The following is a 62,741-nucleotide window of genomic DNA, read 5'->3' as shown; positions in this document are numbered from 1 at the left end:
CTTCACATCTTGCTGTGCTCAGATTTTAAATAACACAAATCCTTTTTGTCTCCCATTGCATGTGTTTGTTTATTCTGAAGCTATATTTTATTAAATACAAAAGCTTTCCTTAGATAACATGAAGAAATTTAAATTGAATGAAGGGCAGTTTTTCTTTTCTGTAGATACTAATTTGAAAATTAAGGTCAGCTGGACTATGGTCATGATCTGTGTATGTTTTTGGCACGAGTATCACGTTGCTTATCCCGGCACCTCTGGTGAAAGTAATTTTAAGTGTTGATATTATCAAAAGCAAATATGAATAATATCCTTGCAAATAAGGTTAGCTAGGATTAATTAATTATTTGTTGAGTTCAGTGAAAAGCACAATCTTTTTTTTCATAAACCAAATTTATAACCATGATCCAGACTAGTATATTGTGTGTTACAGAGTTTTGCAAGCCACATACCTGGCCTGCGTCAGCTGAAGCTGATACTTTTTCCCTACCAGATACTTTCCATCTGCATTTGAAAAGCAAGGACTATGCCTGAGGCCTACATGGCTAACTTTTATATAAATTCCAATTTTTATGTTGCAAATCACTGTTCTATTACAATACGGATGCATTTAGATGCCTTTCAAGCTGCCAGCAACTAAATATACTGGCAAAGACTGGTACCAACATATCTGCATGGATACAGTTTCTTTACTGTGATACACATTCCTGATGTCAGGGAAGGGACGAAGATAAACTTGCACAGAATTTACTGTTTATGTTGATAAATAATCACTCTGCAAGGAGTCTCAGCCCCATATCTTCTCAGAGCCTGACTCAAAGAGGCTGCAAATGTGTGTTGGGAAGTCCAGTGGCTCATATCTCTTTCCAGCCAACACGGAGGTGTCAGTTCCAGGATGCCAAAAGGAAAGAGTAATGATTACTTTTCCGATGGGAAATTCAGAAACATGTATCTTAATAATGATTTATACCACATATTAAGGAGTTCACATCTTTTAAAGTTTTTTTTTTCTTTTTCTTAATAGTGTTTGTGGCGCTATGTTCCTCCCCTGCTTATGCCATAACCACCAGTGGGGGCTGTGATGGCTGCATCCAGCTTACTCTGGACTTTGGGGGATGGCAGACAAGGGCTGTCTGGAATGGTAACCCAGACATCTTGCTGATATGCAAATATGACTGTAAGTCAATCATCTTACACTGTAAATAGGGGACAGCCCAGGGCTTGTTGAGCTTTCCTGCATGGCTGTGTGCCAGAATCTCCCTGTAAGCAGGGATAACTCTCACTTCTCGAGGTTGAGAGACTCCGTGTTGCAATAGATTCTTGGTAAGTGATGCTAAACTTCTTTGAAATATTAGCTAAGTGACATAAAGGATTGGTTGTGCACATGTAACCCAATAGACATAAATTGTTGACCAATTCTGGATCCAACTATACCTAAACTCCCCTCTGAGAAAGAGTCTGGAACACAAGAGGGTCCTTCCTGAATCTCATGACTCAACAGGAGTGTCTCCCCTTAACAGTTTTGCCTTACCCTGTCCTCTGTGCAGTAAATAATCAAGTGTACCTTGTCATTGAATTTTGTTAGACCATGGTCACATTCACTATTAAACTTTGTCAAATCACTTTTTATATCAATAAACATATTACTACTACATATTCTACTTACATATTCCCCTTATTTCCCTCAAGAGGAAAGAGTGTCACTCCATCTCTGACAGTATGTGATAAGAGTGGAAACGTGTTTGTAATGGTCTGTCCAAGTCCACTGCCAGCAACAAACCTCTTCCTGATTCAATGCACTAACCTTTTTTTTTCTGGGGTTCTCCGACAATGATAAAATCAGAGATATCACCTTGTTTTTAAAAGTCAGAGAATTGGATAATTCTGAATAGCCTGAATTCTTCAAGACTTGATTTGGTGATATATTATGCTTCATCCTCCCAGACTCAGACTTGGGATGCTAGTGTCCTTTTTATGGCCCTTTAATCTCAATAATTTTCACACTTTTCTAAGTGTTTGCTTTAATGGGTTATATTGTGCTTACTTCCACTGAGGCAGGAGCGAATAAAGGCAGTCCATCATTTTGGACACAGGCATCTTCCTCTCCCCACTCACTTCGCACCACGCTGTTTATCTTTGCTGAGCAACAAAAGCAGAATGCTCTAAAGTAGATCAGCTTCCAGATCCAGTAACAAATGTTGTGTGTATATATGTATATGACTACGTCTCTAAATTCATATGGATATATGATCTAGCACATGATTCAAATTAAATAATTTAATTTTAAAAAATAAACCTTTCACTGTGCTCTGGAAGACAGTAAGACACAGAAGGGCTCAGGGGTACATTTTTTTCCATCTGCTTTAGGACTAGAAAACTGCTTATAACATCAACTAATTAAGATGTGCAGATCTCAGAGGAGAAAGTAACTGACTATTATGAACATACAGTCATTAAGAAGCACCCAGGACTACCTTTAGCAACACAACAGAAGCTGAATAAATGACTTACAATAATCAAGTAAATTTTCTTCTTGCTTCTCCTTTCAGGAATGGGTTTTCTGCAAAGGTTGCGCTCATTCATAGATAATCACCGAGAAACTGGATGCTTGAAAGAAATTTACAAGAGTAAATGCAGACAGAAAATCATAGACAGGTATTCCATAGATTCCCAGGGTTTCATTATCAGAGCAGATATGACAAAACAGGTAGAAGTCACAGCCTGTTCACTATGTTTCTCTAAAACCCATTAGACTATCAGTGCTGTCAGAAACTACAATTCATCTGAGTCAGAGTGATATCATGAAGAGATAGTGGGGTTCACAGTCAGCTGAAATCAATCTGTCCCCATGGCAGTCTGGCTCTGCCTCTGCCCTTACACAGGTAAGCCTTGAAGCAGACCAGGTCTCTGATTCAGTACCTGTTTTGTGCTACTGTTGGTTGTTTGCTACAAGTGTTTGCTGCTGTAGCTGGTTCTGTTGATGGGTTTTTTTCCACTGCTTAGGGAGTAGGACTGTGGAAGAAAGGGTGGGAAGAAAGAAGGGAGAGGCAATCTGTCCCTTATGTTGGTAGGCAAGATTTAGTCATCTTACACTGATTATGAGACCAGAGACTAAAGCATTGCTGTAAAGGGATATAGGCGCAACTGTAAATATCAGAGAGTTCTTAATGACTTCCAGAAATACCCTAACCTGTTCTACCTGCAAAAGGAAAGTGAACAGTAAAATGAAGTATTAAGATAAGGCATGAAAACCTTGCAAAACTGTCAGTCTATATAACAGTGAGATAGGTCAACATTCTTATAACAATAACAATGTCATAAGAATAAAAGTATTCATTCCAAAATTCAGTGGACAAGAAACAGGTGTATTTTCTTCCTTAGCAGAATGACCAGAACTGTTTTCTAGGACAGTAAGTAAGAGCCCTTCACTACAGTGTTAATTATAAGGCATATAGATTTAGAAAGTATAATAAGAATCTAATGTCCATTTCATTAATTCCTAACCCCCCTAATATATTGTATTCACCTGACTCCTCTACCCAAGAATCAAAGAGTACTGACATTTAATTAAGTTATAAATCTAATCCTCTTCCTAGTCTCAATAAAGAAATAATAAAGAGCACTTGTTTGCTGGAGATAATACAATATGCTCACATCATATATCAGAGTGCTTCCCATCTGTTAAAATGATAATGAATTCTCTACAGGTGCCAGATGAGTTTAACTATATTGTACCCTCTGTGTGATAGTAGGTGATCTTCCTATTTTTCATTCATATATTTTTATTTGAATCAATCAAGACCGTTGAAAAACTAGTGACTACAGTAAAGACAGTAATCACAACAAATTGGAGCAACATTCCTTCAGGGTGGAATAGAACATGCTTAAATTTAGAACTATTTCTCAAAAATGCTAAGAAATGCACTCTGTAAAGAGTTAGGTGAAGTACTTCTATACGCTGATCATTTCAAAACTGCACTTACACAGCAAAGCAATCCACTTCTCCATGAAGGCAGGTCAGTGAAAATACTATGCTATGGAAACTGTAGAGGTTATTACTGAAAGTAGTATATTCCATTAAGTTCACACAACAGTGTTATACTCTCATCTTGGACGCACAGTTTTAGCTCACTGTTTTCAGAATTATATTGGGCAAACATTTAAGACCTCCAGACAATCAAGACAAGTAGGTAGAAGACATAGGAATATTTTTCCCTGTGATAACTGAGTTAAAAAGCAGAAGTATACTGATCATTGTTAGCCAAGTTAAATATTGTCTTTACCTTGAATTTTTACCTTTGCTTTCTATAAAAATTAATTTCCCAGAAAAAAAAGACTGAGCAAACGGTGGTTGTGACAACTGAGTAGAGATATCCCTAGTTACAAGAGCCAACAGATCTATACCACAAACAATTGCTGTAGCAAATACCAGCTGGCTTTTATTAAACACGGCATGTGCCATAGACACAATGCTCCTAGAAACTCAAGTGCTCATAAGCTGATCCAGTTAACTTTATACAAAAAGAGTAAATTACAATGGGACTCCAAGTAAAGTGTTGATTGGTTTTGAACAAATTTTGACAAATTCAGAAGGAAAGTAGTTACTGAAATCAGCCAGACTGGTGTTTTGGCTCTCAGGTAAGGCAGACTTTTTTTTAAACCAACAGCACACAAACGTATACCTTGAATGTGGGAAACCTTTGGAGATAATTCCAGACACAGCTGGATTAATGGCAGTGTCACCAAAATGATATTATAAAAAAACCCATAACCAAGGAAACACAGTGGGGAAACGTATGTAATGGAACAGTGAGCGTAGGAACAAAAGATAAGAATGAAAATGGGAAATAGGGTAAGATTCTGAGTAGATGTGCCAAAGATAGATAATACCACACTAAACTGATATCTATTTTTGAAATAATGATTTTCAGGACAAAATATGCAGTAGATTTCATCTGCTCTGACTTCAGCAGAGTATTTCATATAGTAGCACATTTGAAATCATTCCCTAAGCTGGAGAAGAGAATTCAGAGGAAAAATATGCAAATTGGGCTGGTAGGGAATGTATAAACCTTCAGGTGGGTCATCAGTGGAGTTTTTAAAGGATCTGATGCGAAATAATCTCACCAAATGGCATTTATTGTCAGATTTAAGAAAAATGTACACTTGTGCTGATGCAATTCTCAGAAGTGACTAAGGGTGTGGCTAAACAACATGTCTTTTCCAGATCAGTAGTGTTCCTTTGAAACAAATCTCCAAGTTGGCCTCACGTACCACACTTCAGTTCATACCAAAGAGCAATCTCACAGTACACACTGGACTCCTTTAACAGAAAAATAAATGAGGAGATGTCCTCCAGGAGCCCATAACATATTCCAGTGGCCAACCAGCCCACGTGTGAGCTAATCAGGCAAACTCTCTAAAATGCAATCAGGATGGACAATGAGACCTTGACAGCAAGTACAGATCTATTCCTGTTGGGTTGCACTGACTGCCCATTTAGTCAGAGTAGGTAAATGTCATCGGTATAAAAGAGATCAAAAGGAAAACTGAATTGTCTAGTGAGCCAGAATGAAATGGAATATAATGTTGAAAGTAAAAAAACCCATATAATTAAGAGGCTTAGAACAGATACAGTATTGTCTACAAAGTAGGAACTAATTGTGAGAACAAAAAGATCTAAGTGCTAAATTGGTTGTACAATGAATCATAGCATGGCTCTGAGCAAATCAAGTGATGAATTTTTTTAAAAAATATGAAAAACACACCTCCTCCCCAAAACATCAATATATTTACAATAGATATTAGGTTATTCCTGGAACATTTTTTTTAACAGGGGAGCAGTTGAGATCACAGTGCTGATAAGAATTGCCAACTGATAAGGGAAATACATTTACTGGCAACTCATAATTTTTGTAGTTTGCAAAAACAGTATTAGTGAACTGAAAGACTTAGTGGGATTCCTAAACAGATTAGATGTTTCTGTGAATGTTATCCTGAATAATTAAGCTAGCTGGAATAAAAACTGATAAGAGGCACCAATGGTTTATGTTTCTTCCTATGGACAACTCACAGTGATGGTAAATCACTCTTCTCTAAAGCATTATCTACTTGAATTAAAACCAAGACAACAGATTAGACATCCGTATATTTTGTTAAATACAGCAGGGTCTTATATTTCAATTTCAATGAAATTTTTTTTGTTTGGTTGGGGGTTTTTTGTTGTTTTTGTTGGTTGCTTGGTTTAGGTTTGGGTTTTTCTGGGTTTTGGGTTTTATTTGGTTTGAGTTGGAAAGGGACCTTGAAGATCATGTAGTTCCATAACTCCTGCTGTGGGCAGGGACATTTTCCACTAGAGAAGGTTGCTCAGAGCCACATCCAACCTGGTCTTGAACACTTCCAGGGATGAGGCATCCACAACTTCTTAGGGCAACATGTTCCAGTGCCTCACTACCCTCAAGTAAAGAATTTTTCCCTAATATCTCATCTAAGCATAGTCTCTTTCAATTTGAACCCATTCCCCCTTGTACATGCTCTTGTAAATAGTCTTGCCCCATCTTTCCTGTAAGTTCTCTTCAGGTGCTATGTCACCCTGCAGCCTTCCCTTTTCCAGAGTAAACAATCTCAATTCTCTCAGCCTTTCCTCATACCTGAGATTCTCCATGCCCCTGATCAACTTGGTGGCTCTTGTCTGGACTCAGTTATCCTAAAATAAAAGTATTCTAACCATCCCATTTCCATTCCTTATGAAACTTGGGGTTGTAATTCTGCCAGCTGTCATTCAGATAAATAATCCTATTAAAAACTGGGGTTTACTGAATGTGTAAAATACTCCAGTGAAGTTAATTTGAAATACCGAGTCCTAAAGTACAAATTGCCATATAACAAATGTCACCTGTAAGTTAAACATGATAGCTATGATAACTGCAATTAATTCACTCCTGAGTTTAATCTGAAAAGGTTTAAACAAAGGGCATGAATTTACCCTTGAGTAGCTAAATTGTACTAATTGAAGTACTCCTATATTACAATGGCTATTTATTCCATTTGCATTGTCATATACACATGCACAGTCTTGCTAAAAGATTTCTACTTGCTCACCACAATGCTGTATGTAGCAGGAAAATTAACCAAAAAAAAGGGAGCGCTGGGAAAATGAAGGCAAAAGTTCCTGGAAAGAGTCAGAAAAAGACTCATATAAAGAAATAACTTAAGAGCATAATACTAAAGCAATTCAGGAACTCTACAAGCTGCATGAAAAGCTTTTCAGGGAAAAAACTACTTTTGTAGGTTAGTCCTATTTCCCAAATTTCACTCAGCATAAACTGAAGAACTAGCAATGCTGCATTTAAAGGATAATCAGAATCAACTTTAGGTCTAAGAATGGCACTCTGACATGCTTGCAAAAAAATTTATTTAGGTAATATAAGAGGTAGGACAGTTGTTGATGTCTACCTCCAAAACTAGCAGCCTCAAAAATTTTGCTCAGTTAATAGCATTAAATTCCATTTTCTTTCAAAACCAGACTGGGGGGTCCAGCTCACTTTCCCATCCTTTACACAGCTCCAGCCTTATGACAGCCATGTGGGTGGATAACACTGTACTGAGGTCCTTTTGTTGCTGAGAAAGCTAATGCCTTCCCATCCATTAAGCCATGTGCAGTTGAGCAGCTGGAGCATTTGCCAGTCCCTCCTGCTGAATTTGGCGCTGCTCTGCAAGAAAGGGTTTGGTTCATTGCCTCACAGGGAGAATAAATTGGGCTCACCGGGGAGTAGTTAAAGTATCAACCTGGCAAGAATCCAGTCCCTGTTTCAAGGATTTTATTCAGCAGCCTTTTACAATTTCATGTAAAATACAGAGTCAGTTCTGTAAGAGACAGTGTAACGCAGCATTTATGCTCTATCACTCTATCTAGCAGAGTCCTGCTCTTTATTTCCTGATGAAACTTGCCTAATAAATGAGCTTTGCCCAGGAGGGTGGGACGGACCTAAACATCAGTCTGATCCATAGCCAGTGACTAAGATGATTACCTAAAAAGTAGAAAATATATTTTTTAATAGTCTTAGGCAAGCTCATTGTGCAAGCAGTTCTTTCTTTCTGGAGTTATTATAAACAAAGGACTCATTTCCTCTGGACAGACGTAAGGTTTAGCTTATTCCATGAAAAGGCTTGAAGTGTAGCTACACAATTATTTCCTCTCATGAAAAAAACTAGTCTTAAACTTCCTGACTTTGGCTTCTTTTTCACCCTAGAGTGTACATGAAAAACTCATTGTGGGGCTGCACAAAGCATCAATAATGGAAATGAAATAATAAGAAAAAAAGTCTGTGAAGTGAATCTGCAACTGATTGTATAAGATATTTATACCCTAAAGATACAATTTAAGTTTAAGACATGCTCTTATCTTCATCAGTTCCTTACCTGCCAACTGCACACGGCTCACATTTTGGCCACTGTAAGATTCCTGACTCTCCCCATGTATGAAGGGACCGAAGCACCTCTCCTATGAGGAATGGCTGAGTGAGCTAAACTGTTTAGCCTTGAGAGTTCTCAGAAGGATCTTATCAATATGTTTAAATATCTAAAGGAGCTGCAAAAAAGAAGGAGCCAGACTCTGGAAAGAGACTGTTGCCCAGTGACAGGACAAGGGGCAATGGGCACAAACTGAAACACGGAAGGGTCCCTCTGAACATCAGATAATCTCTCTCATTGTGAGGGTGACCCAGAACTGGCACAGGTTGCCCAGGGAGGTTATGGGGTCTCCCTCTTTGGGGTTATGCAGAAACCATCTCGACATGGTCCTGGGGCCCTGCTTAAGCAGAGGGGTTGGACAAGATGACCTGCAGAGGTCCTTTTCAACCTCAACAGTCCTGTGATTATCTGAATGAAAGCCTACCTTTTAGGGTAATTGGGGAATATTTTTGTAGTTGGTCTGTCAACCACAGAGTTTCTTTGCATGGTGCTATTTTGACTCCTTAAGTTGGTAGCTTTACGTTGGTAATTTTTTTAATTTTAAATTTTTAAATTGGTACATTTTTCACTACCTGTTATCTATGTTAAAAGCTCATGCCCTGCTATACTTACAAAGGGACCATCATTCTCACATATGATAGTATGTGAAAAACAGTATTTTAAGCTATTTTTTAATGTAGCTATTAAGGAAATAAAATGCTTGCATCATTAATGTCTTTTATAGTGTTTTCTATTTTTATGAGAATACTTACTGCCAAACTAAAAAGAATGGGATGTTCTTTCCATACCAAAATTCCCTGTATCAAAACCACTTTGAATATATTTCACATTACATGGGTAAAAAAACCATTCAGCCTTTACATGTGTAGGCATGTTCCTGAAATTAGTCATGACAAAATAAGAAGTGGCAGGCTAAAAAATTAAGTACAATGGTATATACAACGCTATGATACGTAATCATACTTTGATATGTAAGATTTGAGATCACAGAGGAAAAAATAGGTCTTAAAACAGATATGTGTAGATAGACATTTTATTGCAAAAAATAGCAAATGTCTTAAGAACACAAACCAGAAAGTTATTAAAAGCTTCATAGCAAAATATTTAGCCAACTCTGTTACAATATATAGGCTTGAGGTTCTAACAGTTAACACTATGCCTCAACTCACTGAGCAAGTAATGCTCCTGATATATAAACATTGCACAGTTGAAATATGGAGCAGAATATTTAAAAAAGGGAGAGGGCATTTTTATCTTTGATCTTTCATAGCCAAAGTAATTGAGGAACAACGACACTTTAAAAAGCTTGATTCTTTTTGGGAAAAGCCATTAAAAATAATTCCTGAGTATTTAGGTTAAGTGAATATACCAAATTCAACCAAGTAAGACCAACATCCTCTTAGGAAAGCCTAGCAGCTTGAAGTGACATTCTCTAGCATGGTGTCAAGGCAGGGCCACGGCCTAAATACCTTAATGAAATACATGAAAACCTTCTGATATTGCACATTCAAATTCTCCTTCTCTTTAACAACAGCCTACAACTGTCAACTGTGAAGCCTGCTTTGCTGAGAAAAACATTGTTGTAAATGTCGCTTCCTTTTGGAAAATCTTGTAACGCAAATTGCCACAGCTAAACCTTCAGTGAACCATTACACCAATATTTATGTGAAATATATAAATCAAAATTTTAGGCAAGAGGCTTTTTTACAATATTAGTACACATATTGAATTGTATGCTTTGTGTCAGTATTTTGAACATAGAGATCTAGTTATTTAGCTTCTCACTATAGTAATAAGAGGCAATATATTAATTTTCCATTATTGTCTTCAGATGCATGCCCCAATATCATCTTATTATACATCGTTTCTAAAATCCGGTCAGCATTCATCATGTTCCTATGATTTTAATCGAATCTTTCTATCCTGATTTTAAAACCGCTGCCAATCAAAGTGGTGTAGAGAACTGAATTTTCAGATTTCTTACTTTATATATGCTTTTCCAGAATTACGGGATTAAGTTACAATGGATGTAGAAAGATTATTGTACGAAGCATAGTTAACAATTCACAACACCGGTATTCAGCTCGATCAACTACAATGAATTCACAAAAAATTGTTTTAATTATACCCACTCTTTTCTATCCACCTACCCCAATATGTAAACAAGTTTCTCATAATGACAGTGGCAAGACTGCAGTTCAAGACATACTGCATATGAAAGACAACACCCAGGAATAAAGGCTTGGATTTGACAATTCCAGTATGTGCTCCTGGTCACTTCCCATTCTAGACCACAAGCTCTGTTTTCAGACTCTTGCAGTCTTTAAAGAAAGACAACTTGCAAGTAAGTAAATTGAACTTTTTTTCCTAATGCAGTCTCCTGGAGTCAAAGTGATAAAAAGTAACATGCTTATATAGAACAAAAGAAATAATGATTTGGGAATAATTGGAATCAGTCATAACAAAACTGTCTGAGCAATGATAATGTACAGTATTGCAGCTGTGTGTTACTACAACAAGAAACCCAGCATTACAAAGGTGAAGATTTCTGTTTGCACAAGCCAATTTTAATGGGCTATTAAGCATTTGGTTAAAAACAGGCTGGTACAGTCTCACTGAAAAGGAAACACTTGTCAAAATGCTTTTTTAAAAAATACTGTATGACATCTTCTAAATTGTAATTTAAATATTAAAATCTTGTTTCAGAAGTTCCTCGCTTCAGGTTGTTACTCAAAAACTCATCATGTTCAAAACTCAAATTATTATGAGATCTTGATATCATAAGAAGCTTTTCCTTATTAGTAAAGTCTTTCTTGACTGCTGCTTGTGGCACAAGTAACCTATCCATTGGATCCTCTTTGTTTTCTAGCTTCATATATCCTTTACTGTTGCTTCGATCCAGTCTGGGCCAGCTGGGGTGTTTCCTTTGTTCAGCTTGGACAGTGAGCATAGATGGACCCCTGTCCAAGTCCAAGGACTTAGAATGAGAAGACAAAAGATGCAAAGATGTGTTGGAACCGAACTGTTTCCTGGCAGCGCCAGGAGATAAAAGCTTTCCTGTGCTTGGCCCAAGAGTCATAGAAGATTTGAACTGATCAGATGGAGTGTCCACAAATGAATTGTGTCGTGGCAGCATGGGAACGGCCGGTCTGTAGGATTCATTGGTATCAGTTAGTGGAATGGCCAGAGAATCCATTGACAGATTTCTAGACTGACCCCTAGCGATCTCTGAGTCCTCAGTTATGTTGTCTATACTGGGCTCATCAATAACACAGTTATTCAGTTTAATTACTGGCAGTGTGAAAGCACTAATAGAAGATGATACAATGGATTTTGTTTCACACTTTATAGAATTAGTGCTTTTGTCATCTGAAGCCTTGCTGGAGTGAGGGTAAAGTCCAAAGACTGAACCAGATTGTTCAGTCAGCAGAGGTGGCAGGAGGCTACCAGTGGTTCTTTCTTCATTTAGGGTAATCTCATCTTCTTCAGCAGAACTATCCATTTTAAGATTACTCCTGAAGCCAGAGAAAGGCGCAACCGTGTTCGCAGCCAGATGTGATGCACATGAGCTCCCACTGTGCCTGAGTTCGCCTTCCCCCAACAAGCCAGTGAAGGCACCACTCAGCTGCTTTTGTTCCCTGATCCTCAGGGTGTGGATGTCTATTACAGTGGAGTATATGTCTCTCATGTGTATTATTTTTGTTTCTTTGTCACGGTTTTCATGCAGAATGGCATTTGCACAAATAAAAATGAAGATTCCAATGCCCATAGTAAAAGGGCCCAGCATTTTCATCTTATCTGAGTGCACATGCTGTTCAAAGAAGCGAAGTAAAATGCCTCCTTGGCTTCTCAGGATTTGGGTTTCATTTACAGATAGATTATCTTCAGATCCTAAAAGCTGTTCCTTTTGGGGCCAGTATCCAAGGATGGCCATTGCAATTCCAAAGAATGCAATAAGCACTCCCAAAACAAGAAAGAAACCTGACGGAGAATAAAGACGGATTTTGCCTCTGACAATTACTACATCTGTCCTCGGCCGGCGTCTAACTGGTTTTTTCTCCTCAGAAGCTGGTGCTGTGGCAAGATTTACATGTTGCTGAGATCTGGCAGAGTCTTGCCTTTTTAAGGCAGCCAGTCCTGTTATGACTCCTCCGGTTGCTATCATACTTCTATATTGTGCCCTGGAAAAAAAAGAAAAAAAAGCAGAAATAGTGAGGCAAAGGTTGCCTTGGCAAATATAAATAGCATTTTGTTAATATGCAAATTTCTTGATAATTAAAATATTCCTGACTTTTAAAAAGCTACTACTATAGCTTAATCTAGTTGTGACATAGTAGCAGTTTTGAGATTCACACGGCATCTTAAAAAAAAATTCCAGAAGACTTTTTTCACTGTAAATACAGGTAACAAAGCTTCCATCAGTGATACAGACAGTAACATAAATCTAGTGCTCTTGGTGGTGATATATCAGGACTAAAGATGAAAATATTCATAAGTCTTAACAGATGATTTATCTCTGCACTGGTCTGCAGCAAAGTCAATAATATATTATGACCTTGTTGATAATTTTAGCATTTTAGCTAGTTCCTTTTAAAACTACTGATGCACAGTGACTGTGAATACAGTTCATTCTACATATCCCTTTTAAGAGAGCTTTCCTGATAGATTTTGGCATATATTCATACATATTTATTCCAGCATTTAAATAAGCTTTTAATAAGTCTATTCAGATTGCCTGAATCTCAACTACAGAATCATTTTTGCCTTTACTAATAAAGCTGATCCTCTCATATCTAAATCTTTTTATTCCCCTTGTTGTTCCTCTTAGACTACAAATCAAGAACCTCAGTTTAGTTTATCAGACAAGAAATCATCATAAATTTCAAATGAATTCAAATTTTTTTATTTTTATGAGGAAATTTTATTTCATTCAAGACTTACTTTCACACTTGCTTGTCTATCACATAAGAAAGATTAACAAGCAAGGATTTAAAAGAGAAAGTCATGGTCGGTAATTTTTTATGAGCAAGAGTAACAAAACAACACAGTTCAAGACAATTGTATTTTATTTTACAAGGCATCTTAGACTTAAAAATAGTTTCTGAGCTTAATTATTTAATATTAGAAGTAATGAGAGATAATGTTGTAGAGTAAAATTAAGATACTATAATCCAGGTATTAAAGAATTATGTCCTCTTTGGTAGTGTTATTTTGCTCAGAGATAAAGGAAGGCTGACAGACTTTTGCAGAGGAAAAGGCTATGTCAAAGCCAGGGATGGTTTAAGAAGCAAAACTAAAGTGAGACTGGGTGAATAACATGAGACACTGAAAGGTGGAGGTAAAGCAAACTGGTGACTGCTTGCAATTTACAGGCACTGATTTTCATCGCATCTCAAACTTTTTCTTTTGTTTTAAATGTTAGCAGTGCACCCATTAAAAAACACCAATTGGGTCTCTCATGGTATGAGAAACAGACAGATTCCCTACCTGGACGCTCTCACAAGCAGGTGTCACATAAGCACATCCACAAACAGCAATCAGTCCAACCCACCAAATATGAAATTGCTTATGAAATTAATAGGGGATTTGAGATAGGAGGCCAACTGGAAGGACTAACCCAGAAAAAACCCCCCTAGTGTTATTATCTGCTAAACTGCAACTCAGATGACAGACAGACAACCTGAACTCACTCCTAGCACCATCATAATTAAAGGACAGAGCACTTCCTCTTTCTCTGGAAGAAAGGTCTTTAAAAAGGAAGGATTTGAAAAAGGCCTAGGATGCTACATATACAGCATTTTCTGAATTTCTGAAAGAGAAATTCATAGCCTTATTCCAAAAATCTCAGAAATTTTACTTGTAGTGTCAGGTTGCATGTTCACAAACTCCCTGGGAATTCTTAGCCTTTGCAATTAATTTCCCTTTTTAATGCTGCCTGGGAAAATTCCATAGTTCAGTGCAAATTAATGTATTGAATGCTTCATTAAAAGCCTTTTTTTTTTTACGATGACAATTTTAAAATCCCCCAAAGAAAGTTATTCGACACTGATAGTCTTTAAAACTTTCTTATTTCCTTACATGTTTATGGGTTTCTGCCAAAACAAAAGATCATTATTCTGTAAAACAATGTTTTGAATGTCTGGACAGAAATAAACAGGACTTAGCCATTATAAAAGCTTTTGTATTTTGTCACAACTCAATTAAATGTAATTAGCTTTCTCTGTGAAATTAATTAATTATGGCATATCTTTACTGAAATCAATAATCATACAGCCATAATTTAGTTTGTTCCATTAATCTTTTCCAGTTCCCAGACCTTTGTGTGGGACAAGGAGTTTCCATATTCATGTGGTATTTTACAGGCATGCATGAACCCATCTGCTCATTTTCGGGGCTACCAAGGAACTGCACTGCTAGAGCAGTTTAGTGCTAAGTTCTCACTGTGCCTGTTGGCAGGATTTGTTATTTTGTGTACTATACTATGCTTATCACAGCTACCTGAATTGCACCAAAGAGTGAACAGAATAAACTCCCATCTTCTTGCTAAATATTTTAAACCTACCTCTAGCAAGAACTCCCCCCTAACTCTGAAAAGTAGAGCCAATAAAAACATACTTAAAAATTACTTCTTGGGGTGTCTTTCTGTGGAAAGTTCTCATTTGCAAATTTTGCAAAAACTGGAAAACCACAACTCAATTACATTATTACTTGAAGGACAGAAATTGAGATGCCTGAAAGTAAGAGAGAAAGCAAGATCTCTCACGGCACATGTCTGTCTTCCAAACCATTCTATGATTCTGTGATTTCAGGGGAACATTAATGTTAATTTTACCTACACCAGAAATTGGGCACAAGGGAGGAAAAAGTCCAGTTGCTACAATATAGAAACATATATTATACATAGAAAGAGTATCTTTCCTATTTCTTGAGTTCATATCAATATTACTAAATTTTCTTTCACTGTAAAAATCACAACCAGGTTTGTAAATTATAATTTGAAATAAGCCACGGGGTTGGTTAGGCTTATAAGCTACTTAATAATATACTAGCAGCTGAATTTTGATCTCTTCTGCATCTAATAAAATCAAAGATGTTAACAGAAGTATTGGTGTGAGATGATTTCACTTCATGCTGACAGCTTTACAGAAGCCAATTACAATGAAGTGCCTATTAAGATGGAAACCATTTTTAGAAAGTATCATATTTATTATAAAAAGGCATTGTAGATACATTTATTCTGCAAACCTGTTAGTTTTGTCACATAACAGCCATAATAAGTGCTGCTCATTAAATGCTGCTTCTCTTATTTAACTTAGCACAGTGATTACTTTTAGTCTTACCCTGAAGTCTGAATTCAAACTTCTAAACAAGCAAAGACTTAGAAGACTTTTACTCAGAGATAAATAAAGATTATGCTAAGAGCTCAGACAGTATCTCTTTAGTGACACTGTGAATGATACATGCTGGCTCTGCAAGGAAGCAAATAATGGTAAAATGGAATGCATTTCCCCCAAAAAAAAAGGGACAGGCCTGTAATTCATTTTATAAAATATAACTGTCTCACTGATACAAAAGCACCACAGCTGCCAAGGTCCTTTTGAAGAATAAACTTTGAACAATTCTCTAACCTTGTGACTGCTCCATTTGTTTCATCTTCAGCAAGAACATCAGGTCCAAAGGCCTGGACAGCTTAGGGCTTTAGTCTTGAAAGAAGCAGCGGCCCATATTTACCTCTACATTTAGCTTCACTTTGCTTTGTGCTGTTGTTATAGAACAGCTCTGAATTATCTTTGAGTGGCTGGCAGGGCTGGTGTCAAAGAAAGCCCATCTTGGCAGAGATCCTGCGAAGCAACTCCTGCTCGCTCTCCCTCTCTTGGCATTGTTTGCACAAAGAATGGCTCTTGACACTTCAGCTGTAACCACTTTAGACCGCTAGCAAGATGTACCTCAACTCTCATCTAGGAGATAGGCTAAGCTCAGTCCTCTGGATCTGGAGATGCCTTAAAAAAAATCCAGCAGCAGATGGTTGTTATGTGGCCCCTAAGCACGAAGAAAGGACAGACCCCTCAGCAGATACTACTGGTAGTGAGCCACGCAGCAAAGACAGAGAAATGGAGACAAAGGGAAAGACCTGGATAACTGTGCTGGGGAATGCCAGGTGCCCATCAAAACTGCTCTGTCACTGCCCTCCTGAGCTGGATGGTGGGGGAGAAAACAACAAAAGACCTGTGGGTAGAGATCAGGACAGGGAGAGATCACTCATCCATGGCCATCACAAGGAAAACTGACTCAACTTGAGAAAATTAGTTTAAATTATTACCAAATAAATCTTTGTAGGATAATCAAAATTAAAACAAGATCTTAAAAGCACCTCCCCCCCACTCCTCCCTTCTTTGTGGGCTCAGCTTCATTCCTGAATTCTTTAGCTCCTCCCCACAGAAGTGCAGGAGGATGGGGAATGGAGGTTGCGGTCACTTCAACCCACATCTTCTCTGCCGCTGCTTCCTCCTCGTGGGGGGGACTCCTCACACTCTTTCCCTGCTCCAGCATGGGGATCCTCCCAGAGGGTACTGTCTTTAAGGTACAGACTGCTCCAGCAGTGACCACCATGAGGTCACAAGTCTTATCAGCAAAGCTGCTCCAGTGTGGGCTCCTCTTTCCGTGGGTTCACAGGTCCTGCCAGGAGCCTGCTCCATCACAGTCTTCCCAGAGAGTCATAGCCTCCTTCAGTATGGGGTCCTCCAGGGGCTGCAGGTGGATATTTGTTCTCCCATGGACCTCCATGGGCTGCAGGGAGGACAGCCTGCCTCACCATAGTCTTCTTCACAGGATGCAGGGGAATCTCTCCTCCAGTGCCTGGAGCACCTCCTACCCCTCCTTCCTCAGTGATCTTGGGGTCACTGAGGACTGGTTTTTTCCCTTCTCAAATCCGTTATCTCAGAGGCACTACAATAGCTGCTGATGGGCTTGGCCTTGGCCAGCGGTGGGTCCATCTTGGAGACATAGGAGAAGCATCCAGAAGCTTCTCATAGAAACCACCCCTGTAACCCTCCCACTACCAAAACCTTGCCACACAAACTCAATACAGTAACATTTGTAAAAGTATGTGTAGGTAAGGAGCCATGAGAGGGGCTGCAGCCCATCTAAGAAAGAATACCAGAGCCAGAGGAATAAATTCACACAGGAAATTTGCAGACATGATTAAAAAATGGGTAACGGAAGGACATCTGCTTTTTCCTTACATTACACTGGCTATCCAGGCCAAGGCTGCCAGAGAGGTTGGAAGGGTTTCTCTTTTATCACCTTTCCATATGTGAAAAGGTTGCTCAGATGCTCAAAGATAGGATATTATAAAGGAAATTTAAGAAAGAGGGTAAAAATACCTTTCACAAACAATTTTTTTGTGAGTAACCACTAGACATTGCTAAGCAAAGTATGAGGTATTTTCCTAACCAAGTCAGAAGGTCAAACAAACCAACAAAGAAATGGTAGATTCACTCTGTGAGACAAAGTAAGGCCTTGGCAAATTATCATAGACAAACTGTAGTCCTTCTCTTTTACCAGTACATCAAGGTACTACTGATGACCAGACAAAAATATGGTGTATTTATGCCATCACCATCACTCATATCTGACTTGACAGATACATGATTGACATACAGACATATCTGCCAGCCTAGAGAAAGGAAGGGAGGCAGGAAGCAGCTGACCTGAGGACTTGCTAAAGTAGCTGCAGAGCACAGAGCAACTTGAACAGTCTCAACACATCCCCTGGGGGGGGTATGGCAGATAAAAGGAGCGACTCAGAGTCCTTCTGAAGCTAGAAATTGTCTACAGAAGTAATACCCAGTTATCCTTTGGAAGCTAAGCAAATGACAAAATTGATGAGATAAGATTTCAAGGGATTTGAGCCCAGTTGATTCACTGATTGATAAACCCAGATAGAAGAGATGTGTCGACTGCAAGAACCTATTACAGACTGCATATTTCTGTTTTAACAGCAACTGAGGCAAAAGCTGCTATTTGGACAATAGCTCTAATCTAGGCAGCTTAGGAAAATCTGAAAAATGTGTGTACAAGAACACAGACTCAACAGAAGAAATGGATTCCATAGCATGTTTTAGTGGCTCCAATTAACTTCTGGTTCTACAAACTACAAACTAGCTCTTTTTCTCTTTCACCTAAGAGACCACCACCTTAATACCCCTCTTCCCTTCCTAATGACTAGCATCTCCTTAACTGTACTGCTGTTGAGTAAATTTTTTTTCAGAGATGATCTATTAAAAATTTAATTAATCTCTCAGAAATTATTATCAACTCTCAACTTGTAGTAAGTTTTAAAGCTTGCGATTTCTATATTAGGTGCCTGAAAGCTTATCTAATTTTTTTCAACTATTTGGTACTATATAAGTTATTACTTCTACCTACAACTTAGTCTTTTGAATACATACATAATGATTTAAATTCTATTGAGATCTTACACTTAATTTAAATTCTTCACAACAAAGATGGGAAGTAAACTAAAGAATACCAGAACTGTATTTCTTTAAAATTATGTTTTATTCCCGATACATTTCTGTGTCCATTACCACTTAAAATCTTTGCAGGATACTCTTGCTTGCATAAATATTTTTTTTCTCATTTATTCTTTGAAAAATTACTGAAAATTATATGAAATTATCTGAACTGTACATGCTATTTCCCTGTAGTTTAACTCTATGTAAAACTTTCTGAAAAGTTCAGCTCCTGTGTTTCAGTAAAGAACTCAAAGTTACTGCAGTAAGAACCAGTAAGAAGTAAGTGTGACAGAACCTCATTTATATTACTGTAGCTTTTCCTATCTTACTATTTCAGCTTATTAGGAAATTTATTTCCCATCCATTCATTATCATTCAAGTGACTCAATTTCAAATTTTAAGAAGAGGACACATTTTAACATTGGGGAAAGTTTCCTTTCCCCTTGATAACCCTAAAGTCCTAGAAATAAAGAAGATGTGCAAAAGACTGTTTACTCACAAAATATTTCCCATAATTAAGAATGCAAATGATAAAATAATGAGAACTGATGACATAACTGAGTAAACAAATCAATATTAAGCTCTATTTAACACATGTATACTTTCTTCTGATGTACAGTATATACATATCAATATGTTATCTGTGCATAGAGGTTGTCATCTGGTACAATCTGTTCTATTCCAAAGGCAAAAATTTGCAACTTTATAGGCCCAAAGGGATTAACAATTCTGATAGACGGAATACAGCAACAGCCAAACAGAGGGCAGTTTCACAAGAAACAGAAAAAATCATCTCAATTTACGTTTTTATTTAGCAGTTTAACAAGCAGCCTGCTCCAAGTGCCTAGCACACCAATGGGACTACCTTGCAATGCCTCTCTCTACATATCCATTCATCAGAACATGACCTGGTTAAACAGATTAAAAAACAAAGCAAGCAAGCAAGCAAGCAAAAGTCAACTTTTGTATTCATGATTATGAAGTATTTTGAGTGCACTTTAACTGACATTAGGCAAGAAGAAAGCGTGTGGAATATGGTACTAAAAATCTTCATAACTTCGGCTGGGATTTCGAAGTCATGCAAGCAAAAGCCATGGATGGGAAATTGCACAACTATTTAAAACATTAAACCTTTGAAATTACCCAGTGAAACCAATCCATTTGGGTTCAAATTCCCTTTAAGGTGTCCCTTATAGGCTCTAAAGAGATAAGATTAAGGACTAATCACGTTCTTTTAACCTCTTGGTTGCCAGTCAGATTGTGGAAGCAGGCCAAATTGTGCAAGCAGTTGCATAGCATAAAAAGGGAAAGACAAGCAGCACACAGGTCAGGCAACACAAGAGCACCAGGGTGTCTGAGTGGCAGACATTAAAATGTAGACATTAAAAGCTGAGGTTCCCTAGATGTTGGTAGACCATGCAGCTACAACAAACAGTCTGTATTTGATTTACCATAGTACCATGCTAAATAGTAAAATATTTGCACTCATAAGTTAAAAATAAAAGCTAGGTATTAAGGAAACATCAAAATATGTTGGGAAATTTGAAGTCTGACAGTGATATAGTTGTTTAAAAAATCTAGATCTGGCAGTGGTTTTCAAATCTGCACTATACTGGTCCAAGCAAGACCATGGGGGCCCAGCAGTTATCTCTGCAGAATCTGTGAAAGATAGCAAGGCGTGGCACATCAGAACTTCCTTTAAAAATCTAAAATTTTTACTGCTTTAAGGAATCCAAGGGTGCCACAAATTATGAAGGATAGAAACCCACTAATTTGGAATGGATTAAGAGGATGAACTGAGCACACTTTGGGAACAAAAGAGAAGCAGCTCATTGTTCTACTAAACAAGGTTGGATACTCAAAGAAACTAAGAAGGGAAAATGAACTTTTAAAAAACAAGACTAGACTTTAATGAGAGTTAGGAGATCTCATTTTTATATAGATTCTATAACTATACAGTGTCACATTATTTTGAAACATATGCAAAGAGGTACCTTTGCATTGTGCAAAGCGGCACAGTTCCTTTTTATTGAAGTGACTGATCCAAATTTCAGTTGTGGCAAGTATTTGAAGGAAACACATTGAATCCACACTCGATATATCAAATCTCTCTTTGTACTCAGATTCATTCTACTTCATTAGCAAATCTGGATCATGGCACTCCCTATCATGACCATTATGACTGTCCACTACCTTGTGTTAAAGCACAGTGAGGAAAGTCCAGGTATGACTGTGAGTAACCAAACTTCCTAATCTAGCTTTCCTTAAGCTGTTGCACTGTCTGCATAATGACTCAGTGGAAAGGTTATAAAATTACACCAAATCACAGAAATTACAATAAAAAATCTTTGACCCTCCACTATTATTTGGAGGGGGGAAAAATAAAATGCCAGGCAACAAAATAAAAGAAAACAGGAAAAAAAGAAAACAAAAATAAACAAACAACAACAACAAAAAACACCACAAAACCACCAAACTAGTCCTATAAACTTATACTTCACTACTATTGAGCAAAGCTCCCAACTGGACAAGGAACAGACCTTAGTTACAAGGATATAACTAATCAATACCCAAACTTTAAAAGTAATTCAGTTTGTGCCAGCAGTAATGCAACCCCCTTTTTCCTTTAGAGCTCTTTTCCTCTGCTCCACTGGGAGAGAGTTCCTCCCTGTATCCAGTCTGCACTTCTCCTGTTGTCTCAGGTCCTAACACTCTCTGGCACAGTGAAGAGCTTGGTTCTGGCTTCCTGATCACCCCTCTATAGGTACTGGGGGGCTGTTGCTCAGTCCTCCTGAAGCCGCCCCTTCTCCGGGGCTGACCCAGCCCTCACTCAGCTCACCCTTTTCCCAGGCGAGAGCTTCAGATCCTGGCCTCCGCAGGCACTCCACGCTGAACTTGCTTCAGTCTGCAAACGTCCTTTCTTCATATTTTATTAATGTGAAAGTTATTTTTTGAAATCACCTGGGCTTTTCTTTAGCTCTAAACTAACTTGCAATAATCAACCAATAACTAGAAAATATGAACTAAAACTTGCAACTTTAGAAATAATGATAAATATAATTGTAAGGGAAGCAAGGATACCTGCTACCCAGATTCAGGGAATGCTGTGACTGCATACTTTAAATCACAGAGAAAAAAAAAACCTTTTGAATGTCTTCATCATTTACACTATCTGCCATATACATTAATTATTCCAACTATTATGCCAAGGTCAAATGTAAGGTGAACATCCAGCAACACTGCATAAAGATGAATGCCTGAGCTGCTTTATCCTCTTTGCTATTATTTCTCCTTCAGCCTGATCCTTTCAGTGGGTCATATATTGTAATTCTGTGCAAAATCAGCAACATTCAATATTGGCAGCATTACACAGAGCTCGTTAGCTACTCACAAAAGCACAGAGCAGACATCAAAGAGAGAGAGAAGGAACCTGAGTTTCTATATTTTGTTTTCAAGATACTGCTCTATGACTTGGCCTAGATTTGGTCTGCCAGCTTTTGCTTGACCCAGTTGAACTCACTTTTAAATTTGTTCCATCTTCAATGTCTACTGGCACACTGCAATAAATCAGATGTGAGTCTACAGAAGTTCATGGATTTTATCAACATAAAACTCACGCAAAATGAGGTTGGTGCCACGTCTTGTATGTCAGGAACAGCTTCCCTATCACTATACAGTGAACCAAACATATTCTCAGGTCACAAAACACCTGATGTCCTGAATTCCCAGCTGTCCTGCTCTCTCTAGCTGGACCATCTTAGTTAAAGTCCTACATGATGCTCTAAAGATACACAAGATCTCAGGCACTGGACGTACTTATTTGTGGAATGCCTACATAACCTCTGTATCCAATGTATTTATTAAATTTAGAGATGTAACTTGTTTTCAGAAGTGTGCACCAGTAACTTCTTTACTTATGCACAGAAATTTTCACTTCTTATGCACAGATATGTCATGTCTTTTTCCAAAATATATTACAGAACTACAAAAAAAAGAAAGAGGGAGCTAAAAAAAAGAAAGGGGAAACAAAAAATGGGAAGTAGCTTTATAAGATTTGAATAAAAGTTGTTTAAAATGTGATTGATTAATAAAGGGTTTTAATTTTCTTCCTAGAAGAAAAAAAGCCCAAACAATATGCACACAGGAAAATAAAAGCTGGATATATGAGGCTTTACTGCTGGTTTTATTTGCTTGCATTCTCCAGTTTGCCTGAGCTTTTCTACTAAAAAACAGCTAGGGTTTTTTTAGCCTAAACTGAGCAAGGCGATAACTGTCCTTTAAAACTGAAGTGACAAAATCTGTTTCTAAGCTATTTTAGCACTTTAGTTTGTGTAAACCCATTTTCTAGTGAAAATCAGTACTACAAATGGAAGCAGATACTGGCTGTATAGCCAAAGATTCATAATTATTTTAGATACATTTGTCCATTCACATTGTTAGTGTTCATATTCTGTAAATAGAAAAGAGCCTGGGTTATATACATCTACAGGTGAAATAACTAGACTATTTAAAATCTTCTATGCCATGCAATCTGTCTGCTTTCAGTATAAACAGAAAGTAAAGCATTTTATTGAAAATAATCACTTTATGACCACAATCTAATTTAAAATGTGTAAGCATGTGGATCTTTATGCATTTATTCTAGCTTGCTTTTTTTGTTTTTTATTTTTTAGACTTTACTAAGAATAAAAAGTATTCTTTTAAAAGTAAGAAACTGAACACTTTGAGATAATACTATAGCCCAGCAACCTAGAACTGAAATCCAAAATTCATAGAACTAATGTGAATTCTGAAGCAAGCTCACACAATGCAGATCAGAGTATTGAACAGTTATCAACCACAAGTCATGAAACAAATTTTATAAAGGTCTCTAGATGCTTCTGAAAGACTGAATGTGTAAAAGCAGAGTAAAAGACATGTTATCTGTCATTTCCTGCAAAGCAAAGGCATGACTAAACACTCCAGGGCCCAGTGTGCCAGATAAACTGTTTCCTAATAAAAACCAAACATGAAACAAGAATAAAAATGTAAGGAAATATCTTAATTTTTCAAGCACTAGGATTGCTGGTTCTTTACACCTGAAATTTTGAATAAAAAAGTGAGAGACACTTGGTGTTGAGGTATAAGCACAAGCAATGCTGGAGTGATCTGGCTACCATTTACACTCACATCATCTAGCTGAACTAGCAATATGTTATTTGATTTGATCAGAGGCAAAATCTCCAGCTTGGACATACACTTAATATAGGCAGTGACCAGTGTCCATATGTGCATTACATGCTCAGTTGATCAAGTTATTTAGCAGGTTCTAACAACTGTAATTTCCCCGTATATATAAGTCCAGTTACTGTAAAATCAAATAGTATCAGGAAAAAAATGAAGTAGGTATTTCAAAGAAGGCTTAAGTAATACACATCTTAGATATGAAATCAAATCTACTTACAACTAAGAAGTCTGAGCAGCACTTTCCCCCTGACCTAAAAAATACTTCTTGTTCTATATAAAATGTGCAAACTCAAAGCAGCAGGCATTAGCATGCTCTGCTGTCAAGAGACCTAGGACCAATTTTTTCAAACACAAATAACGCAAGAGTCTAACTCTGAATAGTACTTAGGTATCTACATTGTGTACTTGTATTTGAAAATCTCAATGCATGACAGACGTACAAAAATAATGTTAAGTGCCCATCTTAGCAGAACTTAAGGACCTAGGACCAAAAAGTAAATGTTAAAGTCACAAACAACCCTGCTACCTGTTCATCAAGCCTGGCAGCATAGTTTTAATTTAGTGGCCAAGGCACTTGTCTGGGAATTGAGGTGTCTTGTGTGCCAGGCCTCTCTACCACCAGGAGACTTTTTCCCACGTCTTTAGTAAAGTCCATACAGGGGGTCTTTCGAAGAAGAACTAGAATTTGAGTTCCCTGAGCTCCTCAGCCACACGGTAAGAGTGTTTGTATGGCCAAGAAGAACAGCTGGGGCCCTCTGCTATCATTATGCTCATCAGATCTGTAATTACATTCCAAAATCTCCTTTGATGACTACGATCTAAGGAACACTGAAAACATGGGTCAGTATTAGGATGTCTTTTAAACTAAAGGCCTTGTACAAGTTAACCTACCCAGCCAAGACGCAAGACAAATCACCCCCTCCTAAGGTCTCTGTTGCTGTAATTAGTAAGGTCACAGTACCCAAGCTGTCACATTTAAAGACAATTCCAGCATCTTAATACTAATTTTCAGTGATTCAGGGGTACAGCTGGACTGTCAGTTACAATATCATTATATTCATCCACAAGGGGAGAAAAACCAGTGTATGATGTTTAGGTTATTCTATGTTAGTAAACTAATTAGGACACTGTTATATCACAGCCATTAGGATATTAATGGAATGAAAATGTTCTTGGGTCTCAAGAATCCCACAAAAATAAGTAAACTGGTTAGTGTGATGCTATTTCCAATATGTCAACAATAGTTTCAAATGCTTGATACAAAAATGGGATAGTCAAGCACTATTTCTTAGAGAATGGAAAGCATAGTTCAAAAATACTTTTGGTATCCCACAGTCACACTTTTTTGCCCACTAACGGATGACACAGAAATAAATTATTAAATTAACAGTAAACCTCAGTTATGTCTTCGGCAGACTAGAATGATCTATCCAGACATCCACATGGGGGCATCAGTAGAACCTGTAAGCATCCACATTGCTACTCGGCTTTTTACAAAGTACACAGAAGAGCAGCAGCTTCAAGACATAAATTAATATTTCACATGCATAAAACAATAGAAATGTCAATATGAAGGCTTAATATCATTACTGTTATGTAAATTATCCCTCACAAACAATTTCTTATGTACTTTTAATCAACTCCTTTATCACTTGCATTATAATAAACCACTCTCTTTGTGCTGTAACACCAAAACTAAGGATACTACAAATAGGAAGAATCGGCTGGGAGCCAAGTAACCTATGGGTAGTGAGATGCTAAGAGAAAGACATGCTGAAATACTGTGGGCCACATTTACGGAATTGTATCTTAAGCTACATGTCTCGCATAGTAAATCCCTTTTTTCTTTTACCATGAACCATCTGTGTACAGCATTGGGGGTTATAGTCAAACAATTCCTTTGCAGTACATGAAGTTAAATAGAGCAGAATAACTGCTACCTCCTTGCTTCTACTTGCTTACAAAATGTCCAGGTGTTGTTCACATAGGGGACTTCACATACAGCACAACACTTGTGACCCTTAGAAGGTCTGCCTCCCTCAACTCAGACACTTACATTCCATACTGTTGCCTTACATTTCAAATATAAATAGTTCATCCATATTACCAAGTCCTCTGAAATACAGCAGAGTTGATCTTATTTCACTTTGCATCCAGGAATCAGCACATGCCTGTCCTGCTATTTTGCAGAAAACCATCTCCATTCAGTTTTTCCAATTAGACTGGGTTCCTAAGAAACCTTGTGGAACAGTCGGCTACCAGACCTTAGAAAAATTAGAATATTCCTAGCGCATGAGGAATGACAAAGAGTGCCCCAGTTAAAGACCTATTAATGAATGCACTACTGATAGCATACTAACTTATTTAATGGGTTGTGAATTTTCAGTGCCCTCATTCGTAAAGTCTATACATCTGTGTTTTAACATATTTCAACTACCCTGCAATTGCCCATGTATTTTAAAACATGACTTCAGTTGACTCGTGTGATCATGACAGATGTCAGCATAGACTGATACTAGGTAACATTTTAATTTTAGGGGAGATGTAAACTATTATTAGCATGTATTATAGGTTGCAATTTATTCATAAATGACTTGCAGTAATTTTTTTTGCCCCTCGAGGTCCTCACATTCATTATTGCTATATCACCTTACGATATTAATATTTTACTTACTTTGCTTTAGCTTGGATATAGTCATTGTTAATTAAAGAGATAAATATCAGTTTATTTTAATGAATATCCTCCTGACTTACACAAAGCCAGCATAATGTTCAGAATCAAGCACTTCCAAATTAGGCACAATTAAACTAAAATTAATCCATAACTACAATTATTTGGCACCTTGTTAAAAACTGTTGATCTGTCATGCAAATATAGACAGCATAAACAACTAAGAGATTATTTCAACAAGAAGTTCAAAGTCAAGAAGACAAAAAATATATAGTCAAATTATATAGTCAGTTAGTGTAAAAATTACATTTATGGCTTTAGAGTCTTCTCAGCTAATCACAGAGCATTTGTAGGTATCAGTCAGTTTGGTATGTCTAAACCTTTAGCCCAATTTCTGAACACATTGCTGAGGAGAAAAGAAAGTAAGGGTCAGTAAAACTCATCAGACTACCAAGTGACAACAGATACAGTATGGGTTACTTTTTTTTTTAAGAAATTACTGCAAAACTATCCGTTCTGTGTAAGAAAAGCAGGACGAAGAAATGGGGAGAGGGAGATTAAATTGAAAATGTTGAGCAGCAAGAAGCTGTCAGCAGTTCACCACTGTTTTCAGTTCAGAGTGTAGGGGAAAGAGTGAAATACAATGTCACCAGTTAATTAACTTTTCAGTAGAAGGCTAGCAATGTGTTACCAAATTACTTCATAACAGATTTATTTAGACAGTTAAACCAACAAGCAAAAACAAAACTAAAATTATCCACACATATTTGAAGGCATTCACTAAAATTCATAGAAAATATATAGAACACTTTTAAACAAATGCTTATTTACGATTCATCTTTTCTCACAGTTCTGTTTAAAGGTCACAATTCAATGCTTGTTCCTCCTAGAGGAAATATGGCAGCAATGTCAATGTAAGTATGGAGTAAGTGGCAACCTTAAAATACAACAGAAACCATGACACAGTTGGGACTATCCAGGTTAGTGAAGTTAGTTCCAACCAGAGCACACCTGAAGTGTAACCAGTTTGCAGTTGTGTGAGATACTGTCATAACGTGTCAATTCTGAAGGCAGGTACTAATCTCTTTCTTGTGAAAGCCTCAAGGGCTTTGATTCTGCAGAAAAGGTACTTCCTAGAAAACCTTGGGTAAAGTAAATAGGTTAGATAGCTGGATTAGTGGGTGTATATATATATATTTATACATGAGTTGAAGTTCATTATGGGACTAAAATGTGAATAAAGTAATTATTACTTGTTCACAGCAATGAAAAAAGTGCAGCAACACCACATTAGGCCAGATATCTGACAAAGTAAAAGGATAACTGTTATTTTTTACTAAAACTGTGCCCTAGAATTAGCAGAGCAAATATCAAAAGGAAAGAGTTCTGTACAACATGAACTGAGCTTGACATTTGAAATACTGGCCGATAGAGCTGCAAACATTGAGGACCACCCAAAGTGAATAAAGAGGTAGAGGAGCATGCAGAAAGATGAACCAGATCACGTAACTATGCGCAAACAGCTTGGAATGTCAGAGACAGAATGTAATTTAACCAATGCAAATGCCAAAAAAATTAAGATAATAAATGCAAACATACTATGAAGCAAGGAAGAATCAAACTGACAAAGATACCTATGCAAGCAATGAAAAAACATGACATGAGAATGAAATCAAAAGGGAAGGTAAAAAAAGCATCTGGTTATGACAACTGTTTAATTTGTAGGAAATATGTAAGGTCTGTGGGAGTTAACTAGTCAGATACACTTGCAGCTTCTGGCAGATTTGGCAGCTGATCACATCCTCCAGGTTCAGCTGGAGGACAAGATTTTACAGAACAAGATTCTCCTTTTCCTTTCACATTACACTGTTCTTCTTCCTATAGAAAGGATCAACCATCACCTGCCCAGAGGTCAAAATGATCACTTCACAGGTGCTTTGTTTAGGCTTCTCATTTAGACTTCCCATTTACTCTTCAGTTTTTGTTATCCTAGAGCATCTCTAAGACACCAGCAAGAAACAAGAAGGCTTGCTGCAATCCTCACAGAAGTCATGGACTGCTCTATGCTCATTCAGTATAGCCAATTAGCACAGCCACCACTGAACAGAGAAGTACACAGTACTCTGAGTGGTTCATAAGCCACTCAGCCTCAGACACTTATGCCAGATGACTCCAAAGCAAACGTGCCTGCACTGCCCTGGTACACATGCATGAGGCTTCTCAGGCTGCCTTGACATTCCAGGGTGTGGTTGTAAGTGAGGCACATCCCAACCAAGAGCATTCTGGATTCCAGCCAATTCTGACGCTTCTGCCTTTCAAATAGCTGCAAGTTTGAGAAAAGGTTCAACACAGGCCTTTGGCAATTTTTCACAACTGAGTTGCTGAGTGGGTGAAAGAATGGGTCAGAACAGAGGGCACTCACAACATCTCTGCTGTAGTCCTCAAAAGCTAAATTCAGAAAAGAAAGATCTAAAAATAAAATGCCTACTACATAATTTGAAATATAATTTCTGTACTGTCAAAAACCAGGATAGATCATGTTAGTATTTTTGTTGTTGTTCTTAGTGGCAAATTTCTATATGTTGCAATGTTTTATTCAAGATCTTTGAAGGATCCTGCTGCAAATTGCAACCATGAACACCCCCAGCACTTCGGATTGGCTGGAAGCTGTGTTTAGATTTTTCACATGAAAAATCTCCATCTGAGAAAGAAAAAAAAATTACCCATTTTACAAGAATTTTGTGTGTGCCCATTATATGGAGCCAGGGCAGAACCTTAAGATGACAAACCTAGATGTGTTAAACCAAAATGCCCCTTGCTTTGGGACTAGTGGGACAGATTCCTAAATAATCCCTAAATTAGCCTGGAAGGAATTATTGATTCTCCAGCTCACAGGTTTTACCGAAGAAGACTCCCTTGAATGCAGAACCTTTCTTGGTGAAATATTCTCACTTATACTGAAATAATTGCAGGAATGTGATTTAAGAGTGTTCATGTTATCATCATAGAAGGGTTTGGGTTGGAAGGGACCTTAAAGGTCTTCTAGTTACAACCTCCCTGCCATGGACAAGGACACATTTCAGTAGATCAGGTTGCTCAAAGCCCCATCCAACCCAGCCTTGAACACTTCCAGGGAGGGGCATCTACAACTTCTCTGAACAACCTGAGGGTGCCTCACCACCCTCAGTGAATAATTTCTTCCTTATATCCAATCTAAACCTACCCTCTGTCAGTTGAAAGCCATTTTGCCTTGTCCTATCACTACATGATCTTGTAAAAAGTCCCTGTCCAGCTCTCTTGTAGGCCCCCTTTAGGTAATGGAATGTGCTGTAAAGTCTGCCTGGAACTTTCTCTTCTCCCGGTTGAACAACCCCAGCTCTCTCAGCCTGTCTTCATAGGAGAGGTGCTCCAGCCCTCTGATCATCTTTGTGGCCCTCCTCTGGACTTGCTCCAACTGGCCATTAATCATTAACAGATGTTAATGACATCATCATCATCCCCTGGTGCCATAAATATCCAGTGTGATCCTGCTCACAGAGGATCAGCATCTGTAAGAAGATTCTAATTTTCTTTCCATCTGAGGTATGATAAAGATCGTGCAATTCCATGGTGTCACCTAAACTGCTTTTGTAACTGCTAGGACATTCATGTCCCTTTAAAAGCCTCAAGTTCTGAAAGCTCTGAGAGGTGGCCAAAAGATGAGATACCAATGTGCCATTTTTTTCTAGCTTGGTAACTTGCAATCCATGCATGATACTGCAATTCATGCACGTTTAAGCATCCTACTTCTTCCTTGTTCTATTCTGTTGTTGTTACACTCACGAATAAGCATAGTGACAAATAGTTCTAATTGCATTACGCCGCCATGTAGTACTAATTCTGAAAAAGCATTACTGAAGAACACTGATGAAGTGCAGTACAGCCCACAGAATATTTCTATGAAACATTCAATTTTCCAGCACTTCCTGATTATCTTCTGATTTGAGCTGTGTGACCCAGCTGAGCATTAACATTGATTTTTTAATTTAATTACAGACACTCTGGCTTGGAGAGCTGAGACGTGCTGAAATTCAATTGAATTGGGTTTGCCCTGGCCTCCTCCTAATACACACTATGCTGATTAATCCAATCCTGTTCTGATCTTCTGAAGTACAGGCTACATTTATCTGTTCCCATTCCTTCACAATGAGTGCTGTACACCATTTGCATCCCTGATTCACCACTGATTAACCATATGCCCCACATCAGCTTTGTGTAGTTCATGGAAACTGTTATCACAGAAACCTATTGCTTTAAAAAGAACAGGGGCAGTAAGAACAAGGCAAAGGAAGGGCAGACAGGAATGCAACCTGTGTTTTGGGGAAGGATTTATAGGTTTAGACTTGTATAGGCTGCAATAGGCATATATTATTCACAACATCTTTATTCTTCTACATCTTTATTCTTATCCTATTCTTTTGAACACGTGGTTGTATTACAGTTCAGCTGTTAAGAACCTTAATTTCATGGATAATATAAGCAGATTACATCCACCAAGTGCCAATTCCCAAGGACCAATGTTAGTCATGGGAAAGTGACAAATACTTGTTTACTCTACTGACTCATAGAAGGGGTAAGAAGGAGATGCTGTTCTGAGTTAAAAAGTACTGGCTCATGTTTCTTACCTGCAAAGTCATAACCAGATCCCAGCATACCAGAACCTACTCTTAGTATCACAACACAGTAATGTTCCAGGAATATAGCTATAAAAATTACATCATCAGATTATCACCACTAGAATTTAAAACACTTTTAAAGGTTGAAAATCCATTTCCTTTTTATGGAACAATTAATGCATAAAAAAGCTCAGGGCAAAATTTTGAAAACTGATTCAGAACCTCTTTCAGAAGCTCCCTGGGTATCTTCATTCGTAACGGAAATTGAGTTCCCAAATTACTTAGAAGTTTTTGACACTTTTACCCTTTGGGTCTGAACCTGCAATTACAAAAAGGTTCATCTTTAAGCATTTGAGCATTAGAACCTCCCAAATTCCATCTCTTAACTGCACCATGGCTCTTTATTTCTGACCCTACGACACCCTCTTCAAATTCCTATCTACTAATCACCACGTAATTAAGTTATAACTGTTTCCCTAGGCAGCTGTTCCTTCCTTGTTTCTACTTTATTCTCTGCATACTTCAACCTTATGAAGAATTGAGTTTTAATATTTTCAGAGAAGCTTTTAACTGATGAATTCACATCTTTGTTGTCTGTGAATCTATAGGGTTTTACCGCCTAACAGTCTTTGTTGATGGGAAAAGAAGGAAAACCATTTCAGACAAGAATCCGCAGGTCATATTGTTCACTTCCCTAATGTGTTCATAGGGATCATCCTGTCATTATTTTGGGACAAATTTTTTGCGTTTTCCACTCTTTATTTCAGCAGTCCAGCCTGCTTGGGGTTTTGACTTGTACATAAAAAGCACGTTTAAAATATGTTAAATGCCCAAATTCAGTAGTTCCTCCTTTAAATCATGGTAGGCTTTATATAGCAACCAAATATAGGATGTGTGTTGTGTATATAAAAAACAAGCTTATCAATTCAGAAATTGCTTTTTTTAGCAATTGCTTTGTTAGCAAAGTTACTATCAAAGATTTACTAGCCTTTCTCTGTAAGGATCTTTCTAATTATAAAGCCTTGCAATTTTCCTTTTTGAAAACATGCTTCCTTGTAGTTCACAGCCCACTTGTGACCTTCTGAAAAGCTTTCCTGTAGAAAATTACAGTGGAAAGGAAAAAAGAATAATGTATCATAAATCTGCATAGAAAACATTATTTATTATAAAATATTGCTATGACATATAGGCAGCAGCAATAGTTTATTCAAAAGCTGTCTCTGTCAGCTGCAGATTCAATTTGTGGACTTAGAATCAAATGATCATCAAATGATTACACAAGTGCTGAATATACCACTTTATACACCAATTACTGAATATACCACACATTCAAAACTGATTTGCTTACACAAACAGAAAATAAACATATTAACAGAATAAGTAAATTATATAAGACTTTTTTCCCTAAATAGTCCGCCTTGCTGAAACATTGAAGCTGTCCCCTAGACACAGTCTTATTCATAGGAATCACTTCACATTCTACATTTAATATTCAACTGCTCAGTAAACATTGTGTTCTTTCTCTACACAAAATTAAAAAGAAACCCATGCTTTGCACTATGTCATAGAGCACTTTAACATACCGAATAAATTCTACAAATGCTGAATTATAGAATCATAGAATATCCTGAGTTGGAAGGGACCCACAAGGATCATTGAGTCCAACTCCTGGCCCTGCATAGCACCACACCAAGAATCACACCATGTACCTGAGCGTGTTGTCCAAACACTTCTTGAGCTCAGACAGGCTTGGTGCTGTGACCACTTCCCTGGGGAGACTGTTCCAGTGCTTGACCACCCTCTGGATGAAGCACTTTTTCCTGATATCCAACGCAGCTTCATGCTGTTTCCTTGAGTCCTGTCACTGGTCACAAGAGTAAACAGATCAGTAATTGCCCCTCTGCTTCCCCTCATGAGGATACTGGAGACTGCAATGAGGTCTCCCCTCAGTCTCCTCTTCTCCAAGCTCCCCCAATTAAGTGAAAATGTTTCTTTGATTATTTTTTTAAATATTCTCTCTTCAAATGTGTTCTTAAAGCCAATCTAAAATCTAGGGATTAATCCAGTTCTTATGAAATTCTCTTACAGCACTAAATTCTGTTTCTTATAGCCTTCTACTCCCAGCTGCTATCAATCAGCATGAATGGAGTCCTGAAGCACAAGCCTTATGCAAAGCGACTGAGGGAGCTGGGGATTTAATCCTGGAGAAAAGGAGGTTCAGAGCTCTCTACAACTACCTGAAAGGAGGTTGTAGCAAGCTGGGTCTCTTCTCCCAGGTAACAAGTGACAGGATGAGAGGAAAAGGCCCCAGGTTGCACCAGGGGAGGTTTAGATTGGATATTATGAAAAATTTCATCACCAAGCAAGTTGTCAAGCATTGGAACAGACTATCCAGGGAGGCTGTTGAGTCACCAGCCCTGGAGGTATGCAAAAGACATGGAGATATGGCACTTATGGACATGGTTTACTGGTGGACTTGGCAGTGTTAGGTTACTAGCTGGACTCATGGTTGGATGACCTTACAGGTCTTTTCCAATCTAAACAATTCTATGACTGTATGACTGAAGAGTAGCTGAAGATGTATTTGTTAGACTGTAAGCTCTACGGGGCAAACACACTGACCACGATTGTCTTACAAGCTATGCAGGAGTTCACCTCTTGTACAGCAGGTTGTGCACATTACTACCACTCACCTATTTTGCATTCTCGGAATTCAACAGCAAAAAACTGAATCAAATAAATTTAATTAGCAGGTGATTTTTAAGTGTTTTCTGTTAGTAGGTACATTTCAGAAATTAAAACAAATGCTCAGTGAAGGCTGCTTTGACACTAATTAATGAAATTCCTTGAAAATATGTAAAGCAAAACTTTTGTTTCAGTTCTAGTCATTGGGCAAAAGTGGTCTTATTCGAACCATCCTGATGGACAGTCACAAAATTGTGAGATCAGATTGCACACTATACTCCTCAGGGGAACATTGTTAAAACAAAGGTAAACTCACAGCCAGTGAGATTTAGATGGACTGTGTGTATTAAGCATAAACACAGATGTCTTCCTGAATCAGTGCCTGAATCCAGGCACCTCAGATTAAGAAAAATAAAATTCTCCTATCATCATAGACAAAATGCAGATAAAGAACCTACTGCGTACTCTTGTAAGCCAAATATCATATACTTAAGAGAGTATCTGTTGCATAATAGTGAATTTAATTAGTTTGCTTCCATAGTGAATTTAATTATATTTTTTATCTTTGAACATTTATACAAAGATATATATCTTTCCATTTGCATCTTGACACCACTAATGGAAGTACAGTGTTTTGTCTGCAACTAATTCATTTTCACTTAATACAGCAATGACTGGTTAATTTCATTTTCTGGTGTGGAGGACATCCTGTAACACAGTCAATGTTGCTTCAGAACCCCTGAACTTAATTATCTCCAAATAGAAGGAGGAGAAATGGATACAATTTTTTCTCTCTCATTTTCTCTTTCTTTATCTCTGAAATTACCTGCTGTGTATCAGAAGATTTTTTCAAAGATTTATGGCTAAGCAAATGCTGCTCTTATTGGTGCCCAATTCTCAACAGAAACTTTGCATTAGTAAGGCAAGTAAAATTTGTTCTGGAAATATCTGTTAGGATTATGTTTAGCATAATTTATTTAAACTAAATTAGAAAAAAAAGTCACCCACATTTATAGTCCTGGTCCTACTTTTTCAACTGCATATAAAATTACGATTGCCTTCTATGGAAGTTTTAAATGTGCAAGGAATACAAAATGAGAATAAAGGATATTAAGCTGCTCCTCTCGTGAATACCAAATAACTACACTGTGGTCAAAAGACACTGGTGATAAGATCTCTTGAATTTTGAGAACGCAAACTTACAGATCTGTCTTCTCAGTGTAGAGCAAAGGTAGATATTTTAGTTCAATTTTTAATTGTTTTAAACAGAATTCAGAGACTTCTCACCTCATTGCCAAAGTGTTTTACCATTGCACAAATGTGGAACAGAATCTTGAATTCAGATACATTACTGAAAAATAATAAATCAGGTATGGTGGCTGAGTCACAAAAATCAAGATGACTCTGACACTCCTGCATGAAATCCTAATTATTGATATGAGTCACAAAATTTGCATTGACTTCTACAAGGACAGACCTTCACTTGTGATTTATATTATTGTGTGGATATTCTGAAGCATTCCTTTCACATGCACTATTATAATTTGGAAGCTACACAAATATGGTGAACACCACACAGAAAATGAAAAAATGTAACAAGTAAGAAGCTAATTTTTTTAACAGTCCTAGCTTTTCAGAAATAAAATATGGTTATTTCTACAGGATATCCAGTAACATATGCGCCAACTCAGCATTCTGAATTTTCAGTTGCCCATATGCTGGGCAATCCTAGGCCCAGTACCCCTGCAGTGATCGTAAAAATGGGATGATATGGAGAGTTGTTTGGATGTGAACATAAATAGCTTTTAGCTTTCTTAGCAAAATCTTAACCAAGCAAAACTAGTTCTGGGTAAAACAACATTTTTTTTCTGTGTGTCATGACCAGTTTTAAAAGTTACTTTTTAGAGTAAATTTTGACTAAATACATCTTTTTGAGAGGGGAAAAAAAAAGGTTTCACTTTCCAAACACTCAAAAAATATTTTCATTGTTTCAACTTCTGTTTTGAATTTTTATTACTTTAGCCAAGCCCACCTGCTGAATGTGGTATGGATGCCCACACAGGGCTTGTGGGTTTTTTAATATATACTGCATTTTCTGCAAATGGATTTTTTTAGCAAAGTTCTGATTTAGATCCTCAATTTTAGCTTCATCCTATTTCAAATTTCTGACAACGATTAAATAAAAAAGATGATGAAAAGAAACTTTACAGCAACTCTTCTTTCATATTATTATCAACACTGAGTTGGAATGAAATGTTTCATACGTAAAAGTGATTTCTTTAACCAAAATATTTCACGTACAGAATGAGTCATATTATAAATCACACAACTTCTGTCAAAAGAAATATTTTGCACAGAACTGACATTCATCTGTTTAAAAAAATTATCTGTTTTTATAAAATTCTGATCTCCACAAATCATGCTGCTTATAATAAACTTTTATACAATACACACACCATTTTTAGATTCATACATTACCAGCTGTCATAGACTGAAGCCAGGCTTGCCCCCTGAGGTTTTCCAAATTCTTGTCTTTGCTACAGAACATCCTACAAGCTTGCCAAGAACCAAAAAGCTGCTGCCCAAACAGAGTAGATTTATTAGAAAAGCTGAAAATGTTTATTGAAAAGACCAGTTATTTTCCCTTAATGTATCCCATTGTTCTCTTACTGAAGTCTACTCTTGGTTGCCAAAATTTTTACATATTCCTGCTTGCTGGGTTTTATGAAGAATGGACTTCTAAACAGTAGCTGCAAAGCTACTTGAAATCAAGAAGCTCCACCAAATGGATATTCTCTAAGGGTGACTGAGTTTCTGAATTTTATTTTCACTATAGTTTTTGTCACAACACTATTTATCCTGGATACAGACTCAGTCAGGAAAACTTCCTTGCAGGAGATTAATCACATTTGTAGTATCCTGTTGCATCTTCCTCTTTGCCAGGCAAAAGACCACACGTATCCTTCTGATTGCTGCCTGGGGACTTCTAAGCAGCATTCATCATACTTTGACTAAAGTGACCCTTTGTCCCCTTTTTAGGGCTCCCAGTCTGGTATCATACATGGGAAGATAAGCAGAGAAACAGAACAGATGGTGGCAACAGATGCCACAGGTGAAAGGGCACCGTTAAATTCACAATCTCACTACTGCCATCTTTCCCTCATCCCCTCCACCTCACATATTGTCACAAATATATTTATCAGGAGAGGAAGTTGGCTACAACACATCCTCAGATCCACACATGAATCTTCCAGCTCACAGCAGGGCCAACACCTTGATGAGATCTTCGATCCACGCTTAAAATTTACACACAGCTAATTAAAACAAAACCAAACTTTTAAATATTTTCTACTTCTTAATTTACTTGTTGCAGGAACAACTGAGAGCAACTAGAAAAAGGACACATTTTAACTTTTCTTAATTTTGTGTATTTGTCAATATTTTTGTACAGTAAGTTTCTCTTAATTGATGTGGTCATTTAGGCTGTTATTTGTAAGAGGTTTATTACACAACAATATAGAAAACAAATAAATGTGTTATATTCAGGAGCACTTGGAAGTCTAGCATTTGAAGCTTACATTACCTACTGATTTCTAATGCACATTTTCTCCTTTAATACTCTTTAATACACTAATAACACATATTTAAGCTAAAAGTACTTTAGAACTATTTGCACTGTCCTAACAGCCAGACATAAAACTGGTAGTGGAAAATAAAATGCGTACATCTTCCAGGAAAAGACTTCAATATTCCTGCATGATGCCACTAGCCAAAAGTCAAATGCCAAATTCCAGTTTTCAGTCAAAATACCTAGGAAAGACTAAAAGCAAAGAAGAGGGAGAGCCTTGTAATTCAGCTAGCAAAATATTCATATTCTAGAGCAGTGATTTTCAAACTTCTGATGTTTGTAGACACTTAAAAAATTTCCAATGCAACCTCCTGCAGAATTAATACGTGTGAACTTTTTTCCTCAGTCATCTTCCATAAGTGTCTTCAGACATTGTCCACAGACCCACCCCCTTCCATTCTCCATTAAGTCTAAAGAACATATGCTGAAAGCCACAATTAGAAATTCAGCAGCCAAATGAACCATCTCTTAAAACTGAAAATAATTACAATTTTAGAAGACAGGTTTATGAGGAAAAATACAAGGAAAAAAAAGAAACCAAAATAAAAAAACACATACATGAAATTTCTTTATTGTATGTCATAAAGATTTCATAGAGGTTGCTGGATATTGCAGCAAACTTCTTAAATTCTCAAGGCCAAATCCAATTGTCCTCATCCCACAGTAAATTCAGATCTCCAAATCTGTTATAGCCTTAATTGACTGCTACTGAAAGTCAGTGGGAAGTCTCATGTCAACTGACTTGCAGATAGCAGAACTGGGGAGTGAGCAAATCTCTCTCCATTATGTCTCCACCAAGTAACTCCTTAAATCTCCATGCCTGTTATTTAACAGCCTGATGTCTTAAACAGGCACACTTGTGCTATGAAGCACATCTTCCACACAGATGGGTCCAGGTCCTCCATGCTGACTCTGACTGAATCGTGCACTCCCTACATTCCCTGCTAGGAAACCCCTGGCAGTTTTCCTTGAGCTAGAAGTTGTTTCATGCACATGTAACTATGGAAAGTTCTATGACAAATTTAGTAAGATCTCTGCAATGTAAGAGTAAGTACACCTGATTAGGAAAAAAAAAATTAAATGAAATCAGAACAAACAAAAAGCTTAGTGTGAAGCTTTTACACATAGGAAGAAAGCATCCATATATTAACCTTGGATTAGCCCTAAAAACTAGAATAAAAATGAGATAATGTCTGTCTCTGAAAAAATTTATTTTCCTGGTGTTCACTGAATTTTTGAAATATATACAGTTACTTTTGCACAAATATTCATATTGGTCACTTATTATTCAATTCATCTCTTTTAGTGATAAAACCATAACTGTCTGATCATTTTCAATAGTCTTAGAATTCAACATTCCACTCCATAAATGCCAAATTGAAAAACACATAGGCAACAAAGTAAAAAGTCCCTGAATGCTGTTTATCAAAGTAGTAGCATCTGAAAGTGAATTCAAATACAGAACATCTGCTGCCCTGTTGTCATAAAAATTCACAGCTGCTTTACAGACCACATGCATTCTCTCAGGACATCTGTTGAGATGGGGAAAAAGAGGCCTAGGCCAACAAAGGAAGAAGGGCTAAAAAAATTTCTCCCCCTGTAACAAAGATATTAAACCAGACATATCAACATAGAGCTGAAATGCAGTTATATTTCTGAACACAGGACAGAGATTTACTGCCTGTAGTTGCAGCCATTCTTGCCACAATCACTACTTTGCTGGCTGGGACTAGATGCTGTTGCTGTGACTCATCTGGGATATCACCATGCCACAGGAGAAATCCTGCTGTGAACTACAGTCTGTTCAATGTAGGAGTATTACAGTAGCTCACAGAAATTGTTCTGGGGACCTTACAGATGCCAAGACGCCTTACTTGTTCTATTACAAACAGTTCAAGTGGAACAGACTGGAGCTCCTCATTTGAGTAAGATTTTATTTACTGTTGGTAGACATTTGAGAGTTGGGTATTTACATTTCTTAAGAAAAATGCATTTTCTAACACACAGTATACTTCTCATTTTGAGATCCTTGAAGAGGCTTATGAACAGGTCGTGCATCTAGTACACTTCCAGTGTTTCCTTTGAAATCCTTTGGGGCTTCTGCAGAAAGCAGCATCTTCTTACTCCACTCCCAGTCCTAAACTTTCTGATGTGCCGTGTTCTCATTAGGACCTGCCAGCACTTTCCTCCTTCCTCAGGCAGGATCTCTCTCTCACTTGATCACCAAAGACCCCTTAAATCATATTGCCAGGCTTCCTTTCTGTTCCCTGGAGAAGAGCAGACACACCTCCCCTTTTCCCATAATTCTGTCTGTACCTGGGTCTGTGTGCCTCTAGCCCTTCTGCCACCTATCCGCACTATATACTTTCTTCATTCACTTTCTTCAATCTTCCTCATTTTTTTCCTGTTTAGGAGTTGAACCATTCAGGATGTCAGTTTTACTGTAAGAACTGTAAAATGCGAGATAGAGATCTGTTATGCCAAAAGTTCTAGGAGCTGGCACCAACCAGCTCTTTGATCTACTGTAATGTTTCCCACACTCTGATCTGTGCACAGAAGAGAAGTGGAAAACCAGGAAACAGAAAAAAAAACATTAAAAACCACACCAACATTTAGCAAGATAAAACTTTAATGAAGATTAAGAAACATACAGATAGGTTATGTTCACAAGGCTACTAAAACAGTGACTGGAGGTCTTATCAATCAAGCTGGACCAGCTTCAGCTCAGCAGGGTTGTGTGCTGCTACACACAAGGTTGCTACACACTTTGAACTGCTGCATCCAACTCCACAAGTTCTCGGTTCAGTCTTGCAGTGCCCTTGAGGAACAACAGCATCAGATGTGCCAGGGCCAAAGTTACTGCAAGTTGCAATGGAATATGAGAACACTTTGTTAATCTTCATTAATGACTTATATGCTTATATGCTAAGATATGAACTGTAGCAACTGAAGAGTTACCATGTGTCCACACCTACTGTTCAGCAATGGAGGGAAGCCTTTGACAAGCACAGGAATGGTCAGCTGCAGGAGCAATATCTCAGACCACCACGGCTAAACCTACCACTCAACTGGGGGTCAGAGACCAGGAGCACTGCCTGATTAGCCAGATGCCTGCACAGCCTTTGGGTAGATTGAGTACAGAGTACTGAGCTCAAGCTGTTTCCCTTACCAACCACAAAGCTTGTTTCTGTAAGGGCTTCGTTAACTTTATCCAATCAGGGACCTTTTCAATGCAAAAGGCAATAGTAGGCAAAGAGGGGAAGTGATTAGCAAAAGCACACAGATACAAACTGATAGCCCATGGATAAACAGTGACAATCTCTAGAAACTAATTGGGTAGGCATGGTGTGCCTGTATATTCACCCGCAATTCCTAAGTTGAACTAGCTAATGAATGGCTCTGGGACCTGGCAGGGGTATCAGGCGAGCAGAAGGTTCATATTGGTGTTTGGGGGGATCCATGAGTGTGGGGTACCTGTGGAACAAGTGAGTGAGAGCATGTGTCTGTTTGCAACAAGCACCAAGCTGGACCAGCCGGCTAGTCCAACGGGGTGGGTAAGGGGATCCAGGATCCAGGCAGGAGTGTAGGGTGGACAGAGGGGCCACACCAGTGCCTGGGTAATCCACAAAAGTGCTTGTACTTTCACTAGTAAATGTCAATCCTTAGCAGTCAAAGAGTAGGAAGAGGACCTGGCTGTAACATCACTCCTGAAAGCATTGTGTGTGGATGCTGTTGAAGGAAGCCCCCTGCCTCTGGCAGTCTGCATAGCCAGCCATGCACGTCTTCTGTGTGTGGGTGTCTCTGGGGGAGATGTTTAGCCAGCAAGGTTAGGTTAAACTGGTTGAACCTATAAATGGGAAATCAGCAGCCGTGTCCATTGGTCTGGGAAGGAGACCTCTAGGTTTTAGGGTGCCCTAGGTTGGGCTCTGGCAGCCACATAGGAGGAATTGCCAGGCTCCGGAGCTCCTGTAGGCAATGGCTGCTTATAACATGCCATAACTCTTTGCTTAAAGCTGATGTACAGATGGCCTGCAATCCTGAGCCATACTATATCCATGCTGATAGGTCTTAGCTCAGTGCTCCTGGAAGACTGCTGAGGATTTTGGAACAGAATACAAAAGCAATCCATCTTATTCCTCCCAGCAGAAAGAGAGCAGTAAGTAAAAGTATGCCATAAAAATGAAGATAAGCCCATGCTTTGTTTAGCCATCCAGTTGTGGGAGCGTTATATGCACTCACCTTTAGATGAGAAAGAAGTTTGCAAAGGAAGAGGTATGAAAGCCAGCAAATTCTCGAGTTAACTTTCTTCTCCAGGTTTTCTGCCTATCCTTCACCTATATTTCCCCATGCTCTGAATAATTTTCAAGTAATTTGTCTAATCAGTTAGACATCTGATGCCCACATATATGTTTTGACAGCACATAACAAGATAAAAGGTTAAATCTGAAGTTCAAGCAACAGGAGTTTGCTGTCAGTTTAAATGGGATCCAAGTGTCACATGGAATTCAGAATTATTTTTTTCTTCTCAGTAATTCTTGATATGTGCCTTGCTGCTTTTCAGAATAATTGCTACTATGGTTTATTGTTTATATGCTTAGTCTTTGGAGGTGTTCTCAAATCTTAAGAGATCAGATCTTGTTTTTAATTCTTAAACATTCATGCCTCAGCATTAAATTGGCTTATTAAACAATATAATAATCATTACTGTAGAACTTGAAAACACTGATTTTTTATAACCTTAAAATGTAAAAGACTCTTTTTAATGTACCCACAGAAATTATGGGACCTTAAATTGTTATTTCCATAAATAACAAAATGACATTTCCATAAATGACAAAAGTATGCTTTATGTTCATAAATTTAGCATATACTTCTAGAGAGAGCCTGATTTGTAAACATCTGCTTATCTGCACTTTCTTCTTAATTTTAGGGTCACAAAAATTTCATACTAAATTCTTGCGAGCTATTGCATCTTGTATGCAAAATAACATTATAATCTTACAAGTTGGATGCAGAATTTGTTCAGGAATAAAATGCCTTTAATCCACCTAAATCCTGGAATTTCCTCCATTAAAATCAGTGCAATTTTTCATTTGACTAACAGCTCCTAGAACTGGCAAGAATTTGCAGAGCTGAGGCCAGAGTACTCCAGGTTTTCATTTTGCTGCTTGGCAGGTGGGGAAAAATTCTGTCATTCCACAGGAACTGGTAGATCTAATCATATGTGTAATTTCATATGGTTTTGCTTATCAAAGAAACACATGAGTCGTATGATTTTTCTAAGTTAGTATTTTAGTATAGTTACAGGAATGACACTTAGACTAGCCATAAGGAACTAATAGGAGATGTGGCCAAAAAGTTGAAAAATTATTTTAAAAAGTAGTCCTGCTGTGTAAAATTTCTTCCATTTCGAGTTTATGAAAATAGTTCAGCTCTTAAATTATTAGCAGCAGTAACATACACAGTAAAAACAGCACTTATGAGCTCCTTCACAAACCAGGATCTTTCAGCATTACAGACTATAAAAATTAAATAAAGTAGCCCACATCTCAAAGAGAGTCATAGAATCATAGAATATCCTGAGTTGGAAGGGACCCACAAGGATCATTGAGTCCAACTCCTGGCCCTGCACAGCACCACACCAAGAATCACACCATGTACCTGAGCGTGTTGTCCAAACACTTCTTGAGCTCAGACAGGCTTGGTGCTGTGACCACTTCCCTGGGGAGACTGTTCCAGTGCCCAAACACTCTTTGATGAAGAACCTTTTTCCTAACATCCAGACTAAACCTCCCCTGATACTGCCATTCTTTCAGGTCCTATCCCCAGTCACCAGAGAGAAGAGATCAGTGCTTCCCCCTTACACCTTTAGTGCATTAATTTTTCTTGCCTCTTTATACTTTTTATTTTCCTAATAAGTTTGATAAAAGAAATTGCCTTTACCTCACCTAACTGGTGACTGCAGAGAACAAGCCTCTTCTTTGCTGTAGGCACATCTGTATATATGCTTCCGCCAAATATAATATTACTGTAGCTCCCCTGAACTTCCCCTAGATTTTCATTTTCTATTACAATGCATCAATTATTCTGAGTTCTTCTTCATATTAAAATTAATTGAAAGTGCATTCAGCAGTGTATTTTCAGGCTCAGCAAGCTGACTGCAGTTAAGTATGGTATAATCAGAGAGAAAAATATTTTCTCTGAATATCTTTTTAATTTAGGCCTGTCATATGCTTCTGCACTCTAAAAGCCTTATTTTGGCTTGCTCCCAGTGTTCTCACTTCTGTAGAGGAACCAGGAAAAACTCATGTACTACTTTTTATCAAAGTCACTCTGAAATATTGACTATCAGAATAATATTCTGACATTTATAAATAATGCCTACCATTTCCTCATATTCCTTCAAAAACTCTGTGTCAGAGTGACCATAAAGGCCTCATCCAAAGAAACCTTAAGACAAAGCAACGACTGAAGTCCACTATGTGTGTGTATAAAGCAGACCACATGAAAAAAATGTAACCAAGTAAAACAAGACATTACATTACAGGGAGAATAAGGATTTTATGAAAATACAAGCTCACTTTGGATTCTCATTGTTTTCCTTAGCTCTCTCTGCTTCACTTAATCTTTTATTCCATAACTCATTCATTTGTCCCAAGACCTTAAGAGTTTTACTCAGCAGAGCACTGTACAGATTTTTGGTAAAGATAAATCACAATAGCAGTAATACCCTTAAATCATAAAGAAGCTATACTGAACTAATGTATAGTACAAGTGAACAGTGTATAGGTTTTACAGAAGTAGAAAGAAATAAAATAAACTTTATGTTCACTGTACATGTACTAATGCACATGTACATTAGTACAGAGTACTAATATTCAGTTAATATGGATCGTTCAGTAAATAAAAACAGCGACTAAATTATTACTTTCAGATAAAACAAGAAGCTTTATAAATAAATCTAACATTTATTATGAAATATTTCCTATTACAACATTAATAGCACTTTTACAACAATCAGTGGATACTCTCTTGTTTAGCCTTAGAACAGACAGGTAGGATCTTTTGTGCAGACCATAGAGTCTTTTCCACTTTTATGAGCGGCCAAAATTGCAGGCACTGGGTATACTAACACCATGCAATGAAGTGCTGTAAACTGAACTCTGAGCTACAGCTAAAAAAAACAAAACAAAGCACCAAGCAACAGTGCTTGCTTGGGCCTTGAAAGCAGAGAAGCACATCCTGCTGCCTTGGATGCAACATCACTTTTCTATTTCTTTTTTCAGAGGTGCCATTTTCCCCAGATGGCATGGTGCTGGTCAAGCAGGTAGCAAAATTTCTGATACTGCAATGTGTAGATACAGTCAACTTTGTTTTGAACAGCTATTTATTAGCTGAAGGGCTTTCATGAAAACTAATAGCCCTGCCCTTCACACACTGGTATCAAGGTTTGCCATTTTGTCTAGAAAGCTGCATCCTAAAGAAAGTGCAAGAGGAAATTAGTCCTTATGTCTGTCCTCACATTTTGAGAGCCAGTACTTCTTTTTCTCCACATTCATCCAAACTGATTTATCTTTTAGCATAACTGTGTGGGATTGACAGAGCCCAATGGCCAATTCCTTATAAATGTATATGATTAATTGGAATATGAGATGCACAGTTTTAGGGGAAGATCTTTATGAAAGGTCCACTGAAGGCCACTTACTATTTTGTAATGATTTGACATCAACTTAGATTTTGGGAAAGTGTTTCAAGTCAGAGTATCTCTGACTGCAAAGCCTTGTCATTCACTAACAGATAAATGAAGGACTAGAGCATATAACTGTCAAAATATTTAAATTATGTGCAATAAATATAAATTCTGATATTTTCAGGAAACCTACATAAAACTACACCAAGAATGTATATTTTTTAAATTATTATCAAAAATTTGTGTGTCTCCATATTAAGGCTGCTTGATGTCCTTTCTGTAAGATCTCCTGCTTTCTCTGCTATCAGCATCTCAATTTAAAATGTAATCACTGTTAATGATCACTACAATTAGATATACACCAGATTAAGAGCTTTTACAGATAGTCAAACTGGGCATAATGAAACCCCTCATAGTTCACTGAAAAAAAAAATGCATTCAGAGTATGACCCCTTTCTTTCCCTAAGCAATAAAATGAAGAAACAGTTATGAAAAGCTGTCATTCTTTGTACACACACACATAAGAGTAATGATCTGTTCTGTGCAAAACTGTAAAATACCATTTAAAGAAAAATACATCACAAAACCTTTATTTATACAAAATAGGTTTTGCAGATTAACACCTAAGTTCTCCATTCTTAACCAACCCACCTAAATAAAAATGGGGATAATTTTGAATGTTTCACATAATATTTTGTCAATCTTTCTCACATAAATGATTTTTCTTCTAAAAAAGATATGTCAGAAAGACCTGCTCAGTCATATCGACTGCTCCTACATGGAGACATCTGGACTAGCTCATCTGAAGCCCACATGCAATAGACATCCCATGTCCAGTGCCATATTAGCTCAGGCATCACCACAAGGTATTGAATTTTGTTAGACAGGCTTACTAATACCAACCCTACTTTTGCCACACACAAAATGCATTAAAGGCATGTTGTGAATTTTACTCCTACTTAGATACGTTTGTTTCATTCACTACATTGAGCATGTGTAATCTAAACATTATCCAAGGAGCTGCATGCTGGAGTACCACATCCAGTCTCTCCAGCATCTATTTATCCATACAGCTGGAGAGAGTTGCCTAAAATAAACATCTGGGTCATTATGTTTGTCTACGTAACAAGCTTACATTATACATTTCAAAGTAATATCTTTGATGGAATTTAAATCCCTCTAGAGAAAAACACTATTTAGCCACAAACTTATGACTGTTCAACCACAAAAATATGTATACATGTGGATATTTTAGGCCAGAAAAGATCATTTTTGTCTGCATACATAAACAAGGAAGTTCAGTTCTGATTTCTGTATCAAGCCTATAACTCCTCCAAGAATAACTTATTTCAGAAAGATAGTCTTGATTTTAAGAGAGACAACTCAGCTCTTAGAATATATTTTAATTCATTCTTCTCACTGTTTCCAATGTTTCCAATTTCAATTTTCATTTTATTTGCAGTTTCAATACTTTAATTTCCAATACATTTTGATGCATTATGATTTCTTCTATCACTAATGATTCTGCTCAGGTACCAAGATTCACAGAGCTCTTTTCACTCGTGGTATCTAATACTGGTTTGATTTTGCATAGCACCTTTCATTCAAATGTCTCAAAAAATCCTCATGAGTACATAAGTGGCAAACTTCCTATAGAAATATTCCTGTTTTGCAGACAGGCAAACTGAAGGAAAAGACACTAAAGATCATATTCTTCAAAGGGATGAAAATAACATGGGAACAAGGTGTCTATGCATTTCTGGAAAGGCAGGGCTCTCCAAAGTTCCAGACCACCTCTGGCAAACCCAGGAACAAAACTCTCATCATCAGATTCTTATGCCTCTGCTTCCACAAGACCATTACAAATTTGCAGATTTCTAGATACTGTTGTATGTTCAGGTGTACAACTCTGCAGGTGTACAACTCTGCATTTAAAACAGCTCAGAAATACACTGCAGATTTAATACTAATGTTTCAATTATGTTTCAGCACAGGAATTCAACAGGTTTTACACCACTTAAGCAACTTAAGCAATTTCATACAACAAGGCACTTTAAGACCACGAGTATTCACAGCAAGCCCAAATTTGCCTTGGCAGCTGCTGAAACTCTGACCTATGGCAAAGAATATGAAGACCTCAGCCTGGCAGTTCAGCCCCCAGTGACTCTGTGTCAGTGGAAGCGCGCACACTCAGTCATTTCTCTTCACATCTGAACCTGGGAGGAAGGGTGTTTTTCTGGATCAATGAACACTACTGAGTAGATGAAAGAACTCAACAGGTTTTCTTCAAAAGGGAGCCAATAGCTATCAGAGTGTATTCTGAGAGGGGCCTTATTGGCACAGGTCTCTTGCTCTCACAGCCTTGTTTCACACAAGCCAGCAGGTCAGACCATAGTAACAGGCAGAAAATTAGTGTTTCCCATTCACAGCAAGTGGGGTTGCAAAACCTGCAGCAAGTGGGGTTGCAAAACCTGCAGCAAGAAAGTAAATTCTCGACACATTTATTAACCTTTGCTACAACTCCAGTCTTACTATTTAAGCACACTGGGACAAAAAGGTTACTGAAATTTGACTCCTATTTTTGAAGTGAGGGATATGGGGTTTCATGAATGGTCTTTGTTTTTTTTTCAGAATGAATATCTGACCTCCTGAAATTTACTGGCCTCAGAAAGTATTTCGTACCTGTGCTAAGGCATTTCTAAAAGTTCTGTAAAAAGTGTTTCTCCTGAACTGCAAGAGACATCTTCCGCGTTATGATTCCATTAAGAGTTTGAATATCAATAATAAAAAAAAATCATCTCAATATCTTGATTAACTTAATGAACCTATCATATGCTCTCATAATATTCTATATAATATAACATAATATTAAAATAATAAATAATAAAAGAAATTAGATGGAAAAAATCTCTCCACTTCCATTCTACTCAGGTATGTTAGACATATCACTTAGAAATTTAGAAGACAAATATTTTAAAATCCAGCTGATAGAAGCATATATTCAGGGACATTAAAACAACAACAACAACCAAAATAAACTAGAGTGTCTTCTTTGCAGAAAGCACATTCTGGAAGGCTATGGGGGTTTCCAGGATGGCAGCTTATTAGCTGAAACTGATTGTCATGGCTTTGAACTAAAACCCTTTAGCTGCTGAGAGCTGTTTTGGCTCGTTTGTGTAATAAAGGCATGATTTACAGAAAACATCTTTGACATTTTTGGGCCATGTAAGAACCAGCACTTAGGCCCATGACTACCTAACATATCAAATGAAATCTAACCTTGTTGAAATACACAGGAATTCTGCCTTTGATTTCACATAGTCAGGCTTTCATGACACTACCAGTGCAACAGTAAGCAAACAAGAATAATTCAATCTTTCTACTGCATTCCTGAGCTCACAGCAGGAAAAGACAATTTTTGACTTGCATCTAAACCTCCACCAGTTTTGTGACATATATTAAAACTTCCATTAAAATTGAGAATTTATACTCATGTAAAATGTGAGTAAACAATAGCAGAGAATCCAAATTCTTCTCTCTCTGCTGACTTGTTTAATTTATACAACTCTAAAAATTAACTTTTTAGAAGTCATTCAGTGGTCCAGTATGCAGTTCCTGGCTGTCTGCACCCTAGATATAAGCAAATCTAAATACCATTTGATTCCTGAAGCATTAGCTGCTCTGATGTAGGAAAAAAGCAAAAAGGGAAAAGTGAGGCAAAGGAGAAGATGGATCTCCTACACTACAAAGAGAGAAGAGAGCATTGCATGAACACAAAAAGCTGAGGGATTTAAAGGACTATTTCACAGAGAGATGGAGTAAGTCAACAATTATTAAATGTCTCGTATAACATCATGACCACGGGATTCTTACATGTTATACTACACGCTGGTATCTTGTCTGTATCTATACAATACATGGGTGGCTTGGGTTCATATCATAAAGTAGGGCTGTGGCATTAAGGTGCTTCTTGAAGCGCACAACAAAACCAGTGCATAAAAGCCTCCATATGAAGCAAAGCCACTACTTGATTTTTTTTTTTTTACAAAAACAGGGGCAATAGTTCCATAAACTCCCCACTCTCCTCCCAACATTTATATATACTATATGTGTGTGTTTGTGTGTGTGTGTATGTAATACGTACACTCATATATGGAAAAGGCAGGTTTGCTTCAGAAAAACAGAAATTACTGTCATAACAGCCAGAGAAGCCATAGTAGATTCAGATAATAATGCAACACTAGCATGGCTACATAGCCATGCTTTTTTCATGCTCCTTCTTCAAGAGCTATCCAGACAGACTGTGGAGAGTTGCTGCGCTATAAATATGCAGTCTGTCTCTGTAAAAACAAACAAAACCCATACCGAGAATGAGCAATAAAAAAGTTTTACAATAAAGTATCCTGAAAACTAAAAAACAAGCCAAATATAAAATTATTAACACAAGTCATTCATCAACTTCAGTTTTATCATTCTCACAAAACCATAACATGAAGTTGTATAATCTTTTGGGGTTTGAAATCCAGGATGGTTTCTCTGGCTGTTTTTCAGATTTCTGCTGTGGCTCATATTTTCTAGTTTTACAGTTTGATCATGATGACTGATAATCATTCTGAAAAATCTGTTTAAAGCAAGTTGTGCTCAGCAACAGTCATCCTCTAGCTTTTGCACACAATAAGCTTGTTTAATCACAGCCACATGATTTTACATGTGATGTACGTGAAAGTGATTTTAAATGCTTTTCCAACCATTTCTATTGTTTTGACCAAATCTCAACCTCATCACATCTAAAACAGTAAGAAATGTATAAAGTAGGATCTGTAGACATTTTCTGTATCATCCGTCTCGTTGTTTCTGTCTGAGACAGTAATTTCCTATCAAGACAGGATTTTAGGCACAGAAATTGTAGAAACCTGCCCTGCACTTTAACTTCAAGGTCCGTGCTCAAACTCTCAGCGTTCGAAAACAAACTGCTTCAAGATCTTGATAAAAAATCTTGAGAACCTGAACTTTAGGCTTATGTTAGCAACCTCTGCAAATACCTGTCCACTCTCTGTCTACCTTTCATATTGTGAACCAGCCTATGTGGGCTGGAGCTTGGCTAGAACATACGCCCAGGACACACTACCCACAGCACATCACTCAGTACATCACAGCCTAAAAGACACAAATATGGTCAAAAAGCAGACAAGAAGCAGTACAAACATGCATATGACCATGCTAAGGACAATCTTTTAGAGCAATGCAGTTGTTGCCACAGAAGATTTTAATTTGAGTCTTGGCAAAGAGTTCAAAAGGCACAAACCTCTGGAGAATAGCTGACACAACAGCAGATCAGACCCCTTTTTCAGGGCCCTTTTACTTCTCTATGTCAGAGCCTCTGCTGCCACTGCTGAAGACCTGAGTGTTATCCCTACCGTGTTCTTTCTCTTCTAAATTGTTAAGCTTGACAAATGCCAACACCTGGCCTCATCATTCCTTGTGGATTTACTGAAAGACAAGAAGGAAAACAGCATTATAATATTAATGCCACATGTACTTCTAGTCACACTACCTAAGACCCACTTCTTCCAGTTACTCAGATAAGAGCCTCCCTACAACTTAACTAAGAGATTATTTGCAAAAATATAGTCTTGCCTCTATAGAATAATTGATGTTTGTGATTGTTGCTGTACTACTGACCTATCTTTCTATCTACATTCTCCTTTCATAATATCATTATATTCACAGTCTGGCAATTGTCAAGGAGTAAGCTGTCATAACCTACAGTTTTTTACAGAAGTATAATAAACCATGTCAGAGTTTGTATGAGTTTTCTGTGCAACACAGAGCTACTGAATGTGTGTAACTGAATCAAATCCAGGTGATTAGGCACAACGAGACTATTAATATAAGCAACAGAAGAATCCACATAATAAACATTACCCAAATCTCCAAGCATCAGGTCTAACCTGAGAAGCCACAAGCCTCTGAGTCCTGTGAGAGTTTCAGCCACATACTTTTGGAAATATGAGTATTCCCAGGCACAGTCTCACTGTTGAGGGGCAACATCCTCAACTAATGCAGAGCGCATGACTCATCAGAAAAATCTTCCAATCCAAATTTCCATAACATCACCACCCTCTCCAAGGGCTATCTCTTTTCCAGACTAGTTTAACAGGCCTCTCTCACTTCCCCCATCTAAATTCATAGTCTGCTGTAGCAGACCTTCCTTTCCTTCCTTTTTCTTCCCCATTTTCACAGCAGGCTTCTTCAAATGTAAAATGAGAATAAATACATTAGGAAAGAAAGCTCAGAACTGAATTCTGAAGTCCACCTCTTCAGTCACAGGGCTTAACAAAAGCATATTTAACCTGACAGTGATAATGATATTGGCTTCTTAAGCAGTTTTAAGCAATGTGTTGCGCCTATTTCCAAAGCACTCAATATTCTGGGCTGAAAATTACCTCCTAAGTGCAAACCTGAAAACCACAGATGACAAGGCTTATTCAAAGTGAAATCATGTCTAGTAACAATTAGAATATTCTGTGTAAGAGATAAAGAGTTTTCCCTGAGACTAGGTCCGAACTCTGGAAAGAAGGACTGCAGAAACTAAGGATCACACAGACCATTTTTTGCTCCAGGTTCTCCCTTTGGACTTTGCCTTCCTTAATACAGGGAAAATACCTAGTAATGTGCACACTGACAAAAATGGTTGTAAAAGCAAAGATTTGATACTCTGAAAATTCTTCAGAGAGAGTAGGATAAACCAGAACTGTCACATGTCATGAGGTCACAGAATCATTTAGATTGGAAAGCACCTCCAAGATCATGAGTCCAACCATTATCTTAGCACTGCCAAGTCCACCACTAAACCATGCCCCTGTGTGCCACATCTACATGTCTTTTAAAAACCTCCAGGGATGGTGACTCAGCCACTTCCCTTAGCAGCCTGTTACAACCCTTTTGGTGGAGAACTTTTTCCTAATATATAATAACACACTTGTATGCTATAAAGGTAGCACAAGAAAACATTAACAGAAAGCTATACTACTTCATCTCGGCCCAGCCTCTCATAGTCTAATTCCAACTTTACCTCTTTTACAGGAATTATATAATGTATATAATGCCATCTAGTTATAACCTCTAAATTCCAAAGGGAAAAACCAAGCAAACAAACACAATCTAACTGAATTAAAAAATTCACAAGATTAAGAACTAAAATTAAAAATAATTACAGTCTCACCTATAACCTATTTTCATTACTATGTCAACTGTACAGTCAGTTGACAATAAAAAAATTACAAACTGCCATTCTGCAAAACACAACATTGCTAGTCCTTTACCAATAAATGCTTCTGTGTGTAATTTAATTGGTATGCACATTGGTTGCAAGCTTGGATTGGAAAACAGTGACTTGTGTCTTTCTAATATAATAAAATCCATTGAACTGTGTTCCAGCAAAGTATGCAGGACTTTGCAGATATTCCACCATGGGCACCAATTGAGGCCATGTCCTCAGAGAATAAAATTGAATTAGTAGAAGAATGGCAATAAATTCAGAATAGGCGTCTGCAAAGTAATTTGAGAAGAAATGTCTTCCTGGCAAAGAGCAAAGCAAATACTTTGTAGGGGTCATAAGAAGAGTGTGGGGAAAGAACTTTGGTACTGAATTAATGCAAAGTGATTCTACTATTCTAGAGTCTATAAATTGTATTAATAGGCAAGTCAGTACTTCCCAAGAAGAGTCTGTTAGGCCTCTTGATGTTTATTATTAATATTTGTTGGCCATTTTTGTACTAGGCTATTATTACCAGGCCAATAATTGTGACATGAGGGAACTGCCAGCTAGAGGTTTATTTTGCGTGCAAGTTTTCTGCTTGTTTGGTAATCTCTTGTAATCCATTTGGGAGTATGGTCACAGAATCAGTCAGATTGGAAGGGACCACAGTGGTCATCTGGTCCAACCTCCCTATTCAAGCAGGGTCATCCTAGAGCGCATGGTACAGGATTGCGTCCAGATAGTTCTTGAATATCTCCAGTGAGGGAGACTCCACAACCTCTCTGGGCAATCTGTTCCAGTGCACAGTCACCCACACAGTAAAGAAGTTCTTCCTCATGTTCAGGTGGAACTTTCTGTGCATCAGTTTCTGCCTATTGCCTCTTGTCCTAGTGGTTAGCACCACCGAGAAGAGCCTGGTTCCATTTTCTTGGCACGATTTATACACATTAATGAGGTCCCCTCTCAGTCATCTCTTCTTGAGACTGAACAGGCCCACCTCACTCAGCCTTTCCTCATAAGCGAGATGCTCCAGTCCCCCAGTCATCCTCACTGCCCGCTGCTGGGTCTACTCCAGGATCTCCATGTCTCTCTTGTCCTCAGCAGCCCAGAACTGGACACTGTATTCTACATGTGGCCTTACTAGGGCTGAGTAGAGGGGCAGGATCACCTCCTTCAACCTGCTGGCAACGCTCTTCCTAATGCACACCAGGATTCCACTGGTCTTCTTGGCCAAAAGGTGGCCACTTTCTTGGTGTCCCAGTGTGTTCCACCAACTCCACATATTTTGTGTATCCAAACACAGTGTTCCAAATTCCAGTTTCCATAATACTGAAGTTACAATTGTGATAACAAACTGACATCAGATTTCTTCTAATGTAATTAGAATAGACAATGGTCGCCAAATATAGCTTTTAATATACTAGTTCTATTTCAAATCTGTGTATATTAGGATCACTGTAATAAGATTGTTTGGGGTGAGAAGGAAAAACATTCTAACAAGTCACGAATCTCATGCTTAGTACTGGTTGGTGTGCCTGGGCACAGGCCCAGGGAGTGGGATTCCACCATGTCTCTTTCATGCTACAAAAAGGATGCCAGGGACATTTGTGATCGAGGTCAGCTAGCACCCTCTCAGGAATTTAGCTGGTTCAGTCCAGAAGCTCATTCCAACCAGTCACTTCGGATTTGACCATCTCAAAGACTAACACCCACATAGAGCCAGACCACTCTGGCTGAACTCATGGCCAAAAGACAGGTCTTAGCCTCATTAGTTTTCTACCACAGATAATAGCAAAAATATATCAGAAAGAAAAATCTGTGTGTGGGAGCTAAGTACTCCTGATAAATACCACTTAATTATCCACTATTTGAAGGAAGTCCCTGTTTGCTTATTGTGCTCACTAGTCTTCTGTGAGACAATGACAAATTACACTGATCTGCACGGTGATAACTTCTGGGTTCAGAATATTAGTCTGTTTGCAAATGGAAACAACAGTTTACCTAACTTTCAAGTACTTCAAAATGCAGTTTCTATCTCTCTAAGCAAACTGTACTTCATAACTCACTTTCCTTTCATATGTCTGTTTGAACTGATCTACTTACAGTGTATCTTCTGTAAGAAGTGTTTAACATCATTTTTGCAGAGCATCACACTTTGGTACACAACAAAGACAAATCATTTAAAATGCATCTCAGGGAAACAAGAATTAATTTCTTTATTTTCCAGAGTCAAAAGATGTGAATGCTGCAAAAAGGAAATACCACCATATCTTTTGGTCTTACTATTCTCTTCATTATTTGAGTTTATTTCCACTTACCACACTGAATCTTGAACATCATTCATCTTTAGAAATGCAACTTATTATATTTCATCTTTTTTCTGCCTTCATTTTTTCTGTCTTCGGTATTTCCCTATTGTCTTTTGCTCTTTTTTCCACTTTCCCTTCACTTCTGCTTTCCTCCTTGTTCTTTTTTGTGTGTTATCTGTCATTTAACTTCTTCCTACAAAAATATACTCATACCTCAGGTGAAACAAGCCAACTGTTAAATACACAATAATTTATAGCAAGAAGTACACATCTGCCAAGTCTCAGATACTGTATCAGGTTTATTCAGTCGACCTCCAACAACCCTACCATGACATCCATATTTCTAGAAAGTAGAGTTCCACAGTGCATCTCTTTTCTGAGTCCAGCAGGCTGTCTCATACCTTACACACCAAGTTTGTCTAGCTCAAGATCACATAAAAGACAGAAGCTAGAGCAGCTGTTCTGTACACTGTGTGGTCCAAGAAACACTTCCTTGGGAAAGCTTGTTCGCTGCAGTAAAATGCTGTCCCAATATAAGAGGCTGCTTTCATCCCTCATCATGAAGGAATATGTTAATTGTACATCTCATTACAATGTCAATATATGCCAAATTTCATATCTGAGTAAGAGAAAGAGATCGTGCCTGTGCAGAGAGAGGATTTAAAAATATGGGATCAAGTTGATTGCTAGGTTAGAATACACTTCCTCGACAATCCTGCCGACTTGTATAAGGAAAGACAAGCACTACCAATACAGTGTAATTCTTGATTAAGTGTTTTCCAGTATGCACGAAGATGGTTTAATATCCTAACAACTCTTTATATCTATTCATTTATCTGTAGTTTCTCAGGCACCTAATCCTAACAAACGATAAGTGGAAGATTTTTAATAATGGCAAACAAAAATTGAGTAACTAGAATGTTTTTTAATCGCAACATACTTTTTTGTATATTTCCTCTGTATTTCAATATGCAGTATGCCTTTGTTACTTTGAATTACACAAAGGAGAGAAAAAACTCCAGTGCATTGAGAAGCAATTTTACACATGCAACTACATGGCTGGACAAGTAATAGCACTTTTTTTTCATTTAATACATAGCAAACTGAAAGTGATAAAATTCATTAGATACAAACTTGTTTTTCAACAAAGTGATTACAGATAGGCAGAGCAACTTATTCAGACACATTCAGATGGAGAAGGTGAAAAAATATTATATTACTGTTACCACTATCACACAAACTTTGATATAATAAGCGACATTTTTAACAGCCTTCTATTTCATATGCTTTGATGGTGGTTTAAATTGACAAAAATTAAAATTACTTTTGGAATTCCACCTTTTATTGGAAAAAAGTAGTGTGACTACTATTGAAAAGCTCTAAAGACCTTGTTTTGATTTCACACCCACTCTTCCAGCTAATGCTACAGATTCACAGGTATCAAAGCACAAACCTCTACTACTTAGAGTTAAAGAATTAAGTGCCACTAACCACTTGCCAGAACTCACAGGCTATTAGTGCCCAACTGCATCAACTCTTTGGTGAAAGTGTTGTTCCTCACAGCCAGAGTGAATACAGAAGTATGCAGTTTCAATAGATTCAAATTTTAGCACTTTTTAGTGATGGGTTTTAAAACCATAGCGCTGAGATGCTCAGTCCAACTGTATTTGTGAAACAGCAACTAGAAAAAACAAATTAATATAAAAAGTGATTTTTCCTCTTTCATTCTAGTTGTCTTTAAACTAGTTTCTATGAAAAGTAACCCACACTATATTTTACATCTCTTGCGATTTTTAAAATTTATTATTGTATCTAAATGTATCTGTATGTATCTAAGGCATATTTCACTGAAGTGACAAAATCCTAGTTTCTCTGATTCAGTTAAGAGTTTCACCACTGAGCTTAGTGATGAAAAATTAAAAGACAATGCGGAGAAACATCTCCTTTGTTTCTGCTTATTTTAATTGGACAAAAATAGTCATATTTCCAACAAAAGGAACAATTGACTAAAATTCCAGTGGTATATAAATATTAACAAGATGTTGATATAAACAGACACAAAAGAGTAGAGTGACAACCATTTACAGTTCTCATAAAACTTTTCAGAGCCTTTATACAGAAAAAGGTAGCATATTGCTTTATTTTTTACCAGTCTGTTTTGCGTGAAAATCTCTGCTATATCATTACATCCCATTTGCAATGCTCCTCAGATGCCCAGTTTGGATTAGGCGGCCCTTCACCTCCCTGTCACCCATTTTTAGGTACTAAAACACAGAGAAAAAAGAACAACTATTTTCCTCAGCTAGAAAAAGAGATTAATAGAGGAAATGACTGAAGAAAAACATCCTTCTTTATCAGGTCTTCTGGACATAGAACTATTTTCAAAAAACATCAAGTGCTCTTCAAAATATTTGTCAGCAAAAGACCAAAATAAGAAAATTGAATGATACCAACAGGTTCTGCTACTGCTGCAGATAAAAGACTTCAAGTAGCTCTGTACTACAGGTTATCCATCTCATTTGGCTAGCTGTGCAAAAAAGAGAAAATCTGAATTTTTAAGAAAAGGCATCCAGGCAAAATTATGAAGTTTAAAATCACTGATCCTTAAGAAAGTTTGGGAAGGAAAATGTAATTTAATTTATACTAAAAGACCAGTATAATGTGAGTATTTCAGTACTTAGTTCTGTCATCAGGTCACTTAAGACGCTTCTGGGGAGATTCACCTATCTGAAAAACAGTTACATATATACACACCTGGTAGCGAATTATCTTATGTGGAAATGGTTAATGATGGAAGAGGGTAACAACATCTTGCTCTACAGTTAGACTGAAGCCCCAGCATGGACATTGAGAACAGTGCTTATTCTCATGCACTCCACAAATGATGGACACTCAGGAGCTAGTAAAACTAGTGGAAAGAATAACAGCTGTGTAAAACATCTGTCCAGTAGTTTAATTCACTGACATTGCCAGCATTTCACCTTTCCACGTGATCCACAGTCCACTTAACCCACACAATCTCTGGGTAATTAGGTTCTTATGCATTATCCAGTAAAGAAGAAAAACAGAAACTTTTTCCTTACAGTATTTTTATTATAAAACTGAAGTACTAGCTAACACTAAAGCACTAACTCAAGCACTGTCTGCAATTTCCATTTACTTCTAGTGGGCTTGGAGAGAACACAAGTCTGTGTTTTAAAATATATAAACTTTTCTAAGAAGATTTTTAACTTTTAAGCTATTCATTAGTATCTTTGGGTTACTCAAAGACAATCTCCAGTTAGCAGCACAGGAAGTAATACAGAGATTCTGCTGATAAATGGGCATTGACAGTGGACCTCCCTAAGTCCTGATAGTAAGGGATTTCTTCCCATATTCATCATACTGCAGCATCAGAATTCTTAACAAGGTTTCAGAGAACAGAATGAAGTTTTCTTAAAGGCCTGAAACACCTTAAGGTGTTTAAACTGGCATGAGACACCTACGTTTTCACAAGTTAATCATACTTTTAGTCTGTAATGCTGCACATTAGAAAATGATTTGCCCCTTTGTTCCAGTATCATGAGGTCAAACATAGATTAAAAGTAACTGATCTGTTTAAAAAGCATAATGGCACCAAATCAAATGAAGGCATCATCACTAGCCAGGACACAAAGTTCCTCTTTTGATACATTCTCTACCACTATCACAGACAAGATCGACAGGAATCTTCTGTTTAACAAAAAAAAAAAAAAAAAAAAAAAAAAAAAAAGAAAACTATCATGACAACAACCTTTACATTTCATATTTTTTATATCATAACTTTGTCTGGTTTCAGTAATTTTAATGGAAGTTTTACTGATTTGCAGCATTTCAGATTTCTGGCTCCTAAAATATACTGAACGAAGCACAAGAAGTAGCAGTCGCCTTCAGCTGTTCCACTGATGTAATTTACTCCTTAACCAATTTTCACTTTTCATTTTCCCCTTCTGAGAGGTATGAGTCAAGAGAGAATATACAACCCATGAGACATGGCTGAGGCGAGCACCTGCGCACAGCACAGGTATTTTTTTTTTGTATGGCCAGAATTCAAGGAAATGGAAGCAGAGCACACTGAAAGACAGCTTGGTCCAGGAAAGGTTCAGCAGTGCAGTTAAGGCAGTGAACAGTTTCACTGAAGTTACCAGGACCTATTGCCATGTGTAATGAACTTGCACCATAGGTGATCATTAGGGATGGAAGTTGCAACTACTTACCTGCTTAAGAATAAGCATACATTTCAGTCTTTGTCAGAGCAGAGCTTGCTTAGCCCATACTTCACAGAATTAGATTCAAACAGCCCACCTTTTATAATCTGATTATGGAGCTTCCATAAAAATGAAGCTCTGTTCCAATTCCAGCAAGACTGTATTGGGCAAAACCATTTCTGTACATAGAATAAAATAATTATAGTATGTTGAACTCTTCCATCAGTAGTCCTTTTCCAACTTTCATTTGAATCATTGTGGCAAGCCAACAAAGGAGCAACAAATAAAACATGTTTCTATGCCAAAAAATATAAATTATATATGCTTTTATTTTCCAAATTACTATTTAAGTACCACATATCTTTTTCCATGAGGGCGTTTTTCTGTTCTCAGGACAAAAATCTAATTGTAACTCGTGTTTTGAATTACTAAAAATTATCTTACAATTATCTTCTAACAAGTATTTAGCTAGAAGTACATTTCCTGGCAACACAAGAAGTACACTAAATTGTGCCAAACTTGAAAGACCCTTTGGCTTCATTATCAAGGAATTTAAGTTACGTTTAATAGAAATATAATTTTCTGGTTTAAATGTTGGGGTTTTGTTCCCCCCACTTTCTACAAAGCAGCACCAAAATAACTAAAAGAAAGAAAATGCACTGTTTCTTCCTATCTGGACACTTGGTTTCCATCACATGGATTGGAAGCACCAAAGGAAAGCACAAAGAAAAAGAACAGAATAGTTGCTAGTGCACTGATCTAGCATCAGGATAAGCCAGAAAAGACAAAATCTTTGCTGACAGAATTTTATTAACAATATAGTCCTCATGTCCTAAAAGCATTATGAACTGCAAATCCGCTACATCGCTACAGGTTATTTTGTAGTTCATGTTATACAGAATGCTACATTAAAGGAATACTTTTGCCTGGATACTTTTGCCTTTGAACAGTAAAACCCTTTCTATTTTTCATAACCACTGCATTCAATAAGACTATTAAGTGCCAAGTAAATACAGCTACTGCACTTCCAGATCTGCAGAACAGCTGCACACGTATTGAATTCAAGCGCAAATCCTAACAATGGTTATGTTAATAGGATATGAGGAGTATCTGTCATGCACTCGAGCTGTTTGCAGTACTTTTGTTTCAAAGTCTGTCTCACTAGTAAGCTTATGTCTAGCCGGTGAGCGATTTATTTAGCAGTGAGTTATGTTCGCACGCAAGGGAATAGGGCAATCCCTTTTGTCGTCCCCATCTGTCTCTCATCCTTCCAGATAACCAGCACACCACCATTTTTCCCGCAAACAAAGGTTAAGGAAAGCCCAACTCGGGTGAAAATAAAGGCAAAGGGGCAACTCTCGCCAGCGCAGGAGCAGCGCGGGGGGCGCAGCCCGGGGGCAGCCCCTCGGCGGGGTCGGGCCAGGCTCCCGACCGGCGGGGCAGGCGGTGGCAGCACCTAAAGTATTCCGGAGCCGAGCGCAGACAAAAGAGGGTGTGTAGCAGCTGCGCGGAGCTCGGCAGCCGCCGGCACGCCAGCCCGCTCCGCTCGGGAGGCAGAAAGTCCATTCCCGGCAGGGAAAAAGCGACCCACCCGTGCCCGCTCTCTCCCTGCCCCTCACTGCCGAGGGCAGGGCGCGTCTCCTTGTCCCCCCCCGGCAGGAACGGGCAGGGCGCTGCCCCTCTGCCCCCGAGGAGGGGTCACGGCTGCGGGCGGGTTGAAGTTTGGGGGCGAAGGACAGACCCCCGCCACACGCACCCCACCCCGCCCCGCCGCTTACCTGTGGGGAGCTGCGCGGTGCCCGCAGCCCTCCTGGCACAGCGACGTGCGGGGCTGCGCCGCGCCCGCCAGACACGGGGCTCCTCCGTGAGGTGACGGCTGGCTCAGGGAGTGACAGGGCGGCGGCTCCCCTCGCCCTTCCCCGGCACGGTGCTCGGCGAGAGGCGGACGGGGGAAGGCATGGCGAGCAGGCAGAGAGCGGGTCTGGGGCGCTCACTGCCGGCGGGAGGAGAACGCCCGCCGATCGGGGGCTGCGCGCCCCCCCGCCGCCGCCACCGCACGACCAGCCGGAGGCGGCCACCCCCTGCTCGCCCCGCGGCGACGGGCGGGTGCCATAGCAGCGCTCCGCGGGAGCTGCGGGGGGGAACGGCCGCCAGGCAGCCGCCGAGGGGGGCGTGGGCGGGCGGCGGCTCCGCGGCGCAAAAGTTTCCCGGCTCCTCAGCGAGGTGCCCGGGAGCCGCTCGTCCTCGGTGCCGCCGCGGGGGAAATGTGGGGGGACGGACCCCGCTCCCGCCCCGCCGGCCAGACCGCTCCGCTCAGCGCCGCCGGGGCTCGGCCCCCGCCGCCTGCCCGCGGCAAAGTTCCACTCCGCAACCTCCCGGCTGCGGCCTCATCTCCATGGAAACGACCCCCCCCCGTTTCCCGCTGCTCCCCACGGGACGCGGTGGAGGCGGGCGGAGTCCGGGGAAGCCCCCTCGCCAGCCGGGGCGATGCGGGGCGGCCGGGACGAGCCCGGCGGGTGCCGGGCAGGTCTGGCAGCAGACGGCGAGCGGGACGGCAACCGGGGAAAGGGGCAGGCTGAGCCTCGGGGCGGGGACTCGGCTCCTTCTCTACCTCCCGCCTGCCGGGGAAGTTTCCCGCTCCCCCGGGGAGAGCGTGGTGAGCCGACTGGAGCTGCGCCCCGCTCCCGTCGGGACCAGCCGGCTGGAGAGCCTCCTCTCCCCACGCCGCTCTGTCGCCAGCCCCGCTGGAGCGGCGGGTTCGTAGCTCAGCCGGTTCCGTCCCGGCGAGCCGAGGGGCCGCGGCCGCGAGGGAGGAGTCACCGCCGGGGGCGGCCGGGGAGGCGGTGCAGGAGGGGGTGCGGGTGTGCCGGTCGCGGGTGCGCTGGTCACGGTGCCGCGGATGCGGCGGGGCCCCGGTGTATGGGACCGTGTGCCCGCCTTCCTTGCTCCCCTGTGAGAGCCGGACGGGAACTGCGGGAGCGCGGAGTGATTCACCGTGATGTGAGGTTTTTTACCTCAGATGCAATTACATTTTATGATTCAGCTTTTCATTTTTTTCCGCTTACTGTTGTTTAGTTTGGGTTTTTGGGGGGGTTTTTTGCGGCCGCACGCCCACCCCTCGTGTCCAGCCAGGGACGGCAAAGTTCAATCTGTGGTGCTCGCACCTTCCAGTCAGACGGGGTAATCCAGCAGATGGGCTTGGAAGAGGGGCCGACTCCAGCCTGCATGGGAGCTCTCCACATTTGTAAATCAAACATCTTTTTTGGGAAAAATAAAAGCAGCCCTGCACTTGGTTTGCGTTGGTAGCAGGTTTTATTTCATTTTTTAAAATGGATTGGACTTAAGTGTTGCCATTGCCTTTTATCTCACCATAATTCTACCTAATGCGTCTCCCCCAAAAAAAG

General features: G+C 38.6%; 1 protein-coding gene across 3 annotated transcripts; it reads right to left on the bottom strand.

Annotated features, from left to right (window-relative positions):
• Positions 1-9,173: 9,173 nt before the first annotated feature.
• TMEM200A (transmembrane protein 200A) lies at positions 9,174-61,314 on the bottom strand. Of its 3 annotated transcripts, none has more exons than XM_017827337.1 (2): positions 61,116-61,314; positions 9,174-12,650 (listed from the first exon to the last, which is right to left on the bottom strand). In XM_017827337.1, the coding sequence occupies exon 2, from the start codon at positions 12,632-12,634 to the stop codon at positions 11,159-11,161; it is 1,476 nt and encodes a 491-aa protein (XP_017682826.1). In that variant the 5' UTR covers positions 12,635-12,650; positions 61,116-61,314; the 3' UTR covers positions 9,174-11,158. The 3 variants fall into 3 exon arrangements, 2 of the variants coding, with proteins under 2 accessions (XP_017682826.1, XP_017682817.1); XM_017827328.1 differs by lacking the exon at positions 61,116-61,314 and adding an exon at positions 33,248-33,290; XR_001876820.1 differs by lacking the exon at positions 9,174-12,650 and adding an exon at positions 50,829-51,031.
• Positions 61,315-62,741: the final 1,427 nt, after the last annotated feature.

This window comes from Lepidothrix coronata, unplaced genomic scaffold, assembly GCF_001604755.1.
Source record: "Lepidothrix coronata isolate B3197 unplaced genomic scaffold, Lepidothrix_coronata-1.0 Scaffold5, whole genome shotgun sequence".
Classification (NCBI taxonomy): Eukaryota; Metazoa; Chordata; class Aves; order Passeriformes; family Pipridae; genus Lepidothrix; species Lepidothrix coronata.
The sequence above is the reverse complement of the archived record's forward strand: the minus strand, read 5'-3'. Positions and strand labels throughout refer to the sequence as shown.

Bases quoted from the DNA above. Each gene is read 5' to 3' on its own strand.
- TMEM200A (XM_017827337.1), bottom strand. From the start codon at position 12,634: ATGATAGCAACCGGAGGAGTCATAACAGGACTGGCTGCCTTAAAAAGG.